The 63,042-nt window shown below is 46.2% G+C and overlaps 2 protein-coding genes across 2 annotated transcripts in view; one reads left to right on the top strand and one right to left on the bottom strand.

The window, feature by feature from the left end:
• Window positions 1-7,872: 7,872 nt before the first annotated feature.
• TRIM13 (tripartite motif containing 13) lies at window positions 7,873-29,662 on the bottom strand. The gene is made up of 2 exons (XM_040340287.1): window positions 29,343-29,662; window positions 7,873-9,179 (listed from the first exon to the last, which is right to left on the bottom strand). The coding sequence occupies exons 1-2, from the start codon at window positions 29,349-29,351 to the stop codon at window positions 7,950-7,952; spliced, it is 1,239 nt and encodes a 412-aa protein (XP_040196221.1). The 5' UTR covers window positions 29,352-29,662; the 3' UTR covers window positions 7,873-7,949.
• A 17,994-nt stretch (window positions 29,663-47,656) lies between these two features.
• Window positions 47,657-63,042, top strand: part of SPRYD7 (SPRY domain containing 7) — a 26,535-nt gene continuing 11,149 nt past the window's right edge. Inside the window, exons 1-2 of the mRNA XM_040340286.1 lie at window positions 47,657-47,827; window positions 60,254-60,370. Coding sequence (XP_040196220.1) covers window positions 47,725-47,827; window positions 60,254-60,370 — 220 coding nt within the window. The 5' untranslated portion in view covers window positions 47,657-47,724. The remainder of the gene's footprint in view (window positions 47,828-60,253; window positions 60,371-63,042) is intronic.

The following is a 63,042-nucleotide window of genomic DNA, read 5'->3' as shown; positions in this document are numbered from 1 at the left end:
AGAATGCGGTCTACAGTAGCCACTGAACAGTAGGATGTGGTCTACAGTAGTCCCCAAATAATGGGATGAGGTCTGTAGTAGTCACTTAAGAGTTGGATGTGGCCTTCAGTAGTTATTGAAGAGTAGGATGTGGCCTTCAGTAGTTATTGAAGAGAAGGATGTGGCCTTCAGTAGTTATTGAAGAGAAGGATGTGGTCTTCAGTAGTTATTGAAGAGAAGGATGTGGCCTTCAGTAGTTATTGAAGAGAAGGATGTGGCCTTCAGTAGTTATTGAAGAGAAGGATGTGGCCTTCAGTAGTTATTGAAGAGAAGGATGTGGCCTTCAGTAGTTATTGAAGAGAAGGATGTGGCCTTCAGTAGTTATTAAAGAGAAGGATGTGGCCTTCAGTAGTTATTAAAGAGAAGGATGTGGCCTTCAGTAGTTATTGAAGAGTAGGATGTGGCCTTCAGTAGTTATTGAAGAGTAGGATGTGGTCTAGAGCAGTCACTGAAGAAAAGGATTTAGCCTACAGTAGTCACAGAAGAGTAGGATGTGGTCTACAGTAGTCACTAAACATTAGGATGTGGTCTACAGTAGCCACCGAAGAATAGGATGAGGTGTAGAGTAGTCGCTGAACCTTGCTCTATAGTAGTCACTGTGCCATTGGATGTGGCCCCCAGTATTCATTGACCAGTAGGGTACGTGAACAAGAGAGTGTGGTCTACAGTTGTCACTGAATAACTACAATATAGTGTCGTTGGTTTAAAAAAAATACAGAATAAACAGAGATTATGTCTGTTGTGTCACAAAGAGCTTTATAAAACTATTACAATACATAATAATGTGCAGTAACTAGATAGAAGGCCAGTTCTAGTTTTGTCAGAAAGAAGGATGATATATAAATATATTACCGTACTGTAGTCTGAATGTTGTGTTACCTGTAAATATTTCACTTAATACACTTCTATAGCAAAAAAGGGAAAATACGACTTGAATAACTTAAAGCCCAACTTCTGGCAAAAAAAATGTAGTGGGGCTTTGCCTGCACTGCACGGGTTACCTGCACGTTTTGTGGAGGGGAGAGGAGAAAGCTGTATACTCTCCCGATCCTCTGCTCCAACGGCAAACAGTGCTCCCCCATGATCCAGAGGTGGACTGTTCCTGATGTCCTTCCCCCCAGAGCAGGTCTAAGGGCATGATGATGTCAGGAACAGTCCATCGCACAAGACTGCTAGACTGTGGGGGGCAGAAGCTGCAGGGACCGGTCGCGTGCGGAGAGGATCAGGTAAGTATATCTCGCATTTCCAATTCCCTAGACAAAAACAAGCAGTTAACCCGTGCAGTACAGGCTTAGAGTTGGGCTTTAATTATGCTTGTTTGATGTTAAAGAAAATTGTTTTTCATGAGAATGTGCAATAGGGATTTGAGTTGGACTTCTGTCAAACCATTTTTATTTTTGCTTGGATAAAGTGGGTAGGTTTACAACCTATGTTTTTCATTGCAGGGTGTCTCCATATACTTCTTGTGTAGTGATCCCGACAGGGAGAGAAAGAAAATGTCTCCTCTGCACAGGCAGCAATAGATTTTTTTTTTTTAATTTTTATATAATGTACTCTTTATGAACTTGTCTTTGTCCCAGCTGTTGATATTTTACCTGAGAAGAAAACGGGGTTTCTAATACCTCCCTGTTTGCTGGAATACACGGTCTGTAATGAGGTGGGCTACTAGCAGACAGCACAAGCACAGGCAGGTACACTGCAAAGCAGGAGGAGCCTCACTGTGTCGCAAGCAAAAATGATTGTCCCCATGTATATAGACAATTCCCAATCATACATAGAAGCAGGATTTTTAGAACACTAGCAAACCTAGTAACATCATGTGAATTTTTACATTTTAGTCTAAAAAAAAAAGTTTTTACCTTCACACAGGGTTAAAAAAAAAAAAAAAACACCTTCTCTGTGCCCCACCTTCCTGCCTAATACCACCCTGAGCCTGAGAGCTGTCCATGGGAGCCTTGGTTCTACTGGGTCTCCCCCAACTCATTGGCTAACACAGCAGCTGGAGCCATTGTTAGTCACAGCCAATGAGGAGAGAGGAGGGGCGGGGCCGAGACGCTGCGTGTCAATTCACACGGGAGAGTCGCAGGCTAACTGGTGAGTTACCATCTGGTGTGTGGCACTCACTGGCTTGGACTTTTTCTTTCTTTTCTTATGTTGGTAATTGTTTACAGTCACAGAGGCAATATGCAAAAGTGATAATACATTTGTTATAGGGCTGTTACTGATTAAAAATTTTGTGTTTGATTAATCGATTTTTTTAATCAATTAATGACTAATTTCAATTAATTGTAACGCACATACAATTTTCGGATCACCACCATATATAGTCTCCACTGTAATATCCACAGACATCTCCCGCACTGTAATATCCACAGACATCTCCCGCACTGTAATATCCACAGACATCTCCCCCACTGTAATATCCACAGACATCTCCCCCACTGTAAAATCCACAGACATCTCCCCCCCACTGTAATATCCACAGACATCTCCCCACTGTAATATCCACAGACATCTCCCCCACTGTAATATCCACAGACATCTCCCCACTGTAATATCCACAGACATCTCCCCCACTGTAATATCCACAATCACCACCACTGTAATATCCACAGACATCTCCCGCACTGTAATATCCACAGACATCTCCCCCACTGTAATATCCACAGACATCTCCCCCACTGTAAAATCCACAGACATCTCCCCCCCACTGTAATATCCACAGACATCTCCCCACTGTAATATCCACAGACATCTCCCCCACTGTAATATCCACAGACATCTCCCCACTGTAATATCCACAGACATCTCCCCCACTGTAATATCCACAATCACCACCACTGTAATATCCACAGACATCTCCCCACTGTAATATCCACAGACATCTCCCCCACTGTAATATCCACAGACATCTCCTCCCACTGTAATATCCACAGACATCTCCCCCACTGTAATATCCACAGACATCTCCCCACTGTAATATCCACAGACATCTCTCCCACTGTAATATCCACAGACATCTCCCCCACTGTAATATCCACAGACATCTCCCCACTGTAATATCCACAGACATCTCCCCACTGTAATATCCACAGACATCTCCCCAACTGTAATATCCACAGACATCTCCCCACTGTAATATCCACAGACATCTCCCCCACTGTAATATCCACAGACATCTCCCCCACTGTAATATCCACAGACATCTCCCCCACTGTAATATCCACAGACATCTCCCCACTGTAATATCCACAGACATCTCCCCCACTGTATAGGAAGATTAGCGCTTGCTTAGTCTTACCAGAGAAGCCGGCCGAACACGAGCTGTTGAGGCCGGGTGATGACTTCAGTGCGCCGCTCTAGGCTCACCTAGGCCGCCGCCAGGTGGACCAAGATGGCCACCGCTCCGGGAGCTAGGCCGAAGCTGCGGCCTTTCCTATGGCTGAGGCAGCAGCGGAGCTCTGCGGATCACGTGGTGTGCTGATCTGCATATGGTGACCCGTTCGGATCACGGATCATTTACGATCTATTGCACCACTAGTACCGATCAAAAAAAATTAACGATTAATCGAAGAATTAATCTTTAATTTCCACAGCCCTAATTTGTTAATATTTATATGTCCAAATATTATTATTATTTTCCCTTGGAAAGTTTACCAATAGATTCCTGTGTTCTCAATTTTGATGATATCTGAAACCGGTTTGAATGAATGAAATGACAAGATGCCTGAGTGATGAACAGCAAATATTGCCTCAGCCTATTAAGCCAACGCACAACAAGGTAAGCTGTTTTCAAAGCAGCAAACTTCTGAAGATAAACTATAATTAAACAAAAGAGGTTGTGTGGCTCAGCGGTCTCCAAACTGCGGCCCTATGCTTGCCTTTATTTGTGTTCTGTAGTCCAAATCAGGAGCTAGCAGCCTAGGTTAACAATTTTACAAAACCACAGATACAGTACAGTGATAAGGCCTGATTAATACCTATGCATTTTTAGTGCATTTTGCACTACAGAACGTGTTAAAGGGACTGTAGTGCAAATCTGCAAAATGAACTAAAAAGGCTCAGGTGTGAATCAGGCCTAAGACAGGAATTGAGTTACTGGCAGAATCACCTGGTAAAAATAAAAGGGAAAAATGCTTGAAAAAATAAATAAAACTATTGCATAGGATGCATTAAAGTGGAGTTCCACCCATAAATATAACATTACATCAGTAGTTTTAAAAAAATGTCATTAGTCCTTTACGAAAAAAAATTTTTAGATGCCTTCAAAGTGTTGTTGCTAGGCAGAATAGTTAACCTTCCCTCTTCCTGCACCTAGGTGCTTAAGCTTCACCGCACAGACTCCTGGGAATGTAGTGGGTGTAACTTTCCAGGAGTCTGTGCATTCCCCAGTCTCAAAGAATCATGTGACTTGGACAGCACAGGTGCTGAAACCTGATCTGACACTGCTTGTGCAGCACTGAGCATGTGCGAGATTTGCAAGGCTGAAATCCAGGAAGTCATACAGTCTGGCTTCATGATGCCCACACTTAAGATGGCCCCAGTCAATTTCTATTTTATAAAGTGTCTAAATGCTGTAACAACCTAACAAAACGGACCTTAGATTACAGACTAACTTTACTAGAATACATTAAGCTTGTGTATTACAGGGGTATTTATATTTAAAAAGTGAAATTGTGGCCGGAACTCCGCTTTAAGGTGAAAAAACGGGAAGCTTTACAACCCCTTTAAAGCGGTTGTATACCCTGTAAAAAAATTTACACCTGCAAAGGAGACTTCAATTCGGCAAGGTCCGGCAGCTGCCGGTCCTTTAGCCGAGGATCCCCGCTGCGCATGCGCCGCTGCAATCAGCGGCGCATTGCGGGGGGAATATCTCCTAAACTGTACAGGTTTAGGAGATATTCTTTATACTATAATAAGGCTGACCTGTAGGTAAAAGTCAAAAAGTGGGGTTTACAACCACTTTAAGTATAACACATATGTAAAATCTACAGTTCTGTTTGTAAAAGTTTTAGTATTTGATACAAAATGGAATTCAGTATTGGTTAGACATTAATAAGTAAGGAAGGTATGAATAGGCACTGAGTGTTCTATTGTGACTTGGGTGGTCTGTGGACTATAAAAGTTTGGGAACTGCTGCCTAAGGCTCCATTCACACCTTAGCGCTCTGGATTGCGGGCAGAATCACTGTGATTCTGCCTGCGGTTCCACAAACCCAGCAGAACGCGTTTGCAATGCCATTATTTCTTAATTGGCGCCCCAAATGCTGTGCAATTTTGCCACGATTGTCAAGTCACAAATCATTCGACAATCGTGTCAGAAATCATGACCGCAAACGCTCCTGGCTCTGTGGCAAGATTTGCTACATGAGCTTCTTTTAGAGCGGAGGGAGGCCCATTCAAATGAATGGTGCCGCTCCACAAAACGCTCAGCTAAAAAACAAAAAAGAAGCTAAAAATAAAATAAAAACAAGCTGCAGCAGCTGTCTGTGCACAGCACTCAGGTGTGAATGGAGCCTTATGGTACAAATGACTTACAGAAAGAGTAGTTCCTACATCTGGCCCACTGGGAATGTACAGAAGGATGCTGATCATTTTTACACAGTACATGTACCTGTTGTGCTATTTACGGTGCAATAGGTAGTACTTGTCATCTTTTTGGCTATAACTATATTATAGAACAAAGTCACGCTGCAGATCCGGCTGAAGGCCAAGAGATGACAAATCTATCTCTGCTGTGAAAATTAGGACATATGCCGCATACACACAATCGGATTTTCCGTCGGAAAAACCTTGGATGGTTTTTCCGATGGAATTCCGCTCAAGCTTGGCTTGCATACACACGGTCACACAAAAGTTCTCTGAACTTTCGACCGTCAAGAACGCGGTGACGTACAACACGATGACGAGCCGAGAAAATGAAGTTCAATGCTTCTGAGCATGCGTCAAATTATTTCTGAGCATGTGTCGGAATTTTGCACGTCGGAATTGCTACAGACGATGGGAATTTCCGATTGGGATTTTTTCCATCTGTAAATTTGAGAACCAGCTCTAATGCCGTGTACACACGATCAGAAATTCCGACAAGAAAAGTCCAATGTGAGCTTTTGGTCGGAAATTCCGACCGTGTGTAGGCTCCATCGGACTTTTCCTGTCGGAATTTCTACCAACAAAAATTTGAGAGCTGTTCTCAAATTTTCCGACGAAAAATAAATTCTGCTGGGAAATTTCCGATCGTCTGTAGCAATTCCGACGTGCAAAGTTCCGACGCATGCTCGGAAATAATTTGAGGCATGCTCAGAAGCATTGAACTTCATTTTCTCGGCTCGTCGTAGTGTTGTACGTCACCTCGTTCTTGACGGTCGAAAGTTCAGAGAACTTTTGTGTGACCGTGTGTATGCAAGCCAAGCTTGAGCGGAATTCCGTCGGAAAAACCATCCAAGGTTTTTCCGACGGAAAATCTGATCGTGTTGTAGCCTCATCAAATTTTTGTTGGAGGAAATTCCGACAGGAAAAGTCCAATGGAGCCGACACACGGTCGGAATTTCCGATCAAAAGCTCACATCGGACTTTTCTTGTCGGAATTTCCGATCGTGTGTACGCGCCATTAGCGTGTGAAGAGCAGGCTCACCTGAATGGTTTACTACTCATGGTATAATGCCGCGTACACATGATAATTTTTCGGCATGAAAAAAAACGTTGTTTTTCAGCATGTCCAAAAAACAAAGTTTTTCCAACTTCATCATTAAAAACGACAGTGCCCACACACCATCATTTTTAAAAAATGATGAAAAAAGCGCTGTGACGTACACCACGTACGACGGAACTCTAAAGGGGAAGTTCTATTCGCCTTTGGGCTGCTTTAGCTGATTCCGTGTTAGTAAAAGACGATTCACGCTTTTCTGTCTGTTACAGCGTGATGAATGTGCTTACTCCATTATAAACGGTAGTTTTACCTGAACGAGCGCTCCCGTCTTATAACTTGCTTCTGAGCATGCGCGGGTTTAAAACGTCATTTTAGCCCACACACAATCATTTTTTACAACCCGAAAAACTACATTTTTTAAAACGACATTAAAAAATGCAGCATGTTCGAATTTTTTTGAGAAGCCGAAAAACGATGTGAAGCCCACACACGATCATTTTAAATGACGTTTTTAAAAACTATGGGCCAGATTCTCGTACTTTTCCTGTGGACATAGCGTAAGCCATTTACACTACGCCGCCCCAACTTACTGGAGCAAGTGCCATATTCCTCAAGCACTTGCACCGTAGTTTGCGGAGGCGTAGTGTAAAAGGCCCGGCGTATTTCAAAGGGGGTGGCTTATATTTAAATTAAGCGTGCCCCCGTTCCGATCGAACTGCGCATGCGCCGGGCTAAAAATAGCCCAGTGCGCATGAGCCAGTTCTCGGCGGAAAACGTCAATGACGCCGACGTGTGCGTCATTGATGTAAAGTCGTATTCAAGAACGACTTACGAAAACGACGTACCCGACGGGAAAAGACGACGCGGACCCGACGCCATACTTAACATGGCATACGTGGGACTGGCGTAAGGTTACCCCTCATATAGCAGGGGTAACCTTACGCTTACGCAAACGACGGTTACGCGACGCGAATTCGTTCAGGAATCAGCGTATCGGGCTCATTTGCATAAACAAATGAGACCTGAACGTAAACGCCACCTAGCGGCCGGCGGCGAATTACATTTAAGATCCGACAGTGTCGGATCTACAGCGTATCTATGCGAAAATTATTCTAGGAATCACTCGCATAGATACGCGGGTCAAAAAAGAGAGATACGACGGAGTTTCCTGAGATACTCCATCGTAACTATACTCAGAATATGGCCCGTTGTTTTTTTTCATGCCGAAAAAAAATCGCGTGTACGCGGCATAACTGCAATAAATGTTACAGTCTGTATTTACAGATATAAAATGCAACTTGCTCCAGTAACATTGTGGAATATTTATGGATGTTTTCGCCAAGTAGATACATCTGTTCTATAATCAGGTCCTTGTAAATGTCGGCTTTCTCTGCAATCAGAGTTGATGCTTCTGATAAGTAGACGAATGTAGGCTGCAGGTACCTATCAGCGAACTGAGTAAAGTCGATATATAGAGCAAAGTAAAGAGCCACCAACACCAAGACCAAAAGCAGAAGTGCCGCAGATCCAGCTCTAGCGGAGAAGGGGAACTTCAGGTGAACTTGTTGAGGTTTGGCGGGTCCCTTCTGTGGTAAACCAAGTTTGTCAACATCTATGAGTCTGATGCTATCCCACATGCTGGTATCAAAGTTTTTCATACAAGAAATGGCGGCGATATCTGCTGGAGATGGCAAGGGAGCTTTAATACGCTGAACTTTTTCTCGAAACTCCTCCATTTTCTGAAGAAAAAGAAATGGATCTGTGATGTTCTTAAAATCCTCAGCAATGTCGCAAGCCTTCTTCTTCTCATTCATAATGGAGTTCACCTTGTTGATCTCTGGATCATAAGCTTGCATGACTTCAAGTTTCATGGTTTCAAAATCGGAGAGGATTTCATTTTTCTTCTGCTCTAGCACATGCTGCAGCTTTTCAAAATAAGACTTCACTTTGTCCGAATCCTTTGCCAGCAGCTGAAGAGATTCCCTCTTGCTGGTCTCCAATATAGTCAAGTGGGTTTGGATGTCCATGTTTCGCCAGTTTTCAATCCCATGGCACAAGGTTTCCAAAGAACGCTTTTCCTGACTATAGGCATCGTCAAAGGAGGAGAAGACGTGGTCTTTGTGCTCTTCACTGGTAGCACAGAACCCACAGATTAGTTTAAGGTCTGTGGAGCAGAAGATATTCAGGGGTTGTCCATTGTGATCCTTACATATTGGCATAGTTGGAGTGGCTTTAATCTTGTTATATTTCTCCACAATTCCTTTTAGCACATAGTTAACCTGATGGCTGTTGCCACCCATTGTTGAAATTTCTTTACGACAGGTAGGACATTTAAAGCTGGAAGGTCTCCATAGCACGTGCCTAGAATTGCCTTCGAGGACACCTTCTAAGCATTTCTTACAGAAGTTATGTGAGCAAGGTAAAACTCGAGGGTCCTCAAAGACACAGTGACAGATCGGGCACTTCAGCTCTTCCTCCAAAACATCCATTGTACTCTAAAGAAATCACAAAAAGTCAAATGTAACATTCCAAGACAATGTGATCACTAAACGTTACAAAGCACAGTAACAGATCATATTGTGCAGTTTGCTTATATGGGTGCAGAAAAATAAAATCTTATCAAACTAAGCTGACTTTAACAGGTCATAACATCCATTAGCCCTGGTTCACACTGGGTACGATTTGGAACGATTTGAGATGCGATTTGACATGTCAAATCGCATCTCAAATCGGCGGCAATTGTCGGCAATGGCACTGTCCTAATCAGTGCGACGCTGCATCTGCGATTTCAAAAAGTAGTTCCTAATCAGTGCGACGCTGCATCTGCGATTTCAAAAAGTAGTTCCTGTACTACTTTTTGCGATTTCGGGCCACGATTTACATTAAATTGCGGCCGAAATCGCGGTAAAATCGCGCTTTTGAATTCGCAGCAGTGTGAACCTAGGCTGAAGTGGTTTTAAACCCCAGACATGAAAATATGAACAAAGCATATCCTTCTAGAGCAGGGATATGCAATTAGCGGACCTCCAGATGTTGCAAAACTACAAATCCCATCATGCCTCTGCCTCTGGGTGTCATGCTCGTGGCTGTCAGAGCCTTGCTATGCCTCATGGGATTTGTAGTTCTGCAACAGCTGGAGGGCCGCTAATTGCATATCCCCGTTCTAGAGTGTGTACTTGTCTCAATCCAGAGCACTAATAGCTAGATTCAGAAAGAGTTAGGCCGGCGTAGCAGTAGATACGCCGACCTAACTCAGAATCTGCGCCGACCTATATAACCTAATCGTTCTCTCCGTTCTTCTCAAGACCTCCTGCTCTCTAGCTCTCTCATCACCTCCTCTCATGCTCGTCTCCAGGACTTTTCCAGAGCCTCTCCAAGCCTATGGAACTCCTTACCCCAATCTGTCCGTCTATCTCCTTCTCTATTAGCTTTTAGAGGATCCCTGAAAACCCTCCTCTTCAGACATCCTCTACCCACATTTAACAACTGTACTTTAATTTTGTCCATCTGATCACCCCCCACATCTACTACCCTTTGTTCCACTTGACCCTCCCTTCTAGACTGTAAGCTCTAACGAGCAGGGCCCTTTGATCCCTCCTGTATTGAATTGAATTGTACTGTAACTGTACTGTCTTCCCTGATGTTGTAAAGCGCTGCACAAACTGTTGGCGATATATAAATCCTGTATAATAATAATAATAATAATAATAATAATAATAATATTTAAGTGTATTCTCAAACAGAGATACGCTTAAACATATCTAAGATACGTCGGCTTGCGCCGTCCTATCTTAGGTTGCAATATTGAGGCTGGCCGCTAGGTGGCGCTTCCATTGCGGTCGGCGTAGAATATGCAAATCGGTAGATACGCCTATTCTCGAACGTATGCCCGGCCGCCGCAGTACATTTACGCCGTTTACGTAAGAGATAGGCCGCCTAAAGTTATTCCATCAAATAGATGGAATAGTAATGTTAAAGCGGTGGTTCCCCCTTAAAAACAACTTTTTTTTATTCCACTGGCCCCCCACATTACAATCGAATTAAGGCTATTATTTTTTTTTTGCTGCTGTACATACCTTGATACAGCATCTTCACCCGTGGCATCCGGGTTGCGAGTCCCGCGGGAGTGGGCGTTCCTCACATGTGTTTGATTGACATTTTTCCCAAAAACGAGCTCTCCCCCCGTCGCGTAAGCTGCGTCACGATTGGCGAAAGGAGCCGAACGGCGATGCGCATGCGCAGTATAGCGCCGACTCGCCGTTCGGCTCCTTTCGCCAACCGTGACGCGGCTTACGCGACAGGGGGGAGCTCGTTTTTCCGAAAAACGTCAATCAAACACATGTGAGGAACGCCCACTCCCGCGGGACTCGCAACCCGGATGCACGGGTGAAGATGCTGTATCAAGGTATGTACAGCAGCAAAAAAAAAATAATAGCCTTAATTCGATTGTAATGTGGGGGGCCAGTGGAATAAAAAAAAGTTGTTTTTAAGGGGGAACCACCGCTTTAAGTATGGCCGCCGTTCCCGCGCCAAAATTCAAAAATTTTACGTCGTTTGCGTAAGTCGTCCATGAATAGGGATTTACGTAGTTTATGTCCACGTCGAAATCAATAGGCCCGTGCGGCGGACGTAGCCGCAATGCACACTGGGAAATGTAGGCGCACGGAGCATGCGCAGTTAAAAAAAAACGTAAAAAACGTCAGGTCAAGCCCCATTAACATAAAACACGCCCCCTTAGCTAAATTTGAATTAGGCGCCATTACGCCCGCCCGCTTTAGGCTACGCCGCCGTAACTTAGCAGGCAAGTACATTGTGAATCATGTACTTGCCTCGCTAACTTACGGCGGCGTAGCTTAAATGCCTTAAGCTACGCCGCCTTAAAGTTGCGGCCATGTATGTGAATCTAGCTATAAGTGTCATTTCTGTCTGCTGCCCGGTGCAGAGTCACTTCTGATAAGTTTTCCTGACACCATGAGAAAAAAGGTGATGGGGGAGACCTCCAGCACACAGCCTGTGACTGACAGCATCATCTCTGTTCCTGCAGGGGGGGGGGGTCCCTCCCCTCCAATCAGCTCTCTGCACTGAGCAATTTCAGCTCTCCGTCCCCCTTTTTTTTAAAGTTCAGGCAAGCTTTATAAATTGTGGATTTAAACAGATGTAGAGAAGAGAAGAAGACAGCAGATAAACAGGTAAAACCTCTGTTCAATGGATCCTCTGACAGCAGTAAAATCTGACAGGGGTTCTAATCCTTCCACACTCTATCCAAAGCCTAAAAAATGGGGAATAGATACACTAGATAGAACTGAACTCAAAAAGTGAATACTTTCCATGTATTAGGTATCAAATGCAACTACCCAAAAACGGCAATAAACTAGACTGTGTACATGGTCACATAGGATAACATTAAATGAGTTTAGGGGCAGTTGAAAAAAGCGTCCAACTGCCTCTGAACGTACGTCACGCAGGCATACTGCAGCGTACACCAGCGTGAGGGCCGTGTTTGCTCGCATGGAAATACACAGGTTTTCTATGCATCCTCATGCAGGCAGTTCTGTTCATGTCAGTTGGGATGCAGTGGCCAGTGGCATTGACATGGGGGTGCGGGGGGTGCAGCCCACATTAGGGTGACACCAGGTCCAGACTGGCACCAGCACTGCATTGAGAGGCGCGCCGCAGCTCCCTCTTCTTCCTCCTTCCCTTGTGGGATCTCTTTAGCTCCATGTGATGTGCAGGGAGGAGGGAGTGAGGCAGAGACAGACAGGCAGGGTGCCCGAGGTCTGACCGTCATGGTCCCACACACCCCCACCCGCCACAATCGCATTCCTCTCCCTGCCGACTGCACTCACTGCACAGTGGATTATTGCCGCCTCTGCCGCTAAAAACTGTCAAAAAGTCAGCCGACGGGCTCCATAGCAAAACCGGAAGTCAGAGTAAATCCCTGCAAATTAGGGGACCCTACTGCCCCCCCAAGGTCCTCAGAACTAGTGTCCCCACTGGAAAATGTCAGGGTGGTTCTTAAATGGGGGTGCGGTCTTGACAGGGAAGGGGTGTGTCATATTTAAATTAGGGGGTGCACGAGTTTCGTCAGGCCTAGGGCAGCACAAAACCTAAATACACCACTGGGTGGGGACTAGTTTATTCGTGCTAGTAGGTGCTTTGTTTTGGGTTAGAGAGGACTTTTTCTAGCGGGGGGGGGGGTGCAGATTTAAAGTTTGACCCCCCACCCTCCCCCAGCACAATTCTTCTCCCCTCCCAAAGCACCCCCTAGCACATATCCTCTAACCCTCATTCCCCTCAAATCAAAGACCCCATCCCAGCTCCATCAATTCCCCCTATGCCATCCCAGCTCCATCCACCACCCTGATGCCATCCCAGCTCGATCCACCACCACCACAACCCCATCCCAGCTCCATTCAGCGCCCCAATCCCATCCCGGCTACATTCATTCCCCCAATCCTATCCCTGTCTCCATCCAGACAGAGGTCACTCCTCAGTACCACTTTTAGAAATCGGTGCGGCGTCGCAAAATTGCCGTCGCACAGATTTGGACGGTGACGTTGCTGGCAATAGGCTGCAATTTGAAATGTCAAATCGCATCGATGTGAACGGAGGAATAGTTTTCAGAAGCCAGAGCACTACCCCCATGTTTCGCTATTACAGTTGCAATGCTTTGTAGGCTCAAATGCAAAAAAAATAAAAAATTCACATTTTTGCTTTTTTGAACTTGAGTTTTTTCTTTATGTAAACACTCCAAGGCCTCATCCACATGTATATAACTACATGCCCATGGAGAGCCGTGTTTACCTGCATGGGGATGCACAGGTGTTCTGTGCATCCCTGTCCAAGGCCGTGCACCCACACAGGTGTGACATTGGGAGCAGCAGCTCTGTCCAAGCAGTTGCTGCGTTTCAATTCACAATGGGGACTGCCTGCATGGAACACCTGTGCATCCCTGTGTGAGTAAAGGCGGTCCTCCACGGGTGTAGGGTTATGTGTGACCCGTGTGAATGAGGCCTAAACTAGCAAGGTAAAAATAGTGCATGCATGCAGACTTGGAAAACTATGGTGCAGTGATGCTGACAGGTGTATGTGTATTAAAAGACAGCGATTGAGGCCGGGTTCACACTAGTCCGACAAACGCTCCGACATTGGGAGCTCATGTCGCATAACGCGTGAAAATGAATGTTTCCCTATGGGAGCTGTCTTAACTGGTCCGATAAGGACAGGACCTCTTCCCGACAACCCTGGCCGTTGGTTGTCGGGGTCTGCGGGCGGGGGGCTTATCGGAATCTGGGAGCCCCCTTTAGCAAGGGGGCCCCCAGATACCGGCCCCCCACCCTAGGTGAATGAGTATGGGGTACATCGTACCCCTACCCATTCACCTGGAAGTAAAGTGTTGAAAAAAATAAACACGCTACACAGGTTTTTAAAATATTTTATTAGTCAGCTCCGGGGCCCCCCCTCTCTTCTTTAGCTCTTTTAAGAGGGGGGGGGCTTGCTTCTTCCGACGTCTTCTGGGGGGGAGGGGTCCCAGTCTTCACCGCCGTCTGGTTCTCTTCCGCTGGGTGGGGGCCGCTTTCTTCTTTAGCTCTTTTACAGCGGCCCCCTCCCGGGCTTCCGCCGACGTCTTTGGCGGGGTGCCCGGGCTTCTGTCGCCTTCTCTTTCTTCGCTGTTGACACGTCGCTTCCTCCCGCTCTAATGCCGTGTGCGCGGCTCGCACAGACTTATATAGGTCTCTTATGACGTCACAGTCCCATCATGCTCCGTGCACCTGGAGCATGATGGGACTGTGACGTCATAAGAGACCTATATAAGTCAGTGCGAGCCGCGCACATGGCATTACAGCGGGAGGAAGCGACGTGTCAACGGCGAAGAAGGCAGAAGGCGACAGAAGCCCGGGCACCCCCCCCCCCGAAGACGTCGGAGGAAGCCCGGGAGGGGGCCGCTGTAAAAGAGCTAAAGAAGAAAGCGGCCCCCACCCAGCGGAAGAGAACCATACTCATTCACCTAGGGTGGGGGGGCCAGTATCTGAGGGGCCCCTTGTTAAAGGGGGCTCCCAGATTCCGATAAGCCCCCCGCCCACAGACCCCGACAACCAATGGCCAGGGTTGTCAGGAAGAGGCCCTGTCCTCATCAACATGGGGGCAGGGTGCTGTGGGGTGGGGGGCCCGCAGTGCGCCCCCCTGCCCCATAACACCTACCTCCCCATGTTGAGGGCATGCGGCCTGGCATGGTTAAGGAGGGGGGGGCGCTCGCTCGTCCCCACCCCCTTTCCTGACCGGCCGGGCTGCTGCTCGGATACGGGTCTGGTATGGATTTTGGGAGGACCCCCACGCCGTTTTTCCGGCGTAGGGGGTTCTCCTTTAAATCCGCACCAGACCCATGGGCCTGGTATGCTCTTGGAGGGGAACCCATGCCGTTTTTTTGCTTAAAATGTGGCGTGGAGTTCCCCCTCAAGATCAGTAGAATACAATTCGCATGCCAAAGTTGGAGCGTGCAAGACTGCGTTCCAACTTTGATCCTACTTCAATGATGTTCAATGGAGTGAAGTAGGATCAAAGTCGGACTAAAGTAATACAGGGAGCGTTTGCAAAGTCGGACCGACATGTGTCGGACCAGTTAAGACGGCTCCCATAGGGAAACATTGCTTTTCACACGTAATGCGACATGAGCTCCCAATGTCGGAGCGTATGTCGGACTAGTGTGAACCCGTCCTTAATGGGCTGAAGTAGGATCAAAGTCGGACCAAAGTAGTACAAGGAGCATTTTCAAAGTCGGACCGACTTGTGTCGGACCAGTTAAGACGGCTCTTATAGGGAAACATTGATTTTCACACGTCATGCGACATGAGCACTGCGTCGCTTTAACTGACAATTGCACGGTCCCAAACAAAATTGGCGTCCTTTTTTTCCCACAAATAGAGCTTTCTTTTGGGGGTATTTGATCACCTCTGCGGTTTTTATTTTTTGCGCTATAAACAAAAATAGAGCAACAATTTTGAAAAAAAAAACAATATTTTTTAATTTTTGCTATAATAAATATCCCCAAAAAAGATATAAAAAACATATTTATTTTCTCAGTTTAGGCCGATACGTATTCTTGTACATATTTTTTGTAAAAAAAAAATCGCAATAAGTGTTTATCGATTGGTTTGCGCAAAATGTATAGCGTTTACAAAATAGGGGATAGTTTTATTGCATTTTTATTAATAATTTTTTTTTTTTACTACGAATGGCGGCGATCAGTGATTTTTTTCATGACTGCAACATTATGGCGGACACATCGGACAATTTTTACACATTTTTGGGACCATTGTAATTTTCACAGCAAAAAATGCTATAAAAATGCATTGTTTACTGTGAAAATCACAATTGCAGATTGTGAGTTAACCACTAGGGGGCGCTGAAGGGGTTAAGTGTGACCTCATATGTGTTTCTAACTGTAGGGGGCGGGGCTGGACTTGTGATGTCATTAATCGTGTTTCCCTATATCAGGAAACAGACGATCAATGACCGTGCCACAGTGAAGAACGGGGAAGGTGTGTTTACACCCGCCTCTCCCCGTTCTCCAGCTCCTGTGACCGAATGTGGGACTCCGGCGGCGATCGGGTCCGAGGGTTCCGCGGTCACGGAGCTTCGGACCACGGACCGACGTATATGTGCAGGAGGCGGTCCTTAAGTGGTTAAGGCCCGCCCCACGCAGATATACTGCCGCAGGATGCCCTCCTGTGTGAAATCACGTAGGAATAATGGTGACCCACCCCCCCCCCCGCTGTGATTGGACACAGTGGGAGCCAATCAGCGGGTCCGACAGACCTGATGTCTAACGGAACTCACTGATTGTTCTCTGGAGAGGCAGAACGACAATGTGCCTATGTTAACAAGGCAGACCACTGTTCTTTGAGAGGAAAAGATAGAGATCTTGTGTTATTCTAAGCAGAAACACGGTTTCCCCCAGTCAAAGCAATATTTTGTGTGGCCAACATTATTTTCCAGCACTGCCTTAACTCTCTTGGGCATGGAGTTCACCAGAGCTTCACAGGTTGCCACTGAAGTCCTCTTCCACTCCTCCATGATGACATCACAGAGCTGGTGGATGTTAGAGACCTTGCGCTCCTCCACCTTCTGTTTGAGAATGCCCCACAGATGCTCAATAGGGTTTAGGTCTGGAGAAATGCTTGGCCAGTCCATCACCTTTACCCTCAGCTTCTTTAGCAAGGCAGTGGCCGTCTTGGAGGTGTGTTTGGGGTCGTTATCATGTTGGAATACTGCCCTGTGGCCCAGTCTCTGAAGGGAGGGGATCATGCTCTGCTTCAGTATGTCACAATACGTGTTGGCATTCATGGTTCCCTCAATGAACTGTAGCTCCCCAGTGCTGGCAGGACTCATGCACCCCCAGACCATGACATTCCTACCACCATGCTTGACTGTAGGCAAGACACACATGTCTTTGTACTCCTCATCTGGTTGCTGCCACACACACTTAACACCATCTGAACCAAATAAGTTCATCTTGGTCTCATCAGACCACAGGACATGGTTCCAGCAATGTACTTAGTGTGCTTGTCTTCAACAAACTGTTTGTTGGCTTCCTTGTGCATCATCTTCTGGGATGACAGCTATACAGACCAATTTGATGCAGTGTGTGGCGTATGGTCTGAGCACTGACAGGCTGACCCCCCACCCCTTCTACCTCTGTAGCAATGCTGGCAGCACTCATACATCTATTTCCCAAAGACAACCTCTGGATATGACACTGAGCACGTGCACAACTTCTTTGGCAGACCATGGCGAGGCCTGTTCTGAGTGGAACCTGTCCTGTTAAACCACTTTGTGGTATTGGCCACCATGCTGCAGATCAGTTTACGGGTCTTGGCAATCTTCTTATAGCCTAGACCATTATGTAGAGCAACAATTATTTCTTTCAGATTCTCAGTAGATTTTTTAAATTTACCGTATTTTCCGGCATATAAAACGACTTTCTGGATGCAAAAAAATGCAAAGGTCAGGGGTCGTCTTATACGCCGGTGACAGTCTCCGTGCTGCGAGCGTCAATGATTTAAAAGCCGCTCCTTCTCTTCAGACTGTCCTGTGATAGGAGGAAAAAACAAATCTTCCCAGAAGCGCCTCTGTTCTGTGTTCCTCCTTTTACAGATGCCTTCTCATCCTCGGACGAGATGAGAAGACGTCCGTGATAGGCGGAACACAGAACAGATGCACTGCTGGGAAAATTTGTGTTCCGCCTATCACAGGTCAGTCTGATGAGAAGGCGCGGCTTTCAAATCATTGACGCTCGCAGCACGGAGACTGTCGCCGCCTGCAAGTCGATTCAGAAAAACGTGAGTGATTGCACTGTTCGCACAGAGGGGGGCAAGTTCAGGCACAGTGAGGGGCAAGTGATGGTACAGAGAGGGGGCAAGTTCAGGCACAGTGAGGGGCAAGTGATGGTACAGAGAGGGGGCAAGTTCAGGCACAGTGAGGGGCAAGTTCAGGCACAGTGAGGGGCAAGTTCAGGCACAGTGAGGGGCAAGTTCAGGCACAGTGAGGGGCAAGTGATGGCACAGAGAGGGGCAAGTGATGGCACAGTGAGGGGCAAGTGATGGCACAGAGAGGGGCAAGTGATGGCACAGTATGGCTGCATTCACATTGTAACGCCGCGTATGCGGCGTATTTTCCCGCGATTTGTGTAACTTTTTTTTTTCACAAATCATTTCCATTGCTGTCTATGGCCGAACGCCTTCTGTTCCTGTGGCTATTGTATTTGGACAACTGGCAGCAGTTAGAATACCAAACAGTTGCATCTTGGATTCAGCTGCTGCTCGGCCAAAGATTTTTTTTTTTTCAGTCAAAGGATGTTGGGTGGAAGGATGGCAACAAGGCAGCGAAATCCACCTAGTGTATGGCCAGCTTTAGAGGTCATAGGCTTTCCGTATATCAGTATGCTCCTACATTTCCGTAGCGGGCAGAACACATCGCTGTTGGGACAGTCTTGCGTTTTCTCTTCCTATTTGTTGACAGCGGCATTTTTTAAAACAAATACCAGGCTGCTTTAGGCATCTCTCATAGAGCCACATAAAACAATGGGCGGATTAGGGTGGGGATAGAAACACCCTATTGCCTGCAGGGCTTCTGGCAAAGAGTTAAAAAAAAAAGTTCCTACAAAGAACTTCCCATTAAAGAATGATTACATGCTTCCCTACATAGCAGCACTCCATCACTGTCTTCTAATGCTGATGAACAAACTAGGCAAGCCGATAACATAAAATATGGGTAAGGCTCAGTTCACATATATGCAAATTGGATGCGTTTTGAACTGCATCCGAATAGCATACCATGTAAACCAAACCAGCATTCTATGGAGCCAGTTCACATACACTATAATACCAAAAGTATTGGGACACCTGCCTTCACACGCACATAGGGCCGGATTCAGATACCTGAGCGTATCTGTCCGGCCGGCGTAACGATACCTGAGCGTATCTGTCCGGCCGGCGTAACGATACCTGAGCGTATCTGTCCGGCCGGCGTAACGTATCTCCGATACGTTACTCCGCTGTAACTTTGGGCGCAAGTTCTGTATTCAGAAAGAACTTGCGCCCTTATTTACGGCGGCGCAGCGTATGTGTTGCGGCGTAAGGCAGCGTAATTCAAATGGGGATGTTGGGGGCGTGATTTATTTAAATTAGGCTTGACCCTGCGTATTTTACGTTTTTATTGTGAAAACATCCCAGTGCGCATGCTCGAAAATCCGCCGCAAAACGTCATTGTTTTCGACGTGAACGTAAATTACGTCCAGACGTATTCGCGAACGACTTACGCAAACAACGTAAAAATTTCAAAGCTCGGCGCGGGAAGGACGGCCATACTTAACATAGGATACGCCGCACATACCCCTCATATAGCAGGGATAACTTTACACCGGAAAAAGCCGAACGCAAACGACGTAAAAAAAAAAAAAAACCGTCGGGCGGTCGTTCGTTTCTGAATCAACGTAAATACTAATTTGCATATTCCTCGCGTAAACAAACGGAAGCGCCACCTAGCGTCCAGCATGAAATTGCAGTTTAAGATACAACGGTGTAAGACACTTACACCTGTCGGATCTTAGGGATATCTATGCGTAACTTGATTCTATGAATCAGGCGCATTGATACGACCGTCCGCGCTCAGAGATACGACGGCGTATCAGGAGATACGCCGTCGTATCTCTTTTCTGAATCCGGCCCATGATCTTTAATGGCAGCTCAGCCTTAGTCCATAGGGTTCAATATTGAGTTGGCCCACCCTTTGCAGCTATAACAGCTTCAATTCTTCTGGGAAGGCTGTCCACAAGGTTTAGGAGTGTGTCTATGGGAAGGTTTGACCATTCTTCCAGAAGCGTGTTTGGGAGATCAGGCACTGATGTGGACGAGAAGGCCTGGCTCACAGTCTCCGCTCGAATTCATCCCAAAGATGTTCTATCGGGTTGAGGCCAGGACTCTGTGCAGGCGAGTCAAGTTCCTCCACTCCAAACTCGCTCATTCATGTCTTTATGGACCTTGCTTTGTGCTCTGGTGCAGTCAGGTTGGAACAGCAAGGGGCCACCCCTAAACTGTTCCCACAAAGTTGGAAGCCTGGAATTGTATAAAAATGTGTTGGTATGCTGACGCCTTAAGTGTTCCCTTCACTGGAACTAAGGGGCCAAGCCCAACCCTGGAAAACAACCCCACACCATAATCACCCCTCCACCAAATGATTTGGACCAGTGCACAAAGCAAGGTCCATAAAGACATGGATGAGAGAGTTTGGGGTGGAGAAACTTGACTGGCCTGCACAGAGCCCTGACCTCAACCCAACAGAAAACATTTGGGATGAATTAAAGCGGAGACTGTGAGCCAGGCCTTCTTGTCCACAACAGTGCCTGACCTCACAATTGTGCTTCTGGAAGAATGGTGAAACATTCCCATAGACACACTCCTAAACCTTGTGGACAGCCAGTGCTGGGACAAGGTCATCTAGAGCCCAGGGCGAACATGTCAAATTGCGCCCACCCCAAGATGTATGAGCATCCTGTATCAGCAAAATCCTCATGCCCCCCCCCACAAAAAAATGCATGCTTACCCTCTAAGCAGAATTTCCCCCTCCTACCAGCACATCCTCTACCCCTCAAATTTCCCCTTCAAGCACAAATCCTATCTCCAAACTCCAGATCCCCCCTCCCTGGACAAATTCCACTTCCCCCATCCTAGCACAAACACCCCTCCTAGTAAACCCCCCCCCCATCCCTCTTCCCAACACAAATCCCTCCAAATCTCCCCTCCCAGAGCAACTCTTACCCCCTGCTGCCCCCCAAATTCCCCCTCCCAACATAAATCCCCCTCCCCAATCTCCTTGTGGTGCCCCCCCCCCACATGATACTTCAGTGCCCAGGGCAGCTGTCCCTTCTGTCCACCCCTTGTCCCGGCCCTGTGGACAGCCTTCCCAGAAAAGTTAAAGCCGTTATAGCTGCAAAGGGTGAGCGAACTCAATATTGAACCTTACAGATTAAGCATCCCAATACTTTTGGTAATTTAGTGTATCTGCAGTGATGCGGCAGTGCGATTTCATTGTGAATCTGAAAAGAGTCATGTGCATTTTTTGAGCACTGTGGTGTGGTTCAGATGCTAATTCCAGGTTCATTGCCTTCTATGATAATGTATCTGAATCAATTTTGAACACAAATTCAAATGAGAAAAAAAAAAAACAGCGTGGGGTCCCCCCAAAATTCCATACCAGACCCTTATCCAAGCATGCAGCCTGGCAGGCCAGGAAAAGGGGGGGGGGACGAATGAATGACCCCCCAAACCATAGATTTGCCCCATTACCACCTCAAATAACCTTGTTCCCAAGTTGGACAAGGGCCTCTTCCCCGCAACCCTGGCTAGTGGTTGTGGGGGTCTACAAGCAGGGGGCTTATTGGAATCTGGAAGCCCCCAAGATCCTGCCCCTCATGTTAAATGAGTAGGGGTACATTTTACCCCTACTCATTCACCAAAAAAAAGTGTCGAACAAAAAAAAAAACAGTTTTTGACAATTCCTCATAAAAAAAAAAAAAAAAAAAAGAAACAATGTCCCCCGGTGAAGATCCAGTGTGATACACGACAAACGCAGCCGCTGGCCCAAAAGAAAATAAAACAAAAAAAGCTCTGCACCCATCGCCAGCTGCCTGCTCCGTTCTACAGTTCTTAAATAGCTAAGGGGCAGGCCAACCAGTGATGTCACTGGGTAATCCCACTCCTTGTGACATCATCAACCGGTGCCTGCTGGGGGGCAGGGTCATCTGGTATGGATTTGGGGGGGGGGGGGCCAAAAAAAATTTGCCTTTGGGAATTCCCCTCAAAATCTGTACCATAATCTGATATACGTCCCTTAGAAATACCCACCTAGCGCACACACGGGTTCCGCAAACTCAATGTTCTCCGGCGGCCCGCGAATGCGGTGAGGAGAGGCAGAACGGGGAGATGCCTATGTAAAACAAGGCATTTCCCTGTTCTACCTAGCAACTGTCATCGGGAGCAGCGTTCTCTGTCATGTTGTAGTGAGGCCCCCCCCCACAGTTAGAACACATCCAGGGAACACACTTAACCCCTTGATCGCCCCCTAGTGTTTAACCTCTAACCTGCCAAATATCAAAGTGAGATTTCATTGCCGCAGTTACCGTAGAGTGAAACTGGGCTTAAAGACATATTTTTAGAATCCACCTTTTACTATGGATCAGCCATTCTCAACCAGGGTTCCTTGAGCAATCAGCAATTTGGGCATTCATCCCACTTCCCACCAATATAAAAGGGTCTTCTTTCTACCACCAGTCTAAGAGGCTTTCTTCGCAATGATCACCAACAGAAGGAATATTCTTCCCACTGTGCATCTTCTGACTGACCACCAGTGAAGGAGGCCCATTCAGCGGGCTTGGTGCCCACCGATTTCTACAAGTGGGGTTAACTTTGGTGCAGACGAGAAGCATCGTGGCCTTGGCATGTTAATACAACCATCTGCTGCTAACTGCATCTTAACCACTTGACGTCCGCGCTATACCCGAAAGACGGCTACAACGCGGACCTCAAATGCCGGGAGGGCGTCCAAGTTTGTCCTCCCATTCTCGCACCGCAGCGCGCTCTGTGATCACCAAGTTCCTCAGACTCGGCTGATCACAGAGCAGGGTAAAGGGTCAATCACAGAGGGCCCTTTTCCATGTGATCAGCTGTCAGCCAATGACAGATGATCACGGAAGTAAACAGAAGCCGGTTACCACCTTTTTTTCTTCTTCATGCTGTCAGCGTGAAGAAAAGAATAAAGCTGTAACCAGCTTCTATTAGCGGGACATTGGTCCCCTAAGTGCCAACTAGTGCTGCTAATCCATTCCCAGCAGTGCCATCTATCAGTGCCCATCAGTACTGCTAATCAGTGCCACCTGTCAGTGCCCATCAGTACTGCTAATCAGTGCTACCTATCAGTGCCCATCAGTGCCTCCTGATGAGTGCCACCTATCAGTGCCCATCAGTAAAGAAAGCTATTTGTGTGAAAAAAATGTCATATGGGTAAAGTGTTGCATGACCGCACAATTGTCATTCAAAGTGTCGGAGCACTGAAATCTGGAAATTGGCCTGGGCAGGAAGGGGGTATAAGTGCCCAGTAAGCAAGCGGTTAAGGAGGGGGTGGTTGGTGGGCAGCAAAAACGCAGCTCAAATGTGCATTTTTGCCATTCCCCAACTGCAAGCCTAGGCAAGGCCTTATGCCGCGTACACAAGATCATTTTTCATCATGAAAAAAAACGACGTTTTTAACCACTTGCCGCCCGCCAATGACATATTGACGTCGGCAAAGTGGTTGTAGAATCCTGACCGGACGTCATATGACGTCCTCAGGATTCTGAGCCGCTGCGCGCCCCCGGGGGCGCGCATCGCGGCGATCGTTGTTGCGGGGTGTCAGTCAGACACCCCGCAACACCGATCTCGGTAAAGAGTCTCTCACGGAGACTCTTTACCACGTGATCAGCCGTGTCGAATCACGGCTGATCACGATGTAAACAGGAAGAGCCGTCGATGGCTCTTCCTCACTCGCGTCTGACAGACGCGAGTAGAGGAGAGCCGATCGGCGGCTCTCCTGACAGGGGGGGGGGTCGCGCTGATTGTTTATCAGCGCAGCCCCCCCTCGGATCGCCACATGGACCACCAGGGAAGCCCACCCTGGACCACCAGGGAAGGGCAGGAAGAAAAAAAACGGGGCAAAAAAAAAGTCTAAAAAAAAAAAAAAAAAAGTTTGAAAAAAAAAAAAAAAAGTTTGAAAAAAAAAAAAAAAAAAAGTCTGGAAAAAAAATAAAGATGCCAATCAGTGCCCACAAAATGGCCACTGACTGGCAACAAAAGGAAAACAGTGCCGCCCCACAGTGTCCATCAGTGCCGCCCCACAGTGTCCATCAGTGCCACCCCACAGTGCCCATCAGTGCCACCCCACAGTGCCACCCCACAGTGCCCATCAGTGCCGCCCATGAGTGCCCATCAGTGCCACCCATGAGTGCCCATCAGTGCCACCCCACAGTGCCCATGAGTGCCGCCCATGAGTGCCCATCAGTGCTGCCCATGTGCCCATCAGTGCCGCCTATGTGTGCCCATCAGTGCCGCCCATGTGCCCATCAGTGCCGCCTATGAGTGCCCATCAGTGCCGCATATCAGCGCCCATCAGTGCCGCATACCAGCGCCGCCAATCAGTACCACCTCATCGATGTCCATCAGTGCCATCTCATCTGTGCCCATCAGTGCCGCCATATCAGTGCCCATAATTGAAAGAGAAAACTTACTTATTTACAAAAAAATTTACAGAAAAAAATTAAAACGTAATTTTTTTTCAAAATTTCCAGTCTTTTTTTAGTTGTTGCGCAAAAAAAAAAAATCGCAGAGGTGATCAAATACCACCAAAAGAAAGCTCTATTTGTGGGGGGAAAAGGACGCCAATTTTGTTTGGGTACAGTGTAGCACGACCGCGCAATTGCCATTCAAAGTGCGACAGTGCTGAAAGCTGAAAATTGGCTTGGGCGGGAAGGTGTATACGTGTCCTGTATGGAAGTGGTTAAAAACGTCATTTAAACTGATCGTGTGTGGTCTGCACATCGTTTTTCATCTTCTGAAAAACGACAATTTTTTTTTCCGAACATGCTGCATTTTCTAACGTTGTTTTAAACAATGTCGTTTTTCGGGTAGTAAAAAATGATCGTGTGTGGGAAAGAAAGAAAGAAAGTTATGAGACGGGAGCGCTCGTTCTGGTAAAACTACCGTTCATAATGGAGTAAGCACATTCATCACGCTGTAACAGACAGAAAAGCGCAAATCGTCTTTTACTAACACGGAATCAGCTAAAGCAGCCCAAAGGCGAATGGAACTTCCCCTTTATGCCGCGTACACACGGTCGTTTTTTGTGATGAAATAAAACTAAGTTTTTTATCATGAAACAAAACGACGTTTTTCAAACTTCATTTTAAAAAAACGACGTTGCCTACACACCATTGTTTTTTCAAAATGCTCTAGCAAAGCGCGGTTACGTTCAGCACGTACGACGGCACTCCCATTCAAGCTCGCGTCCTAACTTGCTTCTGAGCATGCCCAGGTTTAAAAACGTAGTTTTAAACGTCGTTTTACCCACACACTATTATTTTAAATGACACAAAAAAAAAACAACGTTTTGAAAAACGACATAAAAAATTGAAGCATGTTCGAATTATTTTTTTGTCGTTTTTTAGAAGACAAAAAACAAAGTTTTCCCCACACACGATCATTTTAAATGACATTTTTAAAAATGTCGGGTTTTTTTTCATCACAAAAAAACGACCGTGTGTACGCGGCATTAGAGTGCCGTCGTTGTATGTGTTGTACGTCACCACGCTTTTTTCATCATTTTTTAAAAACGATGGTGTGTGGGCAACATCGTTTTTAATGATGAAGTTGGAAAAACATTGGGGTAGATTCAGGTAGATTTGCGCAGTTTTTGCCCTGCGCCCCCGCAAATTATCTGCGCTACCCTTGATTCACGGAGCAGTAGCTGCGTAAATTGCGTGGGCGCTCCAGCAAAATGCCCGGTGTAAGCGCACGCAATTTAAATGATCCCGTAGGGGGCGTGGATCATTTAAATTAGGCGCGTTCCCGCGCCGAGCGTAGTGCGCATGCTCCGTCGGGAAACTTTCCCGACGTGCATTGCGGTAAATGACGTCGCAAGGACGTCATTTGCTTCAAAGTGAACGTGAATGGCGTCCAGCGCCATTCACGATTCACTTACGCAAACGACAGAAATTTCAAATTTCGCGACGCGGGAACGACGGGTATACGTAGCATTGGCTGCCCCTGCTAATAGCAGGGGCAGCCTTACGCAAAAACCACGTACGCAAACGAAGTAAACTGCGTACGCAGGGCTCGCGTAGGGTTGTGAATCGGTGTTAGTATGCAATTTGCATACTATACGCTGACCACAACGGGAACGCCACCTAGCGGCCTGCGTAAGAATGCAGCCTAAGATATGACGGCATAATAAGCCTTGTGCCAGTCATTTCTTAGGCTGCAGTCAGCGTATCGAGGTTCCTGAATCAGGAGCAGTAACTATGGTTACGCAGGCGCAATTGCTCTTTGAATCTACCCCATTGTTTTTTGGACTTGCTGAAAAACGTTGTTTTTTTTTCATGCCGAAAAATCATTGTGTGTACGTGGCATTAGGATGGGCACTGATGACTTTATTTGCCTTTGAGTTTCTCCTACCTTCTCCACCAGTAAGCTTTCCCTTGTCTGTCCTCTGCCACAGAACAATGAAACAAAAAATCACCCCAACTTTTGGTTACATTTTCTACAGTGTAACATTTCCAACTCCTAAGACCCGGTTCAGCCGCCTGACGTGTCGCGTCTCATTCAATGCAATGGAACCGTTCTAATAGGAGTGACGCAAGTCGCTCCGACTTAGAAAAAAGGTTCCTGTACGACTTCGAGGGCGGCTCAGGGTGACCTGCATTGACTTCTATATAGAAGTCGTTTTGCAAATCGCCTCTGAAGTCGTCCTCAGGACGACTTGCAGAGTCGCCCCCGAACTCTTGCCGCCTAAGTGTGAACCGACTCTTATGCCGCGTACACATCATCACTTTATGTGATGAAAAAAAAACGATGGGCCAGATTCTCATACATTCGCGCTGCTCCTGGGCAGCGGAATATATGAGATCTACGTTACACCGCCGCAGGTCTACAGGTTTACATCCTGATTCTCAGAACACTTACCTGTAAACTTGCGGCGGTGTAGCGTTAGATTGCTCGTCGCAAGCCCGCCCAATTCAAATGGGGCGGGCACCATTTAAATTAGGCGCGCTCCCGCGCCGAGCGTACTGCGCATGCTCCGTCGGGTAAATTACCCGACGTGCATTGCGCTAAATGACGTCGCCCCGACGTCATTTGCCTAGATGTATACGTAAATGGCGTCCAGCGCCATTCACGGACATCTTACGCAAACGACGTAATTTTTATTGAATTTGACGCGGGAACGACGGCCATCGTTAACATTGGTTGCGCCTGCTAATTAGCAGGGGCAACCTTACGCGTCGGGTACGCTACGCAAACGACGTTAATTCGCTGCGTCGACCTCGCGTATGTTCGGGAATCGCCGTACTTACCTCATTTGCATAGACGACGGGGAAAAGCGACGATGCGACACCTAGCGGCGGGAAAAAAAAATACATTTAAGATCTGACAGCGTAACAGCCTTACGCATGTCAGATCTAATGGGTACCTATGCGCAACTGATTCTGAGAATCAGTCGCATAGATACCCGGGGCCAGATGAGGTGTTACGACGGCGCTAATGGTGTTGCGCCGTCGTAACGCCTTTGAGAATCTGGCCCGATGTTTTTAAAAACGTCAATTAAAATGACCGTGTGTGGGGAAAACTTTGTTTTATGTCTTGTGAAAAACGACAAAAAAAAAAATTGAAGCATGCTTCAATTTTTTTGTGTCGTTTTTCAAAACGTAGTTTTTTGTGTCCTAAAAAATGACCGTGTGTAGGCTAAAACGACATTTAAGGCCCCGTACACACGACCGAACATGTCTGCTGAAACTGGTCCGCAGACCAGTTTCAGCAGACATGTTCGGTCGTGTGTGCGGCCGAGCGGACAGGTTTCCAGCGTACATTTGCCCGCCAGACCGTTTTCGAGCGGACAAATGTTTCTAAACATGTTTAGAAACATGCCCGCTGGAATCCTGTCCGTCGGACATGTTCGGTCGTCTGTACAGACTTACTGTACATGTCCGAGCGGCCGCCATCCCTCGCATGCGTCGAATGACTTTGACGCATGCGTGGAAGCATTGAACTTCCAGGGCTGCGCACGTCGCCGCGTCATCGCGGCCTCGTCACCGCGTATCGTGTACGCGCGGATTTCTGTATGATGGTGTGTACAACCATCATACAGAAATCTCCGGGCGGGCATGTCAGAAGCAAGTTAGGACGCGAGTTTGAATGGAACAGAGTGCCGTCGTACGTGCTGAACGTAACCGCGCTTTGCTAGAGCTTTTGGAAAAAACGATGGTGTGTATGCTACATCGTTTTTGAAAATGAGGTTTGAAAAACGTCGTTTTTTTTCATCACATAAAACGTCGTTTTTTTCATCACATAAAACGTCGTTTTTTTCATCACATAAAACGTCGTTTTTTTCATCACATAAAACGTCGTTTTTTTTCATCACATAAAACGTCGTTTTTTTCATCACATAAAACGTCGTTTTTTTTCATCACATAAAACGTCGTTTTTTTTCATCACATAAAACGTCTGGGTTTTTTTCATCACATAAAACGTCTGGGTTTTTTTCATCACATAAAACGTCTGGGTTTTTTTCATCACATAAAACGTCGGGGGTTTTTTCATCACATAAAACGTCGTTTTTTTTCATCACATAAAACGTCGTTTTTTTTCATCACATAAAACGTCGTTTTTTTGTTTTTTTTCATCACATAAAACGTCGTTTTTTTTTTCATCACATAAAACGTCGTTTTTTTTCATCACATAAAACGTCGTTTTTTTTCATCACATAAAACGTCGTTTTTTTTCATCACATAAAACGTCGTTTTTTTTTCATCACATAAAACGTCGTTTTTTTTCATCACATAAAACGTCGTTTTTTTTCATCACATAAAACGTCGTTTTTTTCATCACATAAAACTTCGTTTTTTTTCATCACATAAAACGTCGTTTTTTTCATCACATAAAACGTCGTTTTTTTCATCACAAAAAACATCGTTTTTTTCATCACAAAAAACGACCGTCTGTACGCGGCATAAATGTTTAGCTGGACTATATATGATATGATGAATGTCATTCAAAAGTACTTCAAAATTGTGTTTGCTTTTAACATTGGATTTTAGATTGAATGGACTTAGCTAAAAGAAACCCCCATACACTTAGAAAATCGTTTGTTCGCGATAAAAGTTTCCATCCTGCTCCGTTTGATCCAGTCGCAAAAGGAATGTAAATTTCACCCCACTTATGATTAGAGAATCAAACAAGCATTCCTAAAATGAAGTGTTTAGCCACCTTTAGCAGCAAAAACTCCTCCGGTTTGCTGCCGTCTATGGCACGTTGGCGCAGTGCACACCGTAATAATGAAACATATTTTTAGTTAGAACTCACCGCAGTCATTGTGAAGCCGACGTCTATCACAGATCCCGGATTCCCACGTGTAAAGCTTCCTTATCATTCTATAGGGAAGTTGTGTTGTCCATGGAATTACTACAAAGAGCTCCTCGCTTCTGTGATCAGGGGGTTTCTGTTGCAGAATATTAATGATCAATGTCTTTCAGGAGAAGGTTACAGAAGTGATCTGGCCCCAGGGGACTTTTAGAAAGCTCAGGCAGCTCTGGCCTGCTGTAACCTACACACACCATTCATGCTTTTACTACAGGCAGACCACAGCAGGATCTGAAAAATGCTCGCTGGGATCTGACATCATCACGCCGCCCACAGATGAATGGAGCATCATGGGAAGTGTAGTCTCCGCTGTCGTGCTCTACGACACTGGAGACGCTTTAGGGCTCGTTCACAGCATATCAGCAGAGCTGCATTGATCTATATGGATTGACGCAAGAGCACACAGATAGCAATTGTTCCTTAGATCACACAGGTTTAATTATCTCCCCTATGATGACACTCAGCATACCGGACATGGGCGTCCGCTGAAATTTTTTCAGGGGGGCACTTCGGCAGCAGCGATACACAGTCGCATTTTACCCTTTCTTCGACCGCAAGCGGGGGTTAAAAGCGCGCCCCCCCCCCACGTTAAAATGTAAAAACACCCCACTGTGCCCCCTGCATCTTTCAATATCTCTTTGTCACTACTGTGTACCCCCTCTCCACAACTGCACCTCTGGACCCCTTTACATTACACAGCACCCCACAGCTCTGGACCCCTTTACATTACACAGCACCCCACAGCTCTGGACCCCTTTACATTACACAGCACCCTGCATCACTGGCCCCCTTTACTTTACACAGCACCCTGCATCACTGGACCCCTTTACATTACACAGCACCCTGCATCACTGGACCCCTTTACATTACACAGCACCCTGCATCACTGTCCCCCTTTACTTTACTTTACACAGTACCCTGCATCACTGGACCCCTTTACATTACACAGCACCCTGCATCACTGGACCCCTTTACATTACACAGCACCCTGCATCACTGGCCCCCTTTACTTTACACAGCACCCTCCATCACTGGACCCCTTTACATTACACAGCACCCTGCATCACTGGACCCCTTTACATTACACAGCACCCTGCATCACTGGACCCCTTTACATTACACAGCACCCTGCATCACTGGACCCCTTTACATTACACAGCACCCCTTTTCCTTGACTGAAACACTACACTATATTGACAGTATATTTATTTCAGGTCTAAAAGAGGAACATTTTGGAATGAGGGACAAATGGATTTTATTCCAGAAGAGGGACAGGCACTCTAAATAAGGGACAACTAGAAACGATGCCGTAGGCTACAACTCTGTATTGTGTTTGCTCTGCGTTTCCAGACTTGCTAAAAACACATCAGAAAATAGTCTAGTGTTACAGTACCTGTGGCAACAGATGTTGGAACAAACAAAGCACAGGCCTGGTAAACTATATAAAACGACGCTCCCCTCCCTCTGTCCTCTGGCGCTCGTATCGTATGTCACGGAGCTGGGTCTGTGTGCAAAGTCCCGCCCCCCTAGTTCGGCTCGTGTGATAGGCGAAACACTAGAAGACTATCAGACCAGCGGAACTAGCGGGGCGGGACCTTGCACACAGACCCAGCTCCATGACATATGAGCGCCGGAGGACAGAAGGAGAGTAGCGCTGCAGTCGCCGCTTAAAAAGCGGCCCCAGGGCCAGTTCGGCTCTAGTCCTGGCTCGTCCTGTCGATTTCAGGGGGGGGGGGAATGACCCCCCTTGCCCTATGGAGCGGACACCCATGATACCGGATTCTACTTTGGCTGCTTCGCTCCTATATAACTGTATTTGTGATATAAAAACTTGGATGGCTGATAATTTCCTTCAATTAAACTGTGACAAGACTGAAGTCATGCTTATTGCCACCCCCCCCCCCCCCCCCTATCAATTACGTAAGGCCAGTCCTAATAGCTTATCCATGGCTCCAAACTGTCCCTGATTTAGAGGGACTGTCCCTGATTTGGAGCAACGTCCCTCTGTCCTTCTCATTTGTCCCTCATTTTAGGCAGATCTATATAGTTGTATATAAAATGCACTATTTATCTTTCAAAATGTGTCTTCCATCTAATTTCTAAAGTGCTGCATTTGTAACATTTTAAAAACCAATATAAAAGGTATAGAAGTGGTTAAAAAAAGCACTTGTGGGTTTAACTTATTTTTTTTTGCATAATTCTCCTTTAAGGGGGGTGACAGGGGGTGTGTCCTATGCTTACATACTATTGCTAATAGGTGTCCCTCGTTCCCATCTCAAAAAGTTGGGAGGTATGGCTTATCTATAGATGGCACTGCACTTGAGCTTCAGCCTAAATTGAAAATTGTAGGGGTGAAATTGATGTTAGTTTAAAAGAGTTGTAAAGTCAGAAGGTTTTTTTATCTTAATGCATTAAGATCAAAAACCTTCTGTGTGCAGCAGCCGCCCTCAGCCCCCCTTATACTTACCTGAGCCCCATCTCTGTCCACCGATGTCCACGAGTGTCTCAGCCATCCAAGACTCCCCCTTTTGATTTGCAGAGACACAGCAATGGTGCCACTGGCTTCTGCTGCTGTCACTCAAAGTCAGTCAGACAATCAGGATAGAGAGGGGGCTGGGCTGCAGCTCCGTGTCTGAATGGACACCAGAAGCTGTGACTCGGCTTGGGTGCCCCCATAGCAAGCTGCTTGCTATGGGGGCACTCCACAGGATGGAGGGGCCAGAAGCAGCAAAGAGGGACCCGCAAATCAACTGCAACAGAGCTGGTGAGTATAATCATTTAGGGCCCATTCACACCTGAGCGTTTTCAGCTCATAAAACGCTCATCTCAAAAGTTTCAAAATGCCCAACAAGCAAAATCCCATTCATTTAAATGGCCCCTGTTCACATCTCTTTCAAATGTTTTATTGAATTTTGCATAGAAGATTACAGAGTACAAGGTATTGTACGTCGTGCAACACATTATGACATAAGAAAATGTATTTCCACCAACAGGTTGTAATTCAAACAAAGGGTGGCTAACGGTATATGAAGGTAGGTATAGGCAGGCCCGGACTGACCATAGGGCATACCGGGCATATGCCCGGTGGGCCGCGGCGGCCCGCGAATGGCCCTTGGCGGCCCGCGGGCCGATCGCTGCCCGCGAACGGCCCTCGGCGGCCCGCATGTCACTTCTACCCAGAGGTGTACCAAGGCCCTTGGGGCAGACTGGGCTGGGTTGCAAGAATGCATTTGCCCCCTGGGCTGCTCTAATGTCCTGCAAAAAGGCCACTGAGCTGGCCGAGTGCGCCACCTGCCACAAGTTGTGGATTGTCCACTGGCCACGTCACCTGCCATGTCACCTGGCCACGTCACCTGCCACAAGTTGTGGATTGTCCACTAGCCATGTCACCTGGCCACATCACCTGCCACACCACCTGGCCACATCACCTGCCACAAGTTGTGGATTGTCCACTGGCCACGTCACCTGCCACGTCAACTGGCCACGTCACCTGCCACAAGTTGTGGATTGTCCACTTGCCACGTCACCTGCCACAAGTGGATTATGCACTTGCCAAATCACCTGGCCACGTCACCTGCCACAAGTTGTGGATTGTCCACTGGCCATGTCACCTGGCCACGTCACCTGCCATGTCACCTGGCCACGTTACCTGCCACAAGTTGTGGATTGTCCACTTGCCATGTCACCTGGCCACGTCACCTGCCACGTCACCTGCCACAAGTTGTGGATTGTCCACTGGCCACGTCAACTGGCCACGTCAATTGCCACAAGTTGTGGATTGTCCACTGGCCACGTGACCTGGCCACGTCACCTGCCACATCACCTGGCCACGTCACTTACCAAAAGTTGTGGATTGTCCACTTGCCATGTCATCTGCCATGTCACCTGGCCACGCCACCTGCCACAAGTTGTGGATTGTCCACTTGCCACGTCACCTGCCACAAGTTGTGGATTGTCCACTGGCCACGTCACCTGCCACGTCACCTGGCCACGTCACCTGCCACATCACCTGGCCACGTCACCTGCCACAAGTTGTGGAGTGTCCACTGGCCACGTCACCTGCCACGTCAACTGGCCACGTCACCTGCCACAAGTTGTGGATTGTCCACTTGCCACGTCACCTGCCTCAAGTTGTGTATTGTCCACTTGCCACGTCATCTGCCATGTCACCTGGCACAAGTTGTGGATTGTCCACTTGCCATGTCACCTGGCCACGTCACCTGCCACGTCACCTGGCCACGTCACCTGCCACGTCACCTGGCCACGTCACCTGCCACAAGTTGTGGAATGTCCACTGGCCACGTCACCTGCCACGTCACCTGGCCACGTCACCTGCCACGTCACCTGCCACATCACCTGGCCACGTCACCTGCCACGTCAACTGGCCATGTCACCTGCCACAAGTTGTGGATTGTCCACTTGCCACGTCACCTGCCACATCACCTGGCCACGTCACCTGCCAGGTCAACTGGCCATGTCACCTGCCACAAGTTGTGGATTGTCCACTTGTCACGTCACCTGCCACAAGTGGATTATCCACTTGCCAAATCACCTGGCCACGTCACCTGCCACACGTTGTGGATTGTCCACTTGCCACGTCACCTGCCACGTCACCTGCCACATCACCTGGCCACGTCACCTGCCAGGTCAACTGGCCACGTCACCTGCCACAAGTTGTGGATTGTCCACTTGTCACGTCACCTGCCACAAGTGGATTATCCACTTGCCAAATCACCTGGCCACGTCACCTGCCACAAGTTGTGGATTGTCCACAATGCAATGCAAGCAATTACATTTTTTTTATGTTTTTTTATGGTTTTTCATAATTTGCCATCATTTTTGAGATTTCTAATGTAAAAAAATAGGTCACCTTTAAAAACGCCTATAAACGAAATCGCGGCAAAACGCGGTTGCCGCGATTTGCGTCTGAAACGCGAAAACTTTTGCGTCTGAACCCAAAATTTTGCTTCTGAAAAAACGAGCCTAAACCCAACTGCTTTAAAACGCAAAAAAAAAACGAATGTGTGCATGGACACATAGGATAACATTAAATGTGTTCAGGGGCAGTTGAAAAAAATGCCCAAATGGCCTGCTGGCCTGCATTTGATGGGGCACAGTGGCTGCATTTGATGGGACACAGTGGCTGCATTTGATGGGGCACAGTGGCTGCATTTGATGGGGCACAGTGGCTGCATTTGATGGGGCACAGTGGCTGCATTTGATGGGGCACAGTGGCTGCATTTGATGGGGCACAATGGCTGAATTTGATGGGACAAAGTGGCTGCATTTGATGGGGCACAGTAGCTGCATTTGATGGGGCACAGTGGCTGCATTTGATGGGACAAAGTGACTGCATTTGATGGGGCACAGTGGCTGCATTTGATGGGACAAAGTGGCTGCATTTGATGGGGCACAGTGGCTGCATTTGATGGGGCACAGTGGCTGCATTTGATGGGGCACAGTGGCTGCATTTGATGGGGCACATTGGCTGCATTTGATGGGGCACATTGGCTGCATTTGATTGGGCACAGTGGCTGCATTTGATGGGGCACAGTGGCTGCATTTGATGGTGCATATTGGCTGCATTTGATGGGGCACAGTGGCTGCATTTGATGGGGCACAGTGGCTGCATTTGATGGGGCACAGTGGCTGCATTTGATGGGGCACAGTGGCTGCATTTGATGGGGCACATTGGCTGCATTTGATGGGGCACATTGGCTGCATTTGATGGGGCACATTGGCTGCATTTGATGGGGCACATTGGCTGCATTTGATGGGGCACAGTGGCTGCATTTGATGGGGCACAGTGGCTGCATTTGATGTGACACAATGGCTGCATTTGATGTAGCACAGTGGCTGCATTTGATGTAGCACAGTGGCTGCATTTGATGTGGCACAACGGCTGCATTTGATGGGACAAAGTGGCTGCATATAATGGGGCACAGTGGCTGCATATAATGGGGCACAGTGGCTGCATATAATGGGGCACAGTGGCTGCATTTGATGGGGCACAGTGGCTGCATATAATGGGGCACAGTGGCTGCATTTGATGTTTTTGTTCAGTTTGATTGCTTCCCCCCAAAAAAATGTTGAGCACCAGTGTGAGACAAAAGGCTTGCACTCACAGATACTCCACTGAAAAGTTATCAATTCTCATGTCACTTTTCAGAGGCATTTGACAGACAGTAAGGAGGTGATGCCTAATTTCCTCCCTGCCTGTTTTAACCTCAGCCAGTCCCTCCAGATATTTCACTTTGTACTCCACCTTATTTTCATTACTCTTTATAGGTATTAGATGTTCTCTCACCTTATTCTTTGCACATCTAATACATAATGAGAGTTCTGGAAATAAGGTGGAGTTCAAAGTGAATTTCTAAACCTAAGTTTAGAACCCCTTTCAGAAGATTTGAGGATATTATTAAACTCAGAGACTGGTGGACTAAGGCCATCATAAATAGATTGAAATTCTGCCAGTTCAGCAGAAATTTCAATCTATCAATGTGCAGACTGGTTATACAGACTCCTATCTATCAACTGACTTCAGTACAACAATGGGAAATGTCGAACGATTTCTCTCTGTTCCAGCAATGTGGAGTGATTTCTCTCCCTGTGCCACAAATGTGGAGCAGTCTCTCTCTCTGTGCGGGCATTCCATCATTAACCCCCGCCGTGTGCCCCCCCCCCCCCCGGGCTGCTCAGTCTAAAATGCCCGGGCCTATTTTTTGTCCCAGTCCGGGCCTGGGTATAGGTATGAGCGATCCTCTCCCTCGATGTGGCACCCCGAATGGGTGCTAGCCCCTGTTCACATCTGAGCACCTGAAGCAAAATGCCTGAAGCTCAAAAAAGTACATGAGCTTCTTTTTAGGCAGATTACAGGCGTTTTTTCTGCTTTTTACATTGGTGACCTTTTTGACCTGTACAAAATCGCGGCGAAAAGCAATGTGAATCTGATATTTGGCAAATAAATAATCTTTCTTCAAAAATTAAGGCCAAAATGGATTCTGCTACAATTCTTTCGTGAAGATAACCCTACAAACTACGGTATATATCTGAAAATTGATCAGTCCTGATGTACTGACGGCATATCTCATTTCTTGAGGCCCGAAAAGGCCAGGACAGTACAAATATCCCCAAATGACCCCTGTTTATGACTGTAATTGCACAGTCATGCAACACTATACCCAAACAAAATGTATATCGTTTTTTTTTTACACAAATAGAGCTGTCTTTTGGTGGTATTTGATCACCACTGGGTTTTTTATTTTTTATTATATAAACGAATAAAGACCGAAAATGTTGAAAAAAAAAACAATATTTTTACATTTCTGCTATAAAACATATACAATACAAAAAAAATTCAAATTTCTTCCTAAATTTAGGCCAAAATGTATTCTGCTACAAAAAATCCAATAAGTGTAAGTTGCTTGGTTTGTGTGAAAGTTAATAGTGTCTATAAACTATAGGCTATATATTGGAATTTTTATTAAAAAAAATGTAATGGTGGGGAACATTTACTAAAACACACGATCGGGAATTGTGTGAAGACAGGCTGCCGTCGGAAAATCCGACTGTTTGTATGCTCCAGCGGACAATTGTTGTCGGATTTTCTGCGGACAAATGTGGGATAGCATACTTTAACCACTTAAGATCCGGCCCAATATGCAGGTAAAGGACCAGGCCCCTTTTTGCGATTCGGCACTGTGTCGCTTTAACTGACAATTGCGCGGTCGTGCGACGTGGCTCCCAAACAAAATTAGCGTCCTTTTTTCCCCACAAATAGATCTTTCTTTTGGTGGCATTTGATCACCTCTGCGGTTTTTATTTTTTGCGCTATAAACAGAAATACAGCGACAATTTTTAAAAAAAAATCTATATTTTTTACTTTTTGCTATAATAAATATCCCCCAAAAATATATTAAAAAACTATTTTTTTCCTCAGTTTAGGCCGATACGTATTCTTCTACATATTTTTGGTAAAAAAAATCGCAATAAGCGTTTATCGATTGGTTTGCACAAAATTTATAGCGTTTACAAAATAGGGGATAGTTTTATTGCATTTTTATTAATATTTTTTTTTTTACTACTAATGGCAGCGATCAGCGATTTTTTTCGTGACTGCGACATTATGGCGGACACTTCGGACAATTTTGACACATTTTTGGGACCATTGTAATTTTTACAGCAAAAAGTGCGATAAAAATGCATTGTTACTGTGAAAATTACAATTTGGGAGTTAACCACAAGGGGGCGCTGAAGGGGTTAAGTGTGACCTCATATGTGTTTCTAACTGTAGGGGGGCGGGGCTGGACGTGTGACGTCATTGATCGCCTTTCCCTATATTAGGGAACACACGATCAATGACACTGCCACTGTGAAGAACGGGGAAGGTGTGGTTACACTCACCTCTCCCCAATCTTCAGCTCCTGTGACCGATCGCGGGACTCCGGCGGCGATCGGGTCCGCGGCTCCTGCGGCCGCGGTCACGGAGCTTCGGACCGGGTCGCGGGTGTGCGACCCACGGCGGGGCATTTAACAATCACATACAGGTACTTGATTGTGCCCAGCCGTGCCATTCTGCCGACGTATATCGGCGTTAGGCGGTCCTTAAGTGGTTAAAATTGTCCGCCAACAATTGCGCGTTGTCAGATTATCCGATCGTGTATACACAAGTCCGTTGGACAAAACTCCAAAGTACAAACACGCATGCTCGGAAGCAATGGTCACCATATTACAACATTAGCAGAAGTTACCCAAAGGGTGGCGCTAAAGAGCTGAAAAAACATGTAGTTTCGTGTTTGTTGCCCAACAATTGTTTGATATTTGTATGCAAGACAAGTTCCCGTCCAACGCCCTTTGGACAGAAGTAATACTCTTTGTCCGCAGAAAGTCCGATCGTGTGTATGAGGCTTTAGAGTGGGACTGCGATAGTGTGGCAGGCAAAATGAGTGAGAACTATGGGCCAGATTCACAGAAGAGATACGACGGCGTTTCTCTGAAACGCCGTCGTATCTCTTGTCGTATCTATGCGGCTGATTCATAGAATCAGTTACGCATAGATAGCCCTAAGATCCGACAGGTGTAATTGTCTTACACCGTCGGATCTTAGGATGCAGTACAGCGGCCACCGCTGGGGGGAGTTTGCGTCATATTTCAGCGTCGGGTATGCAAATTAGCAGTTACGGCGATCCACAAAGGTTTTTCCCGTCATTACGTCGGCGCAAGTCTTAGTTTCCCGTCGCAAAGTTAGGGGTACTTTAACATGGTGTAAAATTACTCCACCATGTTAAAGTATGCCCGTCGTTCCCGCGTCGCTTTTGAATTTTTTTACCCCCGGCGTAAGTACGTTACGCACGTCGCGATTCACAAACACGTCGGGCCGTCGTAAGTTCGCGCAAAGCACGTCAGGAAAATTGCGAACGGATCATGGGCAGTACGTCCGGCGCGGGAGCGCGCCTAATTTAAATGGTACCCGCCCTATTTGAATTGGGCGGGCTTGCGCCGGACGTGTTTACGATACACCGCCGCAAGTTTACAGGTAAGTGCTTTGTGGATCGGGCACTTACACTGAAAACTTGCGGCGGTGTAACGTAAACGGGTTACGTTACACGGCCGCAATTCTACGTGAATCTGGCCCTATGTAACTGACACTGACATCCAGGGGCGGACTGACAACTCATGGGGCCCCCGGGCAATAGAAGATTATGGGGCCCCCGGGCTTACAGATGGCCACCACGTCAGGAGGCATTGCAGAGGCAGGGCAGCTAAAATCTCAGGATTTTCACATCAAAAGCATGTCAGTTTCGGACATATCAGGGACAGATGTAAAAAAAAAAAAAAAAGATTTTTACATACTGTCCCTGGTTTTACTGAGCCTGGCAACCCTGATGGGGCCCCCTAGGGGCATGGGGCCCTCGGGCAGTGCCCGAGTGACTCAATGGTCAGTCCGCCCCTGCTGACATCACCAGTGACACTAATACAGTGATCAGTGCTAATACTATATAATGTCCCTGTACTAGTGATACTGTCTGGGAGGGGGTTAACACCGCAGGTAATGGGGGGGGGGGGGGGGATGTGTTAGTTAGTTTGTGAAAGTGTTAGTTTAATGTGTAATGTGTGCTACTTTTTACTAAAGATCTCTGGGCCAGATTCACATAAGAAATACGCCGGAGTATCTACTGATACTCCGGCGTACTTTCAAATTTGCCGCGTCGTATCTTTAGTTTGAATCCTCAAACCAAGATACGACGGCTTTTGGCTTTGATCCAACAGGCGTACGCCTTCGGATCGTAGGTGTAATACTTCGGCGCCCGCTGGGTGGAGTTTGCGTCGTTTTCCGCGTCGGGTATGCTAATTCGCATTCTCTTACATTGTCGCTAGTCGGCTTTTCCCGGCGTAAAGTTAAAGCTGGTATTTCGTGGCCTATCTTTAGACTTGCCATGTTAAAGTATGGACGTCGTTCCCGCGTCGAATTTTAATTTTTTTTTTTGCGTAAGTCGTCCGTGAATAGGAAAGGACGTAACTCACGTCGACGTTCAAAAAATGACGTCGGTGCGACGTCATTTCGCGCAAAAAGCACGGCGGGAAATTTCAAAACGGAGCATGCGCAGTACGTTCGGCGCGGAAACGCGCCTAATTTAAATGATACACGCCCCATTTGAATTAGGCGGGCTTGCGCCGGACGGATTTACGCTACGCCGCCGCAAGTTTACAGGCAAGTGCTTTGTGAATTAAGCACTTGCCCATAAAACTTGCGGCGGTGTAACGTAAATGCAATACGTTACGCCGCCGGAATTCTACGTAAATCTGGCCCTCTATGTTTCTTCTCCCTGCTTTGCACTTTGCTTTTGTACTTTTTTGTGAGAGTAAGGCCCCGTACACACGACCGAACATGTCTGCTGAAACTGGTCAGCAGACATGTTCGGTGGTGTGTACGGCCGATCGGACAGGATTCCAGCGTACATTTGCCCGCCAGACCGTTTTCGAGCGGGCAAATGTTTCTAAACTTGCTTAGAAACATGCCCGCTGCAATCCTGCCCGTCGGACATGTTCGGTCGTCTGTACAGACTTACCGTCCGAGCGGCCGCCATCCCTCGCATGCGTCGAATGACTTTGACGCATGCGTGGAAGCATTGACCTTTCAGCGTCGCGCGCGTCGCCGCCTCATCGTCGCGGCGACGGCGCAAACACGTCACCGCGCTGTCTGTCCGCGCGGATTGACTCTCATTTCTCATTTCTGTATGATGGTGTGTACAGCCATCATACAGAAATCTCTGGGCGGGCATGTCCGCTGAAAACGGTCCGGCGGACCGTTTTCATCGTACATGTATGACCGTGTGTACGAGGCATGACACTTCCATTTATAAATGAAACTGCATATTTATATTCCCTTATAGTCAGATAATTGCACTTAAAGCGGGAGTTCACCCGAAAAAAAATTTTGAACATGAGATTGATGCTCATTTTGTCAAGGGGAATCGGGTATTTTTTTTTAAGCAGTATTTACCGTTTTAGAGAGCGATCTTCTCCGCCGCTTACGGGTATGGTCTTCGGGACTGGGCGTTCCTATTTGATTGACAGGCTTCCGACGGTCGCATACATCGCGTCACGAGTAGCCGAAAGAAGCCAAACGTCGGTGCGGCTCTATACGGCGCATGCGCACCGACGTTCGGCTACTTTCGGAAAATCGTGACGCGATGTATGCGATCGTCGGAAGCCTGTCAATAAAATAGGAACGCCCAGTCCCGCAGCCCATACCCGGAAGCGGCGGAGAAGATCGCTCTCTAAAACGGTAAGTATTGCTTAGATTTAAAAAAAAACTACCCAATTCCCCTTGACAAAATGAGCCTCAATCTAATGTTAAAAATTAACTTTTCGGATGAACCTCTACTTTAAATATTAGATATTTGTGTCTCACTACAACCAGTCTATGAGGACTTTCTTTTTAGTCAATGTGAAATGAACCAAACATTTTATATTATCTGTGCACTGTACTTTGTTAGTAAATTAGAATCACAGCGACACCCACTGGTGAAAATAAGGAACTGCTAGACTGTCCACCAAATAAATGACATGTTTATATGCAGTGCAGGTCCAGTTTTGGGAAGCCATTTATACCAATGACCTTCATTGTCAAAGTTCCTGAAGTAAGAACTGTCCGTGTTTGCACATATCATCTAATCCTATTTACACTGTTCTTTTGGAGGACTGCACATAATAATTTAATAAATGTCATCCAGTGAGTTCTGAACATCATATGCTGTGTCATACAATGTTCCTCTAAAGAGGTGCAGAAGTACCACCATTATCATGGAAAATACAATAGCAATATACGTAGCAAAAACACAAAGCACGGTGTTACACATTATTAGGTAGATTCAGTAAGAGTTAGGCCGGCTTATCAGTAGATAAGCCGACCTAACTCAGAATCTACGCCGACTTATGTTTAAGCGTATGCTCAAACAGAGATACGCTTAAACATATCTAAGATACGACGGCTTGCGCCTTCCTATCTTAGATTGCAATATTTCGGATGGCCGCTATGTGGCGCTTCCATTGCGGTCAGAGTAGAATATGTAAATAAGTAGATACGCCGATTCACAAACGTAGGCCCGGCCGACGCAGTACTTTTACGCCGTTTACGTAAGAGATATGCCGCGTAAAGTTAGAGCTGGGCCCTAGTTGGAATAGTAATGTCAAGTATGGCCGCCGTTCCCGCATCGAAATTCTAATTTTTTCCGTCGTTTGCGTAAGTCGTCAGTGAATCGGGATTTACGTTGTTTACGTCCACGTCAAAATAAATAGGCGTACTTAACCGCAATGCACACTGGGAAATGTAGGCGCCCGGCGCATGCGCAGTTCGCAAAAAAACGTAAGGTCAAGCCCCATTAACATACAACACGCCCCCCTCAAACACATTTGAATTAGGCGCCCTTACGCCCGCCGATTTAGGCTACGCAGCCGTAACTTAGCAGGTAAGTACATTGTGAATCATGTACTTGCCTCGCTAACTTACAGCGGCGTAGCTTAAATGCCTTAAGCTACGCCGCCGCAAAGTTGCGGCCATGTACTTGAATCTAGCTAAATGTCATTAACTGCTTGATGCTCACCCACAGTACACTTACTGTGGACAGGCTGTACCGATGTACCGATATGTCACTGTAGCACATGCCTGGAGCATGCAACAGCGTGATCCGTAAAAGCTGTGGATCATGGCGCTCAGTACACGGCCGAGGTATCATGTGATTGCTATGGTTGGTCATATTAATTACATGATTACAGTGTTAACAAAACATTCATGAATGGCTTTTATTCATGACTGTATTGTGATGCTGTGATTGGCCCACAGCTATCACATGGTACCTGGGCTAAACACAGCACCCATGTAATTAGCTGTAGCCAATCACAGCATGTCAAAAGCAAGCATGACTTTCCATTAATGACAGTTAACTATTGCTTATAACAATGTTCATCACTGTTATAAGCAATAACAGTGTAAAAAAAAAAAACCCTGATCAACGCCCAGAGTAGTACAGTGTCACTATGATGAAAGTATGCAAAAATAATACTTTATTTTTTCTACATACTGTTACCAGTCAATTTTCCTGATCACCACCACACCAGTCAGATGATGAAAAAAAAAAAGTGACATAAAACAAAGTTATTTAACCACTTCCCGCCCGGTCAATAGGAGATTGACGTCCGGGAAGTGGTTCTGAAATCCTGCGTGGACGTCTATTGACGTCCTGCAGGATTTCATGCCGGCGCGCAGCGCGGCGATCGGTGATGCGGGGTGTCAGTCTGACACCAAGCATCTCCGATCTCGGTAAAGAGCCTCCGGCGGAGGCTCTTTACCACGTGATCAGCCATGTCCAATCACGGCTGATCACGATGTAAACAGGAAGAGTCGTTGACCGGCTCTTCCTCACTCGTGTCTGACAGAGCGGTGGCTCTCCTGACACGGGGGGGTTCGCGCTGATTGTTTATCAGCATTTATCAGCGCAGCCCCCCCTCGGATCCCCGCACTGGACCACCAGATGTGCTATAAAAATGCACAATGTGACTGGCAGGAAAGGGGTTAACACTAGGGGGCGATCAAGGGGTTAATTGTGTGTCCTATGGAGTGATTCTAACTGTGGGGGGAGGGGACTGATGAGAGGAGGAGACTGATCGTTGTCACTCTACACAAGGAACATACGATCAGTTCTCCTCTCCCCTGACAGGACGTGGATCTGTGTGTTTACAGACACAGATCCACATCCCTGCTCTGTGATGAGCAATAGGGGGTGCCCGACGGCCATCGCGGCCGCCGGGCACGCGCATCGGGTCTACAGTGATATGGCGTGTGTGCGCGCTTGCCACAATGCAGGGAAGAAAAACACGTCATATGATGTCCGCCCGGAGGGAGGAAGGGTTCTTGCCGCCGTCATTTTACAATACAGCGGTAGGCAAGTGGTTAAAGGGGAGTTCCAGGCTTTTTTTTATGTTTATTAAAAGTCAGCAGCTACAAAAAGTGTAGCTGCTGGCCTTTAATAAACAGACACTCACCTGCTCCACGGTCCAGCAATGCAACAGCCGGAGCTCCGTTCCTTCCCCCCCCCCCCTCTCCGGCCGGCGTCTTCATTCTTAGTGTGGGCACCTGGCCGTGACAGCTTTCGGCTTCACTGCCGGGCACTCACTGCGCATGCGCGAGCGACGCTGCGCACTGTGATTGGTCAGACGATAGCCTGGGACCTGTCACGTGTCTACAGGGAGGGGCCGCTGTAGGTGATATGACGTAGTCAGCAGTCCCTGGGCGGAAGGAGGAAGTAGGACAGGAAGTCCCACTCCTACTGAAACCCCCACTCCCCCCCCCCCAAAAAAATGACATGCCAAATGTGGCATGTAAGGGGGCAAGGAGTGGTTTAAGCGGAAGTTCCACTTTTGGGTGGAACTCCGCTTTAATAATAAGATCCTGGACACTTGAGTCAGAGCCCTTCACCAGGAGGGTGATAGCGGATGCACAAGCATACTTAGAATTGCACCTCAAAACACATTCTACTACTTCTTGTGAGACTTTTTCACAGCCTGGCCAAATAGAGATCCCAACGTCCAAGGAGCACCTTCAGGCTTTCTAGGGCAAGAATTACACATCTAATTTCCTGACTACGTATCATCTTTTTGGAGGCCCAGGAGAACCAGAAAAGCAGAAACACCCACAAAATGACCGCATTTGGAATGTAAACACCCCAAGGGGTTTTCTATGAAGTTTGGTGAGTCTTTTGAAGACACAACTTTTTGGAAAATGCAGAATGAAAATGTATCCTTTTTGCACAAATCCATCAAGTAATAAGATATTTCTAACATACGGCATAGCCAGACTTACACCTCAAAACACATTCTGCAACTCCCCTCTAGTTTGGTAATAAATACGACACGTGTGAGACTTTTCAGTCTAAAAATAAGATATGCCTGTGCTCAAGTCCGAACTTATACATGTACAGTATATAGCCCATGTACATAACAGGACACCTAGGTATGTAATCAGGGCACTGAATGATCAGTGCCTTGATTACAATTAAGTGCCCACCACAGCCAGCAATCAGTGCCCACCTCTGCCAGCAATCAGTGCCCACAAGTGCCAGCAATTAGTGGCCATTAGTGATGCCAGTCAGTGCTGGCTATCAGTGCTGCCCATCAATGCCCATCACTGATGCCCATCAGCATGCTTGTAGGCAGGACTGGTGCACGGATTTTTGACACCCTAGGCGAAACCTAATTTTGCCGCCCCCTTTGGCTCCACCCTTGACTCAAATGCAGCCTCACCAGCCCCCATCAAATGCAGTCTCACCAGCACCCATCAAATGCAGTCTCACCAGCACCCATCAAATGCAGCCTCACCAGCCCCCATCAAATGCAGCCTCACCAGCACCCATCAAATGCAGTCTCACCAGCACCCATCAAATGCAGCCTCACCAGCACCCATCAATGCAGTCTCACCAGCACCCATCAATGCAGTCTCACCAGCACCCATCAAATGCAGCCTCACCAGCACCCATCAAATGCAGTCTCACCAGCACCCATCAAATGCAGCCTCACCAGCACCCATCAATGCAGTCTCACCAGCCCCCATCAATGCAGTCTCACCAGCACCCATCAAAGCAGTCTCACCAGCCCCCATCAAATGCAGCCTCACTAGCACCCATCAATGCAGCCTCACTAGCACCCATCAATGCAGTCTCACCAGCACCCATCAATGCAGTCTCACCAGCACCCATCAATGCAGTCTCACCAGCACCCATCAAATGCAGTCTCACCAGCACCCATCAATGCAGTCTCACCAGCACCCATCAAATGCAGTCTCACCAGCACCCATCAATGCAGTCTCACCAGCACCCATCAATGCAGTCTCACCAGCACCCATCAAATGCAGCCTCACCAGCACCCATCAATGCAGTCTCAGCAGCACCCATCAATGCAGTCTCACCAGCCCCCATCAAATGCAGTCTCACCAGCACCAAGCAAAATGCAGTCTCAGCAGCACCCATCAATGCAGTCTCAGCAGCACCCATCAATGCAGTCTCACCAGCCCCCATCAAATGCAGTCTCACCAGCACCCATCAATGCAGTCTCAGCAGCACCCATCAATGCAGTCTCAGCAGCACCCATCAATGCAGCCTCACCAGCACCCATCAATGCAGTCTCACCAGCACCCATCAATGCAGTCTCACCAGCACCCATCAATGCAGTCTCAGCAGCACCCATCAATGCAGTCTCACCAGCCCCCATCAAATGCAGTCTCACCAGCACCCATCAAATGCAGCCTCACCAGCACCCATCAATGCAGTCTCACCAGCACCCATCAATGCAGCCTCACCAGCACCCATCAATGCAGTCTCACCAGCCCCCATCAATGCAGCCTCACCAGCACCCATCAATGCAGCCTCACCAGCCCCCATCAAATGCAGCCTCACCAGCCCCCATCAATGCAGCCTCACCAGCCCCCATCAATGCAGCCTCACCAGCACCCATCAATGCAGCCTCACCAGCACCCATCAATGCAGTCTCACCAGCACCCATCAATGCAGCCTCACCAGCACCCATCAAATGCAGCCTCACCAGCGCCCATCAATGCAGTCTCACCAGCATCCATCAAATGCAGCCTCACCAGTGCCCATCAATAAATGTTTGCTTGCTTCCATTCATTCGGGAGTTGGGACACAGGCACAGTCCTCCGCCACCACTGCACCTCCAACACTATATGCCTGCTGATGCTGAGACTTATTTGTTAGTTGCAGAGAGAAGAGAGTAGGAATAACAGTGGCCGGGCGCCCTAGGCGGGTGCCTAGTTTACCTACGTGTTTCCCCGAAAATAAGACCTTCCCCCGAAAATAAGACCTAGCGTTATTTTCCAGGAGAGCTGCAATATAAGCCCTACCCCGAAAATAAGCCCTAGTTTAAAATGCTTGTAAAATCCTATAATCCACTCATTATACACTCTCTACTGAGTATATAATGTACAATGTGTGTGTTTCTGTAATATAATTTTGCCAAATACCTTCGGTACGGCTCCCCCTCTGCAGTGCTCGGAGTGGGGAAAAGAGCTCCGGCGCGTCACGGAAGTACAGAGTGGCGCTATAATGAAGGTATTTGGCACATTTATATTACAGAAACACACACATTGTACATTATATAATACTGTAATAGAGTAGATCATATGATTTTACAAGCATTTTAACTTGACTCACACTGGGGATTGCTGTCAGGCAGGGAGGGAGAGAGGGAGAGAAGACATCACATTACATGGTAAGACCTAACCTGAAAATAAGCCCTACTGTGTCTTTTGTTGCCAAAATTAATATAAGACCCAGGCTTATTTTCGGGGAAACACGGTAGTGGTAGCACCGGCCCCACTTGCAGGTGCAGGAATCCGCTGGTAAATTGCATGGTGCAAAGGTACCATGTGATTTCCCTGCGGTTGTGTTTTTGAAAAGGTGCAAGCACCCATTTTTTTTTTTTGCAGACACAGCCGCATATGAATGAGTCGCAAACCCACACAAGTGTGAACCTAGGGTAATAAACATGTCCAGTGTGCATGATGAGGCCCTTTGGTGACACCAGACAGTTATGTGCCCTCACACTTTGATCTAGACCGCTCCACTATGGTGTGCACGAGCCCCATGTGAATGAATAGAGACAGATATACTACTGTTCGGGCTGCCGTGCTCCTCCCGTCCATGGGGCGTCGCTGTTGGCACTGTATGTATCAGCGGCGGCGCTCTGAGTTGCGGTGTCGGTGGTAAGGTGTATCCCGGACGGCTCAGCACTCTCTGGTATTCAGTCGCTCGCTATGTCGTGTGTGTTGTGCTGCTTCAGGTGGTGCGGGGATGGCGGCTCCGGGCACATTCCGCTCAAGGAGATGCCGGCTGTACAGCTGGACACTCAGCACATGGGTGAGACTGGGGGGGCCGGGAGGGGTATGGCGGGCAGGGTGGGAGCTTCTTCCTCCTCTATGGACTCTGTGTGTGTCATCTCCTACACAGCCCTGTCCCCCAGGCTCCATACATAGTGTGTGTCTATGGAGCTTCTCCCACGGGTTTAACCCTTTCACTGCCAGAGCTGGGATTGCCACCCAAACCTATTCTGGTATTCCTCCTACATGTAAAAACCATCTCGTTTTATTTTATGCTAGAAAACTACCCAGAACTCCCAGACATAATATATATTTTTTTTTCTACGCAGAGATCCTAGAGAATAAAATGGCAGCTGTTGCAATTTTTTTTTTTGTCACACGGTATTTGCGTAGCAATTTTTGAAACGCAATTTTTGTTTGGGGGGGGGGAAATTCTCCTTTTAACCCCTTCGGATCGCCCCACGCAGATATACCGCGGCAGGGCGGCCCTCCTGTGTGAAATCACATATTTGTATGTGATTTCTTCATGCATGGGGTCTGCGGCGCGTGCTGGCGACGATCCACTCCCGCTGTGATTGGACGCAGAGGGAGCCAATCGGTTGATCTGGCGGGCGCAATGTAGATCGTTTGTGAGAAAGGCAGACCGCCGTTCTGCCTATGTAAACAAGACAAAGATCGCTGTTTTGCCAGAGGGGAAGATCTTGTGCTTCTGCTAAGCAGAAACCCGGATCTCTGCCCCCCCCAAGTCAAAGCACCCCCTACAGCAGGGATATGCAATTAACGGACCTCCAGCTGTTGCGGAACTACAGGTCCCATGAGACATAGCAAGATTCTGACCGCCACAAGCATGACACCCAGCGACAGAGGCATGATGGGACTTGTAGTTTTGCAACAGCTGGAGGTCCACTAATTGCATATCCCTGCCCTACAGTTAGAAAGCACCCCCCAGTGACACACTTAGCCCTTTGATTGCCCCTGATGTTAACCCCTTCCCTGTCAGTGTCCTTAATATAGTGACAGTGCATTATTTTTTTTTAGCACTGAGCACTGTATTGGTGTCTCTGGTCCCCAAAAAGTGTTAGCTGTCTGCCGCAATGTCGCAGTCCCGCTAAAAATCCCTGATCGCTGCCATTACTAGTAAAAATAAATAAATAAACATAATCCATAAATATAGCCCATAGTTTGTAGACACTATAACTTTTTTGCAAACCAATCAACGTATGCTTATTGTTTTTGTTGAGAGAACCAAAAAATGTAGCAGACAACATATTGGCCTAAATTGATGAATACATTTTTATTTTTTTGGGGTATGGTTTATAACATAAATATCTTGTTTTATAAAAAAAAAAAATCAGTCTTGTTTTCATAGCGGAAAAAATAATAAAACCTGCAGAGGTGATCAAATACCACCAAAAGAAAGCTCTTTTTTCTTTTGGGCAAAAAAAGGATATCAATTTTATTTGGGTACAGCGTTGCGCAATTGTCAGTTGCTGTATTACAAAAAATGGCCTGGCCATGAAGGGGGTAAAACCTTCCAGGGCTGAAGACTTTTAATGCAATAGTCAAACCAATTTTTTGGTAAAATATAAAAGACTATGATACGCCGAGTAAATGGATACCAAACATGTCGCGCTTTAAAATTGCGCACACTCGTGCCAAACTACGGTACTTGAAACTCCCCATAGGCGACACTTTAAAATCAGGGTGGATAAAAATCAATTTGTTTTCTTTTTTTTTTTTTTTTCCTGCTGATTGAATAAAAAATAAATCTTCTCTGGCCAGCTTAAAGTGGAGGTTCACCCAAAAAATAAATTTTTAACATTACATTCAGCCGAGTTGTCCTAATGACAATCAGGTTTTTTTTTTTTTTTCATACATACCATATTTTCACCGCCGCTTCCGGGTATGTCTTCTGCGGGACTGGGCGTTCCTATCTGATTGACAGGCTTCCGACTGTTGCATACAGCGCATCACGAGTTGCCGAAAGAAGCCGAACGTTGATGCGCAGGCGCCGTATAGAGTCGCACCGACGTTTGGCTTCTTTCGGCAACTCGTGATGCGCTGTATGCGACGGTCGGAAGCCTGTCAATCAGATAGGAACGCCCAGTCCCACAGAAGACATACCCGGAAGCGGCGGTGAAATACGGTATGTACGGGGGGGAAAAAAAACAGCCGATTGTCATTAGGACAACTCGGCTGAATGTAATGTTAAAAATGTATTTTTGGGTGAACCCCCGCTTTAACTTTAGGTTTTGGGTCGCTGTCACCGCGGTATGAAGTGTGCGTAGCATCCACTACATACAATATACAGCACTGTGTGTTCCAGCAGCAGTGCAGGGACTCGGCCTCCTTTTCCTCAGACTAAGTGCTGCTCAGCCATTCACGGGAAGCCATGAATTTTTGCAAATGAATACAAGGCTTCCTCTGGTTGAGGTGGAGAGACAGGTGGATGACATCTCAATCTCCACCTCAACCTCCACCAATCAGAGGAAGCCTTCATTCATAAAAATACAAAGCTCTCTGCAAATGGTTGAGCAGCACTCAGCCTGACTTGATGTATTTCCTGCAGTGTAATGGAAGTCACAGGACTGCTACCAGATCACAATGTTGTATACGGCTGATGTGACAAACCGTTTATACAGCGTTGATGGCGGCTACGTTTCTTGGCGAAGGTTTTTCACCAGCTTGGCCCAGACAAACTGTTTGCGGTATACAGTAAAACCTTGGTTTGAGAGTAACCTGGTTTGAGAGCGTTTTGCAAGACAAGCAAAATGTTTTAATACATTTTTCCTTGATATACAAGCGATGTCTTGATATAAGAGTAGCGTCATGTCACATCTGAGATTAAAAGAGAAGAGAGGCGCCTCTAAGTGTAGCAATATGGTTATATTTAATGAAGGTGCAACTTATTGCTACACTTAGATGTGCCTCTCTTCTCTTTTATACCCTGTAAAAATGCTTTGATATACAAGTGCTTTGGTTTACAAGCATCTTTCTTGAATGAATTATGCTCGCAAACCAAGGTCTTACTGTAGTTTCATTCATACATGTTTAACCACTTGCCCACCGGGTTAATTCTGGCACTTCTCTCCATGTGAAAATCACAATTTTTTTGCTAGAAAATTAATCAGAACCCCCAAACATTATATATTTTTTTTTAGCAGACATCCTAGGGAATAAAATGGCAGTCATTGCAATACTTTTTGTCACACCGTATTTGCGCAGCAGTCTTACAAGCGCACTTTTTTTGGATAAAAATCACTTTTTTGAATTAAAAAATAAGACAACAATACATTTTGCCCAATTTTATATATTGTGAAAGATAATGTTACGCCGAGTAAAATGATACCCAACATGTCACGCTTAAAAATTTCCGCCCGCTCGTGGCATGGCGTCAAACTTTTACCCTTAAAAATCTCGATAGGCGACGTTTAAACAATTCTACAGGTTGCATTTTTTGAGTTGCAGAGTAGGTCTAGGGCTAGAATTATTGCTCTCACTCTAACGATTGCGGCGATACCTCACTTGTGTGGTTTGAATACCGTTTTCATATGCGTGCGCTACTCGCGTATGCGTTTGCTTCTGCGCGCGAGCTCGTCGGGACGGGGCGCTTTAAAAAAATTTTTTTTGGTTTTCTTATTTATTTTTATTTATTTTTATAATTTTTTACACTGAAAAAAAAAATAAATAATAATTGATCACTTTTATTCCTATTACAAGGAATGTAAACATCCCTTGTAATAGAAAAAAGCATGACAGGTCCTCTTAAATATGACATCTGGGGTCAAAAAGACCTCAGATCTCATAATTAGACTTAAATGCAAAAAAAAAAAAAAATGTCATTTTTTCAAATGACAAAAAAAAAATGTTTCTTTAAGAGGCTGGGCGGGACTGACGTTTTGACGTCACTTCCGCCCAGCAGAGCTATGAGGACGGGTGAAGGAGATTTCTCCTTCAGTCCCGTCCCCGCTCAGCTGCCGGACACATCCGATCCCCTCCGCCGCTACCGACGGCTTCGGTAAGCGGCGGAGGGCGCGGGAGGGGGGGGGCCCTCTCCCGCCACCGATAACGGCGATCTTGCGGCGAATCCGCCGCGGAGACCGCCGTTATCGTGTACACCACCGCCCCCTGAAAAGATGAATATCTCGGTTGTGGCAGCAGCTGCTGCCGTTATCGAGATATTCAACTTTAAAAAGAGGACGTCTTTTTGACATGGGGCGGTGGTCAAGAGGTTAAGGGGCAGTAAAAGCAGGCGGTTGCTGTGACAGTAAAAGTGTATAGAGCCGAACAATCGCCTGCAACCATGTGCTATGCTTGTGATTCTGTTGCGGGATTTTTGGGGTTAAATCGGGTGGTGAGGGGGTGACATTTTGCCTACTCGCCACCTATCAGATGCTCTCTGAAAACTGATCCACCACAGATTGCTCTTCAGAGGGCTCATGTGAATGGATTCTAACACAAACCTGGAGTTAGGTGTTAAAACTGAACTCCAAGTAAAGCTTTTATTGCCTAGTTACATTGGTCCAGTAAATATGTTTTACCTGTGGGACTGCTGTGTAAGTGCCAGTACTACAGTGATCATTGCTGTGTTCTGGGCTTTCCAAATTCAAAGCTTTTTTTTTATTGAATGAGGTGGAGATCATGACATCACCGTCCCTCCTCTCCACAACGTTTGATCAGAGAATATCTTGCATTTATTGAGGGAAAATAGGTTGCTCTGTGCTTAGAAGTGACACCTCCCATCCCCCCAATGTAGTGCCTACTACAGTGTTTCTCTGCTTTGAGAATGGTCCCATGGGTATGGCTTCTGTGTACGTACTTTGGTCCAAGCTGGACCAATGCAACTACAATGGTAACCCATGCCTGGAGTTCAGCTTTTAAACAGTTTAATATTTTAAAATACATTCTGGTCACAGGCTGCCTATCACAACTTTTTTTTTTATTATTTTTTATATACAATTAAAGTGGCTGTAAAGGCAGAAGTTTTTTTTTATCTGAATGCGTTCAGATAAAAAACCTCCATGTACAGCAGCCCCCTAATACTTACTAGAGCCCATCTCGATCCAGCAATGTTGCAGGGGGTGTCTCCGCTGGCCGGGACTCCCCTCCTTATTGGCTGAGGCAGCAGCGCCATTGGCTCCCGTTGTTGTCAATCAAAGTCACTCAGCCAATGATGAGAGAAAGGGGGTGGGGGCAGGCAGTGGCTCCATGTCTGAATTGACTCAGGGAGCTGTGACTCCGCTCGGATGCCCCCAATCTGCTTGCTGTGGGGGGCAGTAGGGAGGGGCCAGAAGAGACAAAGAGGGACCCGGGAAGAGGAGGTTCTGGGCTGTTCTGTGCACAACTAGAACTAGGGTGTACTTAAAGCAGGGGTTGACAAATTTGCTTGGAATCTAGGAGCCAGGTAAAAAAGTTAGGAGCCAGAAAACGCGCCCCGTCCTGACGAGCTTGCGCGCAGAAGCGAACACATACGTAAGCAGCGCCCGCATATGTAAACGGTGTTCAAACCACACGTGAGGTATCGCTGCGATTGGTAGAGCGAGAGCAATAATTCTAGCCTTAGACCTCCTCTAACTCAAAACATGCAACCTGTAGATTTTTTTTTAAACGTCACCTATGAAGATTTTAAAGGGTAAAAGTTTGTCGGCATTCCACGAGCGGACGCAATTTTGAAGCGTGACATGTTGGGTATGAATTTACTCGGCGTAACATTATCTTTCATAATATAAAAAAAAAAATGGGGATAACTTTACTGGTGTCTTATTTTTTAATGAAAAAAAGTGTAATTTTTTCACAAAAAAAGTGCGCTTGTAAGACCGCTGCGCAAATACGGCGTAACAGAAAGTATTGCAACGATCGCCATTTTATTCTCTAGGGTGTTAGGATAAAAAATATATATAATGTTTGGGGGTTCTAATTAGAGGGAAGAAGATGGCAGTGAAAATAGTGAAAAACAACATTAGAATTGCTGTTTAACTTGTAATGCTTAACTTGTAATACCAACGGCCACCACCAGATGGCGCCAGCTCACATCTGGTGGTAATAACTTGTAATACCAACGGCTCACCACCAGATGGCCCCAGCTCAAAAAAAAAAAAAAAAATTTTTTTTTTTTTTTTTTTTTTTTTTTTTTTGCCCCCTTCCAATTCAAGTCGCCAGGACCCTATTTCTAGTCGCCATGGCGACCTGGCGCCCGGGATTTGTCGAGCCCTGACTTAAAGCATACCCTGCTTTAAGTACACTCACTTTACATACACTCGCGAGTAAGGACATACCTGTGAGTGTATGTAAAGTGCCTTACAAGTACTGTACAGACATTTTGCAGCCGCGGTAGAAGGAGCTGACGCTCAAAGAGCATAGCCTGCCTTGTTCCAGTGTGCCCCTGACACCCCCACTACAGCTCCTGACACCTCCACTACAGTCCCTGACCCCCCCCCCCCCCACTACACCCTAGAAGTGAAAAAATGTATTGTTTCACTTTAAGTACATTTTCATTTTACATACATGCTCTGGTCCCATTGTGTACTTAAAAGTGGGGTATGCCTGTATAACATGTTTTTTTGCTGTGTACTGATGCTAAATGTGTCTATACCTTAGTCTACAATCTTCCTTGACCACTTCAATACCACACGCCGTCATATGTCCTGGTATTTAGGCGGGGGGATATCTGAATGATGGGTGCAGCTACAGGCATCATTTAGATAACCTTTTTTTCAGCCGGCAATTCTGCGCACCATAAGAATGATCATAGCAGCAGTTCCGCCACTTGATCGTTCTTATAGGCGGCGGGAGGGGACGCCCTCCTGCCTCCAACTGGTGCTTTTCCGGGTTCTCCCGTGCCATCGGGGGCCCAGAAAACGAATCGGATCTCTATGACCGTCGGAGGCCCGGGTGCGATGTTATGACGTCACGCCAGGGTACCCAGAAGTAAACAAAACCGCAATCGCGGCTGTCGGCATGAGATTGTGAATTTCTTTTTCACAATCTCATTCTTCCCAGCCTGGAGGAGAGATGTGGGGTCTTATTGACCCTGTATTTCTCCATAGAGAGGACCTGTCACACAGTGTTCCTATTACAAGGGATGTTTCAATTTCTTTTAATAGGAATAAAAGTGATCAAAAAAAAGGTGTATAAGTAAAGTGAAATACAATTTTAAAACGCCCCTGTCCCCGGTAGCTCGCGCTCAGAAGCGAACACACGCGCAAGTCCTGCCCACATATGTAAACACCGTTCAAACCACACGTGAGGTATTGCCGCGTGCGTTAGAGTGCGTGCAACAATTCTAGCTGTAGACATCCTCTAACGCTAAACTGGTAACCTGTAAAAATTAAAGCGTCGCCTATGGAGATTTTTAAGTACCGAAGTTTGGCACCATTCAATGAGTGTGCGCAATTTTAAAGTGTGAAAAGTTGGGTATCTATTTACTCGGTGTAACTTCGTCTTTCACATTATACAAAAAATTGGGCTATTGTTACGGTTTTGTTTTTTTAATTCATGAAACTTTTTTTTTTTTTCAAAAATAAACGGCGTTTGAAAAATTATTGCGCAAATACCGTGCGAGATAAAAAGTTGCAATGACCGCCACTTTATTCCCTAGGGTGTCTGCTAAAAAAAAATATATGTAATGTTTGGGGGTTCTGATTAATTTTCTAGCAAGAAAATTTGGATTTTTACATGAAGGAGAGAAGTGCCAGAATATGCCCAATATTGAGGTGGTTAAAGTAGATCTAAAAACATTTCTTAAATCCATTTTGGATGGAATAGTGAGAAGTGTTACAGCACAAGGCCGTTTTTTTTTTTTTTTTTCTTTTCTTTGCCATCTGTGTTTCACTTCCTGTCCGGTTAAAAAAAGGATGTGTTTCCTGTGTTCCCGTGTGAGAAATTCCCTCTTGGTTGTCACAAGAACACGTGTCCCCATTGGGAGACAAGGAGCAAAGATCTTTCTAAAAGGAACACAGGCAGCAATATAAACCTGACACAAGTTCTCACCCTCCCCACTCTATCTGAACCTTAAAAAATAAATAAGGTTTTGCCTTTAGTTATACTTTAACTGATTGCCACCTCATCCCTGTACATTATTAATGATTCATGGGAAACATAAGGCTGCTGTATTGATCTCACCTGGTTACCTGACGTCTTAGTTATATTGTCCAAAAAAAAAGATCACATTACTTGTCAACAAATGTTTAGGAGCCGATTCACACAGGGGGGACAGCCGCCTGACAAGTCACGTCCCGCTCTGTTCAATAGAACCGTTCTAATAGTCGCTCCGACTTCAAAAAAGGTTCTTGTACGACTTTGGGGGCGATTTGCATTGACTTCAATACAGAAGTCTTTTTGCAGGTCGCCTCTGAAGTCGTCTTCAGGTCGCCTTACCGAGTCGCCCCCGAAGTCGTGCTGCCCCAGTGTCAATGGGCTCTAACTGAAGTGTTTAAAACAAATATTTAAAACCAGAAGAGTATCTAAAGCCAACTTTGTTTAAAGGGGTTGTAAAGGTAAAAAAAAAATTTCCCTAAATAGCTTCCTTTACCTTAGTGCAGTCCTCCTTCACTTACCTCATCCTTCCATTTTGCTTTAAATGTCCTTATTTCTTCTGAGAAATCCTCACTTCCTGTTCTAATGCGATGCTTTCTCCCTGGTGTGGAGAAAGCCTCTTGAGGGGGCGAGCAGGAGAGTCAGGACGCCCACTAATACACAACTCCTTTCTCTATCTGCAAAGTAGTGTGTCCTGACTTGCCTGCTCGCCCCCTCCCCCCTCAAGAGGCTTTCTCCACACCAGGGAGAAAGCCTCACATTACTGTGTGGGGTTACAGACAGAAGAACAGGAAGTGAGGATTTCTCAGAAGAAATAAGGACATTGAGCCCCGGTTCACACTGGGTACGATTTGGAACGATTTGAGATGCGATTTGACATGTCAAATCGCATCTCAAATCGGCGGCAATTGTCGGCAATGGCACTGTCCTAATCAGTGCGACGCCGCATCTGCGATTTCAAAAAGTAGCTCCTGTACTACTTTTTGCGATTTCGGGCCGCGATTTACATTAAATTGCGGCCAAAATCGCAGCCGCGAAATCGCGGTAAAATGCGCGATTTTACAGCGATTTCGGCCGCAATTTAATGTAAATCGCGGTCCGAAATCGCAAAAAGTAGTACAGGAACTACTTTTTGAATTCGCAGCAGTGTGAACCTAGGCTCAAAAGCAAAATGTAAGGATGAGTTAAGTGAAGGAGGACTGTCTGTGTCTCTGCTAGGGGAAATTTACTCTGATTCTGGTTCTGGTGACCATTGTTACCAATTCTGAAAATGAAGAAAAATCCAAGATTTTTAGTGGTAATAGAGGGGGAAATCTTCTTTTGGAGAGATTTCCTTGTGTTTCCTCTTCTAGCTACAAGACAGGAACGGAAGGCAATTCTCCACATTGGGATAAAGATGGTAAAAAACCTGACCATTCCTACTCCATTGTTTTTTTTTTTTTAATTATTATGCCCAAAACATACAAGCAAATTACCAGTTTATGCGTACTGGGTATTGGTATGAGAGTGCAATGTCATACAGACAATATTAGAAAGATTATCAGAATTGGTAAGAAAGGCGCATTTGACCACTGGGCACGTAAACCCACTTAATAACCAGACCAATTTTCAGCTTTCGGTGCTCTCACAATTTGAATGACAATTACTCAGTCATACAACACTGTACCCAAATGAAATTTTCGTCCTTTTTTTCACACACATAGAGCTTTCTTTTGGTGGTATTTAATCACTGTTGGGTTTTTTATTTTTTGCGCTATAAGAGAAAAAAGACTGAAAATTCTGTAAAAAAAAAATGAATTTTTCTTTGTTTCTGTTATAAAATTTAGCAAATTTAGTATTTTTTCTTCATTCTTTTGCATAAATGTGAAAGATGAAGTTACGCCGAGTAAATACCCAACATGTCACCCTTCAAAATTGCACACGCTCGTGGAATGGCGCCAAACTTCACTACATAAGAATCCCCATAGGCGACGTTGCAGAGTATTGTGGGGTATTGCACAGGGAGGGATGGATGGCTGGATCTGTGACTGCATTTGTCACAGATCTAGCCCACAGCAGCTGCTGCTGCTTCTGCTCTCTCCCCTCTCCTCTCACACACTGTACAGAGAGGGAGGAACCGGCGTCATCACATGACGCCGGTTTGTTTACAAGTGATCGCTCCGTCATTGGACGGAGCGATCACGTGGTAAACTGCCGCTGTCATCGGCGATTTTCCGTGATCCGGACCCGGCGGTCATGGACATTCCTGTGTGCGCGCCCCAGAGTTAAGCAACCGCCTTGTAGACGTATTTCGTCTATAGGGCGGTTGTTAACTGGTTAAAGAGGAAGTAAACCCTCACAATTTTTTTTAAACACCTGCAAGAAAAAGGCATAATGAGCTAGTATGCACAGCATACTAGCTCATTATGTGGCACTTACCTTAGATTGAAGTCCTCCTCGGTCCCGTCCGCCGCCGCCGTGTCCCCTGGAGCTTCTTCCTGTTTTCACCGCTGTTAAAACCAGGTACCCACATAAAAAGGGGCCAAATGGGGCACTGGGGGGGGGGGGAGAGAGAGAGACAAGAGGAGCTTCCTCTTATATTTATATATATTTATTTATTTATTTTTAAAGCTTTTTCCCAAAAAAATTCAGGACCCTTTCACAGTGGAAAAGCACATTCTGTGCGAGTGTTCAGCACCACGCCTGAAGGCGCTGCCCTTGCAGGACACGTGGCTGCCATTAATTGTTTATGGTACACTAAATGCATCTTGCAAACTCGCTGCGTTTACGCCCACCATACCACATGGAACCGCAGTTTGGTGCAGTATAAGCTGAAAAGGTAGTGCTTGCGCTACCTTTTGCGCAGTTCCAGGTATTTGGCAGCCCGTTCAAATGATTAGGCTGGCAAAACCAGACTGAAAAGGAACGCACACTGTCCAGAGTGAAGCAGCCCTGAGGGGTTCTACACTCCGCAGCTTGTTGTTTAAATCGAATTGTAAAGCTAGCTATGGATATTATTGGACAGAATAGGGCAGGATCCAAAGCTGTCGGGTTTCTATAACTGTTTGTGGAACTCGTAAAAAAGGTTCCTTTCCTTTTCTTGGTGACAGCGTTGTTGCTGGTATGGGAAAGTAGGATAACAACAATACAAATCTATATGACCATAGTTCTTAACTTGGGATTGGTTCTCCACTAAACTATTTCAGACCGTACTCTAAAACTGGATTCATGACTTACCTAAATCTTCGTCTTGGTCGACCAAGACTGGTAGTTTGTACAAGTTGGCATGTTGTATCCTCCTTTACTGCTCTGTTGAATGCTACTTATTTGATGCACCTCTTCACCCAGCTGTACACCCCTCTGTATCCATTTCACAATATATTCCAATCACTGTACAGCAGGGGTCGACAAAATCCGGGCGCCAGGTCGCAATTGCGACAAATTGTGACCTAGCGGCCAGTAATTGAGGCCATGGCCTCAATTGCCGCCGCGATCGCGCGAAGGGGGAGGTGAGGGCGCACAGAGGCACAGGATCCGTTCGCCCCCACCTCCCCGGCCCCGCGATAGCGACGGCCGGTAATTGAGGCGGCGGCCTTGTGAAGTCCCAAGCTCTTCCTTCCTTCTGTGAGCTGTGACCTTCTGTGAGCTGGCGCCATCTGGTGGTGGCCGTTGGCATTACAAGTTAAACAGCTTTCTAATGTGTAATCTTTCACTATTTTTCACTGCCATCTCCTTCCCCACTAAGTAGAACCCCCAAACATTATATATATTTTTTATTCTAACACCCTAGAGAATAAAATGGTGATCATTGCAATACTTTCTGTCACGCCGTATTTGCGCAGCGGTCTTACAAGCGCACTTTTTTGGGGAAAAAAATACACTTTCTTTTAATGAAAAAATAATACAACAGTAAAGTTATCCCATTTTTTTTTTTATTGTTAAAGATGTTACGCCGAGTAAATTGATACCCAACATGCCGCGCTTTAAAATTGCGTCCGCTCGTGGAATGGCGACAAACTTTTACCCTTTAAAATCTCCATTGGCGACGTTTAAAAAAATCTACAGGTTGCATGTTTTGAGTTAGAGGAGGTCTAGAGCTAGAATTATTGCTCTCGCTCTAACGATCGCGGTGATACCTCATGTGTGGTTTGAATACCGTTTACATGCGGGCGCTACTCATGTATGCGTTCGCTTCTGCGTGCGAGCTCGTCGGGACGAGCGCGTTTTCTGGCTCCTAACTTTTTTAGCTGGCTCCTAGATTCCAAGCAAATTTGTCAAACCCTGCTGTACAGAGCCTTTCAACCAGTTTGGTATAGATGCATTGGAACATGTGCCTGCAATCTGTATCCAGTGAAGAATTGATTTTTAAAAATGGAAAAAATATTTTTGGTTGGAGTAAAAAACAAATGACATTTGTGGTATGTACAGTTAATGCATCTTCCCCTCTTTGCAGGAACGGATGTCGTAATTGTTAAAAATGGCAGAAGAATCTGTGGCACTGGTGCCTGCCTTGCCAATGCTCCTCTTCATCAGAACAAGAGTTACTTTGAGTTTAAAGTCCAGTCTACAGGTTGGTATACACTGGTTGTTTGCTAGTATAACCTTAGAAACTGTGGTAAACCCAGGTGGATCGAAGGCATAACAAAAGAATGTATCTGGGCTTACTGTAAGCTTGCCTATTCACATCAGTAGTTGACAAAGTTCAACATTTTTGTACTCCTCCAGTTGTTCAGGAACTACAATTCCCATCATCCCTAGTCATGTCTGTGAATATCAGTGTTTTACAATGCCTCATGGGACGTGTAGTTCCGCAACAGCTGGAGGGCTGTATTTTGGAGATACCTGCTCTAGAGAAACCCTGGTTGAGAGTGGCTGGTCTAAGCACACAGACAACTGCCACCTGTTTTCGGATTCCATTTAAAAAGCTTGTCCCATAATGGCACTTAAGGTCTGGAATAAGTAATTGACAGTTTTTTACTATGAACTAGCTCCTTTTTAATGCCTGGGATTGGTGATGCCTAAAAGCAGCCATATGCGGCTAGAATTTGATACTTAAATATCTGAAATTTGAGCCTTGCATGGCCCTGTCAGCCTTACCTGACTTTGCTTTTCGGCGATACCAGGTAGACAATTGAAAGCCAGCAATAGATGGATTGAATTTCTGCCAGTTCAGCAAGTACCAGCCAAAATTTAACCCATCCTAGGGGCAGGCCGATTGTACTGACGTTGATTCATTGACCTGTTTTTTTTGTTGTTGTTTTTTTCATGGGATCACTGTCGGTGGCTATAGCAGCTAGCAGTGATTATTGTGTTCTGAACAGCAGGGAAGGCCAGCACCCACCAGCAAAGCACAATAACGCTCTGGGAAGAATTCTCCCATCAACACTGACTGTGTTGATGGGGGAAATCAAGACATTTTTCTTTCCTTCCACTATGGTGGAAGGAAAGAAAATTGCACAATCTATGGGCTGCTTAACTGTTCATGTATTCTGGCAGCCGGCTAAGCAGATTCTTCCAAGCATGCTGTTTTTATTGTGGATGGAGGAATCTATTTGATTTCTCATGTTCATTCCGGGGGCTGAACAAGAGAAATTTATGCTGGTGTGGCTAGCCTTAAGCCTAGTTTTCACAGTAGGTTTTTTAATTTATTTAACCAAGCAGGGGTGAACAAAAAAAAAACTGACAACTGCTGTACTAACTGCCCGACATTGGTACAGCAAACACCCCTGCTGTTCTATTGTGTTATGACAGAGAACACTCTGGCTAATGGCTGTGAGGGAGCTGATCGGCAGACCTTTTTCAGTCATGCCTAATTGACAGAACCCGGGTGGACTTCAGTACTTACGGGCAGATTGTCAGCTGGTTTCTATTGAACTGACCATTGCTACCCCGACATGCGGCCCGTGTGTACTAGGCTTTAGGTGCACTTCTGGGCATGCAAATTTTGTTATGGCTATAAGGTACATCCGTGAGTGAATAATCTGGAAGGACTGCATTCCTGTGCAGTTAAAATTGTGCTGTGCTGACCTGTACCTTACAGCTCCTCTTTTTCTTAGAAAAGTAAAAATAAGCACATAAGTGTGTATGTGCTAAAACACTTCCCTAGCTTCGTACTAATGAATATGCGGCCAGCAAGATGTGTACAAGCCAGGGCCATTGTGAGCTAATGATGAAGGTGGTAAAGAAGTTAAAAAACAACAAGACAATGGGATCTAAAGGAAACGCTTCACTACACAATATACATTGTGCAATACACATTTCTTTCTTCAGCGTGCAGATTTGTGATTAGATTACTGTCTACTCTAGACAGTATTATCAAAAGGTAAATTCACCAAGATATGGAAGTCATTGTAAATACTCCTAAATATTTTTATCTCATCACTTTTATACAAATTTTTATACAAAATTAATTCGGTATTGGATACCACTAACGTTCGTGTATTTTTTATTTTTTTCACATGACTTCTTTATTCACAGAATCTTTCTGGTTTAAGCTGTGTTGTTGGTTATTCTAATAGAGCGTCATACTTTTATAATCAAAAAATAAAAAGGTTTAATCATATTCTAATAGAGCGTCAAATGGCTCCATGTTCTGCTTTCCTTAGTGGGGTAGTTTAAGTTAATTATCTGCAGCCTGAGCTTAGGTTTACACTGGTGAGCGGAAAACACTGCATGCGGTTCGCACAGATTTTGCACCGCATTTCAGTGCATTTTGTATGGCTCAATTGCATCGCATCTGCACCAAAATGGTGCAGGACCCTTTGTTTTTGTTTTTCTGCACTTGAATCGCATCGCTTGGATTTTCTGGCAATCGCACTGCGTGTTGTGATCTGTTTTGGGATGTCCTTAATCTAGCATTGACAATCACAGCAAATCACACGGACATGCGTGATTGCCTTACAGTGCTATGCAGGATTACCTGGTGAGGGAAAAAAAGCTGGAAAAGAAATTATGTAGTCACATCATCTAAGCCGGATTGCCAGGCTGATATATATATATATATATATATATATATATATATATATATATATATATATATATATATATATATATATAATTTTCCTTTAGTGACCTAACCTAGACTATACCCCTTGCACGGTTTAGGAGATATTCACAGTACCTACAGGTAAGCCTTATTATAGGCTTACCTGTAGGTACAAGTGGCGTAACGGGGTTTATAACTACTTTAAATGTGGCTCTAGTTTGCTGATATTTATGCACCTCTCTGTACAGACTAATTGA

This window comes from Rana temporaria, chromosome 2 (genome assembly GCF_905171775.1).
Source record: "Rana temporaria chromosome 2, aRanTem1.1, whole genome shotgun sequence".
Classification (NCBI taxonomy): Eukaryota; Metazoa; Chordata; class Amphibia; order Anura; family Ranidae; genus Rana; species Rana temporaria.
Note: the sequence above shows the minus strand (reverse complement) of the source record. Positions and strands in the feature narration are given on the sequence as shown.